Genomic DNA, 72,089 nt, shown 5'->3' with positions numbered 1-72,089 from the left:
CCTCCTAACCCTAATCCTCCTCCTATAAATTCTCAAATATTCCCCCAATACCAAAAAGAGCAACAACAAAATACTTTTCTGCCGCCGGGAGCCTCTGTTCCCGTGAGATCCAATCACGGACCCTTTTTCGTTAATCTTTTGGAGGGGTAATCAATCACGAAGGGCATCTACATCAACTCCATTGCCCCTCCGATGATGCGTGAGTAGTTCACAACAGACCTACAGGTCCATAGCTAGTAGCTAGATGACTTCTTCTCTCTCTTTGTTCTTCAATACCATGTTCTTCATGACCTTCATGAAGATCTAACCGATGCAATACTCTTCTGTGGTGTGTTTGTCGAGATCCGATGAATTGTGGGTTTATGTTCAGATTATCTATGAATATTATTTGAATCTTCTCTGAATTCTTATATGCATGATTTCATATCTTAGCAAGTCTCTCTGAGTTATTAGTTTGGTTTGCCAACTAGATTGGTCATTCTTGCAATGGGAGAAGTGCTTAGTTTTAGGTTCAATCTTGCAGTGTCCTTACCCAGTGAAAAAGTAGGGGTAGCAAAGCACGTATTGCATTGTTTCCATCAAGGATAAAAAAGATGGGGTTTTCATCATATTGCTTGAGTTTATCCCTCTACATCATGTCATCTTACCTAATGCGTTACTATGTTCTTCATGAACTTAATACTCTAGATGTAGGCATGAGTCGGTCGATCTGTGGAGTAATAGTAGTAGATGCAGAATCATTTCGGTCTACTTGACACGGACGTGATGCCTATATGCATAATCATTGCCTAGGATATCTTCATAATTATTCTCTTTTCTATCAATTGCTCGACGGTAATTTGTTTACCCACCGTATTATTTTCCTTCACGAGAGAAGTCTCTAGTGAAACCTATGGCCCCGGGTCTATTTTCCATATTATACTTTCACATCTATAAACCAAAAATACCAAAAATATATTGCTGCCATTTATTTACTTTTTTTTTACTTTTCGTTCTAACAATCTTTTATATCTATCTCAATAAGATCTCATCCTTACAAATAACCGTGAAGGGATTGACAACTGCTTTTTAGCGTTGGGTGCAAGTGTTTCATTGTTTGTGTATGTGCGAAGACTGGGGCCTTGCTTGTTCCTCCTACTGGATTGATACCTTGGTTCTCAACAAACTGAGGGAAATACTTATTTACTTTGTTGCATCACCCTTTCCTCTTCAAGGGGAAGCCAACACAAGCTCAAGAAGTAGCAGATACCACCTCTCCAGAGTCCTCCTGGACGGTGGAAGTAGCCTTAATTTGATCTACGCAGATTTGGTGAAAAAGATGGGCATCGACCCATCAAGAATAAAACCAAGCAACACTAACCATAACGCTGGAAGTTGTGTTCGGATCACCCGATAACTTCCGCAAAGAATATTTGATCTTCGACATTGTCCCCTTTTGCAGCGGGTACCACGCACTGCACGGCCGCACCGCCTTCGCCCAATTTAACACGGTGCCCCACGTGCTTATCTCAAGCTGAAGATGCCCGGACCCCTAGGAGTCATCACTGTCAACGGCAACACAAAACGATCTCTCCGGACCGAATAACACATCGCGGTCCAGGCAACGGAAGGCGAGCACGACGGTGAACCATCAAGTCACAAGCCGGTCAAGCCACGACAAGTAGGCAAGCAATCCCAAGCTCAATCAGGTCCCCCGAAGATCTCCTCACCCCCGAACACATAAGGGCACCCCTCCCACAACATCTCCCGAGCACCTTCAAGATATGTCTCTTGTGTATATAATTTTCGTTCTCGAAGTACTATGGGATACTGTGGGAGACCCGAACATGCACCATATGCTCGCCTAGACCAAACTATGGTGCCAAATTCCTCCTTGATACACAGGGGATACCGTAAAGACCCTCCCAAGCGTCAGGCTATATTCCATCGGCAGCTTCTCACGACTCCTCGGTTGAAAGCCCGTCTGCCATCTGCAGCAACCTTTTAAGGAAAAGTCTCCCTCCCCCTATTGTTTCAATTTAACACAGCAAAAATCTAGGTGTACGTCAAGTCTCTTACAAATGGCTGCAGGGGAGGTGTTGGTTAATTCTGATAATTTCGTGTACACAGCGGCCCTGGAGTCGAGAATTATAAAAAAAATCTCAAGTATCTGTCACAGATGCTTTTCTTTTGATGTACTTATTGTTAATCATGTTTTTAAACTATACGGCGCTGACGGGACAAACTCATTTTATGATTATTAAAACAAAAAATAAAGAGAAGATGTGCACGGCTACTAACGGGGACTAGGATATATTGACCGCCCCAGGCACCTCATCGTCACTCTTATACATGTGTTCGATCTCTCAGGATTTTGCATTATATGCATAGGTTCTGAATTATGTCTTGGTTCTACAATTGGATTGCCCCCTCCTGTGCTTACCCCCTTACCCCCTTACGTTCCGCTAGTTTGGCTAAAGGGGTAAAAGGGAGAACCACTGCGATTGTATTCCCAACTTTCCTAGTCTTGAAATACCTTAATGGACAAAGCCAAAAAGTGACCTCCATAATGAGCGCAAACTGGTCTGCAATCCGAGATTATTTCCATAGTCGATAGAGGCTATTCCGTATTATATGGACGAGTTTTTGCTATTCAACAAACCCCACGATAGTCATGCCAATCTTTGATTTTTCCGACTACCGCAACAAGGGATGGGGGCTTGTCACTAACCCCCGCATAATAACATTCCTAAGGCTAAGTGAAAGCGATAAAGCTTCATAGTCTGATTGCCTCATTTCCATCCTACACTACCACCTTCGGGCAACAATTATATCGGCTAAGGGACGTGTACGGATGATGAAACACCTCAAGTAGTATCTACATAGGGGCGGAAGCCGACGACTAGAAAGTTTCAGGATAAAACGGCCACAACAGGAATCAAAATAATATAAAACATAATTAACTCAGGACATATACTGCTTCAAGCAGACCGTTCTCAGTTACATCAAACAAAAATCTATTCTAATAGTACATCCTTCGAGGATCACGATTCGATCGCGCAAGCACCCTCCATGGAAGAAGTAAAGTACACCTCGGGGTGCCTATGCTCCTTTCTGACGGGCGGCGGATCAATGGCCATCTTCAGCGGCCTCATCCCTCGGAGGTGCACCATCGTCTATGCAAAGGCCATCTGAGCCCCCTCCATACAGGCTGAGCGCTGAAAGGCTTCAATCCGAGGTGCGACTTCGATTAGCCTCCGCACCAGGGCAAAGTAGCTGCTCGGCAAGGGCTCGGCGAGCCACAGCCAAATAGACAGGTCCCTCATGGACGGCTTGGCCATCCTGTGCAGCTCAAGGAGCTCCTTCATCTGATAACTCAGACTAGGGTTGGCCGCAGGGGCCTCAAACTGCGCCCACAACAGCCGTTGCTTGGGATCCCCGTCATTAGCCACATAGTACTTGGCGGCATCTACTGCACTCTGCGGGAGGTTGCTTGGTTAATAGATTATTGCTCAAAAAAAGATATAAAATAGTGAATAAATGCATATAAAGCATCCAAGATTGATAATATAATAGCATGGAATAATGAAAAATTACAGATACATTGGAGACGTATCATGCAGTTGTAAGAGCAACTCTAGGAGACCCCTTATATCAACTCGACCCGCAAAATAACAGTCAATTTACGGCTTTTCAAGGAAAAGTGACCCAAACAGACCACGTATCGAACCGAGGCGTGTAAAATATTGGCGGTGTGCGGTAATTCTTCGCCCTCGGCCTTTAGATTCACGGGTTGGGAGACCGACCCAAGCTTGACCCCTACCAACAATCTATTTTTGGCGGGTGAGACATTTCTGAGCGGCCTTTCCCGCTTCCCCTTCCCTCCGCCACCATCGATCCCTCTCCGCCCGCTCCAAACCACCATACATGGCCGCCTGTCGCCGCCATGGAAGGCTCCGAGTCGTTGCCCATCACCATTGAAGTCATCCATGCGCCAAACCCTCCGTGAGATCCCATCGCACGCTATGTCACGCCCGTCGTGGTTCAAGGCTCCAATGTGCAACCCCGCAAGCAACAGGGCAACATCGTCGTCCACGGCGGCCTTTCGCAACCCCGCCGAGAAGGCACGCAACCCCATCGCCTCGGCCGCTGCTACGAATCCGGTCCGATCGGTGACTGCCCGAAAGGCAAGGTGATGGGTGTGAAATGCAAGAAGGTGACCACAAGAGCTTCACCGGCAATAGCTCCCCCAATTGCACTGTCAAGAGCTACCCCGAGGATGCATGCCGTCGGCGCCGCCAACATGTTCGACGAAATGGGCGCAAGGTATGATACTTCGATTTCTTTACTTGTTTCACTATTCGCCATTGCGCTTGTTCCTGACTTATTGAGTGTAATTGTAGTGGCGGCTTGCACGATGTGACTGTCGAGTTTGTGCACTTATTGGACGACAACACCGTCGACATCGATCAAGCCACAATCGGCGATCACAGTCACATGAGTTGGATGGCGGCGTGCATGATCACGGTGAGGATGAAGATGGTGTGGATGAGGTTGACAAGGGAGAGTTCAACCAAGTCCAAGCAAAAGCTCGCGCAAGATCAAAGAACTACACACATTTGGAGGATCAAATCTTGATCAAGGCTTGGGAAGCCGTGTCTCTTGATGCGTGCACCGGCACTGACCAAACCGCCGAGCGGTATTGACAATGGATAGAGGATTAATTCTTCCACGTGATGGCAAAGTATCCCAATAGAACACCACGTACCTTTAGGTCACTTCAAGGTCATTGGGACATGATCAAGTTGTTTTGTAGCCGTTGGACTGCTTGCTTGGAGCAAGTCCGCAATCGATCTCCAAGTGGCACCATTAAATTTGAGTATGTGAGTTTCTTTTCACATTGTAGTGCAAATGGTTTGTAGCATGTGTCATATTTTGACATTGTTTTTGTTTTGCAGGGAAAAATTGCACAAGAAAGGTACAAGGACATGGAAGCTTCTTGTAGTAGGTCATTCAACCTAGAGCATTGTTGGCAACTGCTTCAACATAGCCAAAACTGGAAGTTGTTTGATAAAAAATCCCCACCGAAAAGAGGTTCACTCACCGAAATGGATGATAATGTTGATGGCCCAAGAAACAAGAACAAGTCGGATGGAAACGAAAGGGCCATGGACAAGATCAAGAGGTAATCGGAGGCATCAAGCTTGCGTGACAAGATAGATCTCATGTTGCACTCAAATATGTTGATGGTGGCCAAAACATTGGAGGCAAAGAAGGAGTTGGTCGAAAACGGAGCGCAAGAAAAGCAAGAAAAATAGCAATTACCCAAGGAAGAGGGGTTGCCCAAGGCCGCCATTGAGGAGAGAAAAGCCCTTGGCCAAGCTTCTTGCTCAGGAGAACAAGATCATGACTATGAACTGCAATGACATGGACGACATCAGCAAAGAATGTCATGATATGCCAAGGAGAGAGATCTTGAAGAGAAGGATGATAGCCGCAAGGTCTGATGGCTTCGATGCCAGCGGAGGAATGGGTGGCGGTGGTGGAGAGTGATGATGTTGACGATGATGGTCATGGACGTGATGGTGTCTTAGTTGGCGGTGGTGGGGAGCGATTACGATGATGAAGATGACAACGAAGATGGTTGCTTTTGCATGAGGTTCTTTTGTGTCATGATTGAAAACTATGGTTAATTTATACACGAACTATGTATAATTGTTTAAGTTTGAAGCCAATCGTTGGAATTGAAATCGAATTGTCAAATTTGATTACTATTATTTTGGTTTACGTGCTGGCGCAGACAGCGGCCTAACATATCACGTATCATGAAACTGTAAAACAAAATATTCTATGAATATTCACAATGTTCTGTTTTACAGTTCCGCGAGGCGGGTTTGGCCGTAGCCTGCGCCAACCCGTAAAACACATTTTTCGCAAACTATAAACACATTACAAGGGTTCGAGATATAAGGGATGAGCTAGAGTTACTCTAAATGCTCTTAGAACAACTTTAGCACACCCTTTAAACCGCGGAACTGAAAACCGCGGTTTTCAGTTTGCAAAAAAACGTATTTTAAGGGTCGGGTTGAGTTGTGGCCGAACATAATTCTTAATGTTGAATTGTAAAAATGAATATACGATTATATTCTTTCCCACGTCTTCTTATTCCTCTCATCCGTGTTCATGAACAGCGCACAAAGCAGTTAAATACAAAGTCAACGGCTTGGAGGACAACGCATGAAGCTAGCTCGTCCGTGGCTGTATCGATTCAGGAGCTCCTTCTTCATCGTTGCAGCGAGCTCCTCCGTAGCTGCTCAAGTTTTCAGAAAGAATCAATCCAAACGGCTAAATATGGAGTCGTGGTCGTCGTACCTAGCTGAATCCATCCAGCTCGCTGAATCGATTTGAGCGAACGGAGGAGCTAGCTAGCTAGCTGAATCGATTCGAGCGGACACAGGCGGGCGCAACAATCGGGGTGGGCGGCCGGCGTCCGGGGTGGCGCACGGCGTACGTGGGCGACGGATGACGCGGAAGTTTACATGACAGTTGGGCTCCCGTCAACTGTTTTCTCTCAATACACAACATCGTAGAGGCGAATGTAAAAACTGTGCTTTTATAGATTAGAAGGAGTTTTTTTTACCGTACTTTAAAAAAAATATAGATCGAAATCGTTTACGTTTATGGATATTATTTGGACCATTTTTTCCAAATCATCTTTTCTATCTAAAACTGTAAATCGATGGTTATTTTTACAGTTCCATGGTTTATACGGGTATGCTAAAGTTGCTATGTACCTCGTATTACTCTCGAACGTCGTGTGTCGTCGGCTACACACACGATGCCCTTCGCTTCACTTCACTTCACTTCCCCCATTTCCCCGGTCGCCGCTTACCGTGCCGTGCCGTGCACACGCACACGCCCGCTGACTGACGGATAGAGAAGAATGCGAATCAGGAGTTTGCATCCGCACCGGCCGGGGGTAGCAGACACGATGAAACGAGAGTGCGATGCCGATGCGTCGCCGGATAACCACCACGAGACGAGAGTGGGAGGCGGGACGTGACGAGATGAGACGCGCACGCTTGCCGTACGAAACGGACCGGCGGATGTTCGATTGAGATGCGAGCACAAGGCTACAAGTACACAGGGGACACATCAGCTGCTGGATCCTGGATGGATGCAGATCCGATCTCTGGAAACCATGCACTTGCAAGGCTCAAATCACGGCCGCGCAAAGCAACGCGACGGACGTGTGGTGGCTGCCAGCACACATTAGCACACACTATCCATATCTGGATTTGTCTTTCTTTACTTGTTTCTTCATACGTAATACTTCCTCTATAAACTACTCCATCCGTTCCTAAATATAAGTCTTTTTAGAGGTTTTACTAAGAAACTATGAACGGATGTATATACACATATTTTAGAGTGTTGGTTCACTCATTTTGTTTCGTATGTAGTCTCTTAGTGAAATTCCTTTTAAAAGACTTATATTTAGAAACGAAGGAAGTAATATAAAAGTGTTTAGATAACTAAAATAATAATCTAAACGCTCTTATATTAATTTACGGAGGAAGTACTTCTTTTGTTCCAAACTACTTATCGCATAAATGAATTTAATTAAATATATTTCATTTTTAGATACTTCAAACGGAGGGAGTACTTCTTGTTTTAATGTCAAATTACATTTCTATCAAAATGAAAACAATCTTTCTTTCCAAATAAATTAAGACTAGGAAAAATGCCCGTGCGTTGCAACGGGGAAAAATATATATCTCATATTCACTCTATTTTAATCCCTAAAACTGCTTGATCATGAAGAACTGCCTCAAGTCGTGCCTCCGCTACTCTTTCTTTTTCCTTATTATGCAATGTGATCGCCAACGCAAAACCGGAGCTGCCTCTCCTTATATTCGACAGGTATTTGAAGTGTGCCATGATGCGCCTCATGTGTAGCATCAATTGTCTAGACGGTTTACATATTTATGGATTTCATATTTTAATACTTTTAATTCCATAATTTGATCAATGTAAAGTGGTATATTTATTTCTTACTGTCATTTATACATCTGCTCCTCAGTGAAATTACTGATAATGGCAGTTGATTATCTTGTGTTGTGTAATGGTAAAGTTAAATTGGTAGTAACATTCAGTTTTTCTTGCACCGTGAATACATTTGAACTCATTGTAACATAGTAGTAATTATAGAAAAGCCTAAAAAAATACTGATAATAATATGTCAATATTACATAATCAGTGTAAAAGTCAACCTACTCAATTTTATTAGCTACAAATTTACACTTTTATCTTTTTTTTAGTTTCCATCCAATGCATATGCTCCCAATCTTTTCCTATTTGGTTTGCTTTATTGCTTATCCATCCAATCTAGCACAAAAGCAGTAGCTTCATTTGAAGGCAACCAAGAGCAGCAAGAGCATATAGGCGAATCAACAGCAAAGTTCGGAGAGCCTATTTTGGATGCAGAGCTGCGGAGCTTCAGAAAATTCACAAGAACATCAAAGAGCAAATAAATGTTTGCATAATTTTCTTCTGTCTTTAAATTGGAGAAAAGATAGCACCAAAATATCCTCCATCGTTAAACAATATTCAAGCATGGTCAGCCAAGGGCAAGAATACAAAGTATATATCTGAATCTGAAAAGGATGTCTGACCATCTTAAATAATCAATAGTTGTACTGCTTCTAGATAAAAAAATATTGTAGATTTATATTTGGTGCAAGTCACATGTTTGTATTTGACCGAATACTTAGCTAAATATGTACACAAAATATGGGTTACCATGAATAACCGTTTTACATAGGTAATGAAGGGCACAATATAATTGTTGGTCATCTTCCTATCCTACTTTGAGCCTGCTCGGACCTGCATAACCATTTGACAGAAAAAGGTTATATGTTTCTAAAAAAGTTTATATGTTTACTAATCCATCTCTGAATCTGGATATAAAAAAACCGGGTCTATGAACAAATTAGATGCAGAAACTGGGTAATCTGCGAGGAGGCTTGCTGCTGTATTTTTCTACAAATAGAAAACAAAATATACACAGGAGAGAAGAAGAGAACTTTGATTCCTTCTTCATAAGACCATATACAGTGTGAACAGGCATGAACTATCTTACCCCTTTCATGTTTTAAATGAACAACATATGGTTTCCAGCTCAAGTGTGAAGATGAGTTAAGATACAAAATCCTGGAGCACGCACACCAACAGTTAATTTATAGCGATCAAAAGACATTTCGTTTAAGAAAATATTATTGGAAGAATAGCAATGATCTATCTATCTGACGGACCTGGAGTGGTGAAATGATAGAAGTAGAAGTGAAAAAGGATAAGAGAAAAATAGGAAAAGTAAAAAAACAATTCTAGTTACGGAGACTGATGTTGTGCTAGGAGAGGCAGAGCTGTGATAACGGAGGCAACCTAGCACTCGAGCTCGGCGGCCAGGGTGGTGCTCCCCTCAGGCTTGCTGACATCTTCATGGTGACCTCACGTCCGACATAGCGGCCACAGTAGACACACTTGTTCATGGTGACCTTCCCTCAGGCTCATTGCCTCTGCTCCCAACGATGACGCTGCAGGTCGAGCGGGGAGGCGCTCCGGTGGTGACGACGACGGGGCCCGGTCGGATCCGGGCGGATCTGGCCGGGGTGGATCCACTTTCAACGGATTTGTCGTGGAGGCGCCCTGATCCGGCGAGATTGAGGGTCGACGGCTCCATGGAGGTCCCTGTCCGGAAGAAAGAAAGAGGGAGACACGTGAGAGGAGATCGAGAAGGAGGAGAAAGGAGAGGGGCGAGGCGGCGGAGCGGCCAGAGGTCCGGAAGGTACCGGTGGCGGGGCGTGGCGGGGATGTGGGGTCGCTGGTGAGGCAGCTAGCAGGCGCGAGGGGAATAAGGGCAGGAGGGAGCTACGGGCGCGGGGCGCGAGCGACGCCTGCTCGGCCTGCATCAGGCCCAGGGCAGGGCGGGCCGGATCTGGGCCCAGGCGGGCTGGTGCGGGAGGAGGGAGACGCGGACTCGACGGCGATGACTGTGGGTTGAATACAGAAAATAGGAGGGGCTTTTTTTGCAAAAATGACAGCGACGGGTTTTCCGACAGAAGCAATAGCCGCTTTATTATTAGATAAAGATGTACTGTAATTGTCTATTTTTAAAATGTTGCTCCCATTGTAACAGCGCATTAGACACATTAGGAGGTGCATCACGACTTATGGCTATTAGATGAGGCTGAGAAACTTGACCGGAAATTCATCCAATCGCAGCGCTAGCCTTTTCCTTTTACTCTCAGATTTAATGCCCCAATTTTTCCTAAATGTAAGTCTTTTAAAAGGTTTCACTAGAGGAGTAGCACGCACTTTAGAGTATAGATTCACTCATTTTGCTCCGTATATAGCCTTATAATGAAATCCTTAAAAAGACTTATATTTAGGAACGGAGGGAGTAGCACGCAAGTCTTTTCGCTTAGCATGCAACTCCACCTTCAGTCGTCATAGGCATGCAGTGGTCCAGCCAACATACTCCCTCCGTTACAATTATTTAGACATAAAGAAGTACTCTCTCTGTTCTTAAATATATGTTTTTTAAAGGTTGCACTAAAAGACTACATACGGATATATATAGACATATTTTAGAGTATAGATTCACTCATTTTGCTTCGTATGTAGTCTTTCAGTGAAATCCTTAAAAAGACTTATATTTAAGATAGCATGCACTCGAGAATGGATGATAAACTAGAAGCACTAATTGTTGTCTGCTTAAGGGTTTTGAGAATATCTGGTTTGTAATGTTTAATCTTGTATATAGTTTATTTGATATTGTGGGTGGAAAGTTTGGACGAGAAACTTTATTTAACTTTAAGTTTTTGTTATGCGTCTTAACCGTCCATTTACTTTTGTGTTGTTCGATTGGATATACTTTTCTACTAAGTCGGTAAGTTAAAAAACAGTCAGCCCAGAGGCCTACCTAGATATTCATTAACTGGTTTATTTATTTTTTTAAATACGATACAAATGCAACCGTTCATATACACGCACTAACGCTCACCTAATATGTCTTTGTTGTTCCCAGCAAAAACAAGCACATGCCTCAGTTGTTCTATTTGGATTTTGACTGCCATGTGATTGGTTGATCATGTTGTTAGACTGCCGACTGGAATTACGCTATGTCAATCTATACTCCCTATGTTTTGAGCTTCAATATATTCTAACTTTTATTTTCTGAATCGAACGTTTATAGACATGTGTTAGTGTGTTTATTCACTCATTTCGGCCCCTAGTATTTCACATTGAAATACATACTAATAAACTATCTCATAATTTGGAGTGGAGGTAATACTCCCTCCGTTTCGAAATATAAGGCATTCTAGATACTCCAATACTAACTGCTCCATCGGTTCCAAAATAGGACTATAAGTATTTTTTTAAGATTCTAACCCTCAACTAACCCTGAACTAACTCTAACCCAAGAGGTGTTTGGATGAGAGGGTTAGATTGGCAATAAATGCCCTTTCTCAATAATTTGGTTACTTTTGTCCATATTCACTGCCGGATTTGATGTGGCCGATCGTTGTGTGGCCTCCGTACATCCCAAGCCCCGGGAACCCCTCCGACGCCGAAGCTTGAGAGTTGAGGTCGAGACCGGCACGGGTAGCTGGGCCGCTTGCGGACGGCTGCGAACTCCACGAATCAAAGTCTTCTTCGTCCATTGCAACTGGGTCACACGAACACTATCAGAGGCAAAAAAATTCAGCAAAAAAAAACGTCAAAAGAGACACACACACACACACGCACACATACATACCTGCGGGTGCTGCAGCCGGCGGGGCTAGGCGGGGCGCGGCGCGGCAGCCGGCGGGACGGGGCGGGGCTGCAGCCGGCGGGACCGGGCGGGGAGGGGCGGGGCGGGGTTGCAGCCGGCTGGGGCGGGGCGGGGCGGGCCGCGGCAGGGCGCGGCGGCCGGCGGCTGGGACGGTGAGGAGGGAGGGACGACGGGAGGGACGGGGGGTTGGTGGGAGGGATCTGGTGCGGTAGGATGTGATTTTTTTTTCTTTTTTCTGGTCACCACCTAAGTCTAACCCCAAAAAGCACCTCTTGAGTGGGTTAGATGCATCTAACGCAATCTAACCCTACCTGTTTGGATTTTTGAGGGTTAGATAGCTCAACTCTAACCCAATCTAACTCTAACCCTAGAATCCAAACAGGACCTATATCACAATATAAGACGTTTTGCAAGCTAAAACAACTTACATTTTTTTATTACAGGACGAAGGAAATACATACGAATGCATATAGACATATTTTAAAACATAAATTTATTTTATTTTACTTCATAGATAGTTTATATTTAAATATAATTAAAAATACTTATATTTAGGAACGAATGGAGTACATAGCAGATAATAATAAATACGTTAAATCACAAACGAAGATCCATTAGCCCACCACCACGAATCTCAAAGCCGGACGCGGAACCGATTTAACCCCACCCCGCACTGCATCGCGTCGCATATCCCCTCCCTCGCATCACCCGGCTTGAATCTTCCATCTGCTCCCCGTGCTCTTAATGGGCTTTCCCTCCGTCCGACATGGCCGGCGACCACCGCACCCGCGCCGCCGGTGACTCCTCCGCCGCCATCCCCTCCCCCTCCCCCTCCTCCTCCCCAGCTGCCGGCCTCCGCCTGGCCCCCTCCAGGCTCTTCCTCCACCTGCTCCTCCTCCACTCGCTCTTATAACCCGCGCCCCCCCGGCCCACCCATGGCCGCCGTCTTCTACCACCACGTCGTCGGCGACCTCACCGTCGGCAAGCCCGAGATCGCCGAGCTGAGCGACGCCGACACGCTCGACGACGCCGCGCGGGCCATCGCCGGCAGCCCCGAGGGCGCCGTGCCCGTCTGGCGCGCGCGGGCCGCCCCCGACGAGCCGCCCTCCGGCGCCCGGTTCCTCGGCATGATCTCCGCCGTCGACATCGCCGCCTTCCTCGCCGGCGCCGGCGCCGGCGACCGGGCTATGCGCGCCGCCGTCGGCGAGGTCGTCCAGCCCAACCAGGACCTGCTCCGGGAGGTCGATCCCGGCACCAGGTCAGCTCTCCCTCCAGTCCCCTCCCTTCTCGCCGCCGTCGTGTCCCCGCCCGTCCCGTCAGGAATCCCACCTAATCTCCAAGTCTTTAGGCATCACTCGTTTGCGGCCTCTTAGTCGTATGCAGTGGTAATTCAGTCTATGCATCGTGGCTGTTGACTCGTGCTCAGCTCCTCGGATCTGTCCCTGCCTGCTGGGATTGCTTCACTACAGCTGAATGCTGATGCGCAAACCTCTGTTTTCTAATGCGGTTCTGGTTGGTGATCTTTGTCTTTTACGCATGTTCCTACCAGCTTGACCTCCGGACAAATCTGCGGGCAGTACAAAATTGTTTTTTTTAGGTCTTTCTGAATCCGTGAGAGATCACTGGGGTTTTGTGCCTTTGTGGCTAAGTCACCCTTCGATGGTGCTGCTTTTGTTGGTGCAAATCAGGAAGTGTTTACTGCTGATTGAAGTTGTCTAAACCTGTGTTCACTGGATACTGAAACTGAGATGGTGGTTGTGTTTAACACAATCTCTTTCAGAAGAAAGCATAGTTGGTAGGGCGTGATCGTTGGAGCCTGACATGCTTGGGTAAAACTGGAAAGGTAAACTGTGTGCTTTTAAAACAAAGCTCAATTCATACTTTGTTTGGTTGAGCTTACGACTGATGATGCTTGAGAGTTGGCTAGAAATGTCTTGTTCTGAGTCACTGAATTCCATTCCTCTCCATGAAAAGAGCTGGATGAAACTTCCATATGAAATGAAGTAGCAATCTAGATATTGTTTTGTGGGATCATGGGTAGCCAGCCTTAGTCACAAATCCACTCCTCAACTTTAAGATACTGTATCCCTGTGTGCAGAGTCTTTTCTTTCTTCGGTTTCCAAAGAAATGCCACAACTGGTCATACTTTCTTCATTAAACCACCATTTTAGTTGCCCATTTGGGGATCATTTGCTGACGACAACTTAAAAGACCATCACATAACTCCTCGAGACTGAAAAACTGTAACTCATAACCATTACCAATAGCATAGTTTTGATAGATTTTCACAGTTTTCACCTATCAGTATTTGTGGCTATTCTTTATTTTCTCAGTTCATAGAGTACACTGATCATTCTGCAATTTAGCTTCTATTTTATGCTATCTTCCAGTATCGTGAAGTATCGCCGGTTCATTTCCAAACTTAAACAGGCCAGATGGCTTTCACATGGTGTAGATCTCGTCCTTCTGATTGTGTTGTCATAAGAGAAACAAAGTGGGAACATGATTCCATTTGGCAATGTAACGTCACAATCAGGAAGGAAGCAATCCATGTGGAAGCTGTGCTGGCTTTTAAGGGATTCATGAGTCAAGACAATAGTTTAAATAAACTGAGCAATACATGACACATGCAAAGCAGTCCAATCATGTCCTGAAATGATTTGAGAACACCAAGTAGTGAGCCAATGTCACATTCTTAGGGATGACATAATAGTTGCCCGCAAATAAAAAGTTCAATAGGACATAACAGTCTGAGCTGGATGATATGTCTACCCATCACACTGCTCTGCTTTTTCAGTCCTTCGCCTTTCAAAGAAGTCATTTTTTTTCTCAAGTGTGATGTTTGACATATGTATTTTGTTATTCAGCCAAGTTTGATTGTCTTGCAAGGTTGATCGACGCCCTGGAGTTGATGAGGAATGGAGTGAAGCGCTTCCTTGTCCGCAAGAACGGCTCCTGGACAGGCATCACCAAGCGGTTTTCGATGCTTTACAACGGGAAATGGATGAAGAACTCGGAATCGGGATCCCCAAGCTCAGCCGGCAGCAGCAACATGCAGTTGTCCCCATTTATCAGTTGCGCAGAGAGGTTTTGCTGTCTGTCAAGAGAAGACATCCTCCGGTTCCTGATCGGGTGCCTCGGCGCCCTCGCGCCCATCCCACTGTCTCCAATCTGTACCCTCGGAGCCATCAACCCGCACTACTGCCACGTCGAGGCATCCGCACCAGCCATGGAGGCGATCCAGAAGATCCCTGGGGACCCGTGCGGCGTGGCCGTGGTTGAGACGACGCCGGACGGGGTCCGCAAGATCATCGGGGACATCTCGGCCTACAAGCTGTGGAAGTGCGACTACGTGGCGGCAGCGTGGGCGCTGGCGAACCTGTCGGCGGGGCAGTTTGTCATCGGAGCCGACGAGAACGGGTCGACCCCGATCTCCGCCTTCCCCGTGCCTTCCATCAGCTCGTTGCTGTCGGAGGAGGCCGAGCCTGGGCGCTCTCCCAGGCTGCTTAAGAAGTTCAGCAGCAGGAACATCGGGTTCCTGAACAGCCAGGCGAACCAGGTGCGGAGCATGTACCGTGGCCGGAGCTCGCCGCTGATGTGCCGGAGCACGAGCTCGCTCGCGGCCGTCATGGCGCAGATGCTGTCGCACCGGGCGACACATGTGTGGGTGACCGACGCGGAGGCTGAGGAGGAGGACGTCCTCGTCGGCGTGGTGGGCTACACGGACATCTTCGCCGCCGTGACCAGAAACGGCGCTTAACTGGCGTCAACATCCTGACCGCGGTCGGGTGGCGCGTGTACTACAATTCGCGGTTAGTTTGGTGGTTGTCCAGGGTTGAGAACTTTGTTTAGGGGGTGTCTGCGCGTGAGACTGTATGAGTTCGTATATTGTTTGGATGTGCATTCGTTGTTGCTGGTTCTATAATAAGGCAGACCGGGCATATGCCTGGGAGTCCATTGATCGATCATACTGTATATGCTCAGCTTCTTCTTCTTCTTCTCAAAAGGAAAAAATGTGTGCTCAACTGGGACATGATGGACCTCGATTACCGGCACGGCAAAGCGATCATAGACGTCTACTTCCGTTCTGTCTCTGTAATAACTGTGAAAATAATGCATGTTGTGCCCGTTTCAGTAACAGAAGAAAATCCCAGAATTACTGGGTGAAGACTGAAGAGGCACTACAGCTCTACAGCATGAAGAAAACACACACACACACACACACACACACACAGGACACACAGGACAACGCACATGAAAACGCTACAGCTCAGATCACGCTACAGGCATCTCCGGCAACCACTGCATCTCCTCTTGTTGGTGAAGCCTCTGCTCTGCTCTGCTACTGGCTGCAGGTCAAGCACTCAGGCTTCAGCTCCAGCAGGCAGGCCACATTTCTCACTCAGAACCTGACGCTACCCAAGGCTGCAGCCAGCAGGGATCTCAGAATGCGATATCCCCTCACCAATTTCTTACAGAAGATCTTCACATCCTGTCCATTCTGTCTATCATATTCCTGGAGATATCAATGGGGTGGCTCACAATTGTGCTCCATCAGGTTATTAGTAGAACCTGCTTTTGGGTGTGTCCAATTATGCAATTGCTTCACAATGGTGTTGTTTCAGGGTTCACTAATGAAATCACATGAAACACAGATACAGTGCTCTGTAATAGCCAACTTATACAAAAATCAAACCAAACCCTAACGACCGCTAAGCTGCCAAACACATTCAAACCTTGCAAACAGCAAACACATTCAAAAATGTCAAAACCGTCGATTACCGGCGCACACATCTGCTTCAATTCTGTTTCTGCAACTGTGAACCACCCAAGCAATACCCCGTCCTTTTATTTTGCGAGAAGAAACACCCCATCTATAGCCAGAATTACTCGTGAACAGGCAATACACAGCACAGCACAACGCACACCCACAAATTATAAAGCAAATCAACGCTGCCACAGCATGAGGAAATTCGATCAAAGATAAGGTGTCACAATAAACATTTGTTAGCCAAAAATACAATGTAACACCATTGTCACAATAAACATCTTTTAGCCAAAATCGTGCAATATAACACCACTGTCATCCAATCACAGCTAGATCAAATGAAACGTAGACACGGCGGTCTGTAAGTGCCAACCAGCATGAAGGAAACATACACACAAACAAAGCACAACGCACAAGACAAAAAGCAAAGCAACGATAACACCATTGTCACAATTGCAATAAACATATTTTTAGCCAAAAACCATGCAGTGTAACACCGCTCTCATCATATCACAGCCTAGCTAGCGAAATCACATGAAATCGCAGACACGTAATTCGGTAATTGCCAACCAGTAGAAGAGTGGCTGCAACAGAATGGTAGTCGTCCATGTGCATCGACAATGATACTGCTAACTTCAAGACTGAAGCTAATCAGGCTAACACAGACAATAGGCGGGGCGAATCTTCAGGCACTGAAAACACATCTCTTAACGGTTGTCTACCCTTGGTGTACGCACTGCAGCAACAGAACACTAACAGCTTCCAGAGCAAACTTACTCCTCGTGATGATAGTCGAGGCGATGCAACGCAATGCGACAGTAGTTGGCAAAAGGGTCGCCGAGGGAGAAATCGGATGCTCTCTCGATGCTCCGAAGGAAGCCTTGAGGAACAGACTGGCTTGCCCACAGTACAGACCCTTCACTGGCCCGTTCGATGTGCCTCAGGGACACCACCTTGCGATACATATGATCCGTCGGATCATCGGGCAACAGAATCACCACCTCCTCCAGCACCAACGCACTCTGAAGGAAGAATTTGAGGAAGGTCATCTCGCTTCGACCCCCTTTGAAATCCCGGACAACCAGCAGTTTGATGCGCGACCGTATGCATTCTATGGTACCGGACTTGTGCCAGAACTTCAGGTTGATCTTGCCAGTGGATTGATCATCTTTTCCAGACTGAAAATTCGATAAACAAGAGCATATGCAGTTCATCATCTATTGATAGCAATTAGCAACACGAATGCTAGCACGCGATGGTGCAGACGTATGCCAAAAGAAGCGTCGGCCTTACCATGATGTGAAGCGTCTCAACATTCGGAAAGCATCTGAGGACATTGGGGATCATCTTGACATCGTTGTGGACTGCGAAACGCACCTCCAAAGCAAGGATTTTCACACCTTGTAGCATGGTGCTTGGGCTCATCCCTATCCCAGCCTGCAATTGCAATCACAAATTGATAATGCAACCAATTAAGAGAAGAAAGATGTCAAATTTACATTGCTCGTGTCGTGTAGGACTGAACCTTGATGATGGTGTTGCCCACATCTAGAACATGCTTTCGTGGGTCCAACGCCAAGTATCCCAACAGGTGCAGCTTGGGGGCATGGCCGATCTTGATCGTGGTGGTGCAGTTGCCAACAGGGTGCCAAGCATCGGAATAGATGAAACGCTCCAGATTTGGGGCGTCCAACACGAAGATCTCTTCGATGAAACACCCGATGATCTGCACGCACCGGAGGCTCTGGCTGACGAGCCGGATGCGAAGCTTGAGCACATTGCCCTGGACGCAGAGCGTCTCCAGCACGGGGCTCCTGTCGAGGATGAAGTCCAGGTCCCTTCTCTCCACGAGGACGTTGGAGAGGCCGAGGTCACGGAGGTTGCGGAAGCAGGTGGCGCGCGGGAGGCCGGCCGTGTCGGGGAACCTCCACATGCCGAGGTAGAGGCGGGTGAGGGTGGTCAGGCCCAGGAGGCCAGCGGGGAGGACGTAGTCGAGCGGCCAGCGGCAGTTGATGAGGACGAGCTCCTGGATGGCCTTGGCGGCGAGGAGCCGGAGCCAGCGCGCGAGCAGGCCGCGGAAGCCCTCGCCCTCCACGCGGGTGCTGGTGAGGTGGACGCAGCGGAAGGGGCCCGGGTGCGCGTCGAGGACGCGGGACACGGCGGAGGTGTCGGGGAGGAGGTCGGCGTCGTGGAGGACGAGCGGCGTGGAGCGCCAGACCCCGCGCCAGCGGCGGGAGAGCGCGGCGGTGCGCGCGGCGTCCTTGACGGGGAGGCGGGAGACGACGTCGCGGAGGAGGGGGTCGGGGAGGCGGCTGACGCGGTCGACGTCGTCGTCGGGGGGCAGGGCGGAGAGGCTGGCGGCGGCGGAGACGGGCGGGCCGACGGGGAGGGCGTAGGAGTTGGGGTGGAACAGGCGGTAGAGCTGCTGCTCCGCCTCGTTCTCATTGTGCGGGGTCTGGTCGCGCAGGAACTCGTTCGCCACCGCATTTATGGGGCCGAGCGACCCCAGGCACTCGAACTCCGCCAGGGCCGCCTCCATGGCCGCCGGCGGCGGAAGCGTTGGGGTGGGGGTGAGGGCCTGGGCTTTCAGCGTTTCTCTCCTGGGCGTAGTGATGTGTGCGGTGGAGTGGAGGCAGGCACGGCCCAAGGAAAGGAAAGAGGTAAAGAATGCTTTGTTTCTCAAGAGAAATTCAAATTAGCCCCTCAACTTGTCTTAGAGAAGTATAATAAGGTACAGTCAGCAAGATGTAAGAATTAAAATATTATATTTTGCTGAGTGAGATGAGAGAAAAGGGAAGTTGGCTCTTCGTGAACGTGTTCCTAGGTGCTTTGTGAAAATGAAAGGTGGACCATATATGATAAAAGTAGTACTATTTTACAGTCAGCTATTGTACAAGCTAGTTATAAGATGGGCTATAAAACTGCTTATACCCAGCAGTTGGCTATACTATTAACCATGCTCTTAGGCTTTATACTTTATACCCTACTAGGATTTGAGGTGGTTTGGTTTATATTTCACTTATAATCCTAAAAAACTGTCACTTTTTTTACTCTAGATTTATCCTAGTCAGCAATGACACATGCCTATTTTCTCTCCTCTCAATCTCTAACATACATGATCGAGGACATGTTCTCTCTTCTCTCTCTTACGCCTTGCAACCGACTTCCACAACAATGCCATATTACGTTCACGGAAACACAACGTTTTGACTCCCACAACTAGGACAAATCCAGAGTCAAACACACCAAAATTCAGTTATATGAGAAGGAGAATGGCAAAAATAAATGGTTTTCAAAACTCAATAAGGTAATTTTAATCTAAATCAAGTCAAAAGTTTTTAGGTGCAAAGTGAATCCTAAAACAAGTATACGGAGTACCGTTGACTTCTCTCTTGTTTCTTTTAGGAAAAGGATACATGCTTCAAGGTTTCGGCTAAAACTATCCCCATATGTCTTCATCCTTGTGCTCATCACGGAAAATCACTAAAGAGTACTTATGTTCGTAGGGCACGTCGTTTTAGCTCTCATGAGCATGCAACGCCGACTAGGATAAAACCAGTGTCAAATACGTCAAAATCCGGTTACATAAGAAGGTGGGTTGCAAAATAAACATCTTCCACAATTTAGAAGGGTAATCTAAATCAGGTCAAAGCTTTTAGTAGAAAAGTGAACCCTAAAAAAAGTACGAGGGATACTTTATACCCGGGGATTTGAGGTGCTTTCATTGATTCCCTTAATTCTAAGAGCGGTCACTTTTCTTACTTCAGTTTTATCCTAGTTAGCAATGATACATCACATAGTTTCTCTCTACTCTCCCCCTCTCTCTCTTGCAATCTCTTTAATTTTTTGCTACGAACATCCATGATCCATGATATGTTCTCTCTTCTCTCTGTTACTAAAAGCACATATGCTTCCTTGGTGATTTTGATAATTCATGACAACATACATTGTCTTTTGGACTAACATTTTTACCTAGTATATTTCAGGTATAGTCCACAGAGAGGATTGGCTAAGGATTGTGTGGAGAAGCCCTAAGAAAGGAAAGAAATAGAATTGGCCAAGCTTCAAGCTACAAGACTCTGCATTTTATATTTGTAAGAAATCACTTTTGAGTACATAGGAAAGCCAATACTATTAAAAGGGGTGAGATATCTATGATGAATTGGTTACTCAAGTGCTTAGAGATAGCCACCAAAAATACGCAGTCATTCTCCCACAATATTCTCTGTCCAAAGCCTAACCATCAAAATCGGTGCCACCAACAACTTCAACTCGTCCCTACAGATTTTTCAAGAGACAGAACGTATGTCAAACCCTAATATCTTGGTACCACCAACTTTCACATTGGTGCCATGGAAAAGCAGTGACCAACTTTCTCGTCTGTCGATTTCAAGAATCAGAATTCCCGAGTTTTGAAATCGGTCTCACCGAGATTTGGAAGCTGTCCTAGGTCACCATATCGGTACCACTGAGATTCTAATATCGGTCTCATCGAGAATACAAAAGTTGTCACATTTAGTGCAACTCGGTACCACCAGATTTATGTCGGTGTCACTGAGTTGGGCAATAAAATTGTGTTGGGATTATGCCCTAGAGGCAATAATAAATATAGTTATTATTATAATTCATGTATCAAGATAATCGTTTATTATCCGTGCTATAATTGTATTGAATGAAGACTTATATACATGTGTGGATACATAGACAAAACACTGTCCCTAGCAGGCCTCTAGTTGGCTAGCCAGTTGATCAAAGATAGTCAGGGTCTTCTGACTATGTACAAGGTGTTGTTGCTTGATAACTGGATCACGTCATTAGGAGAATCACGTGATGGACTAGACCCAAACTAATAGACGTAGCATGTTGATCGTGTCATTTTGTTGCTACTGTTTTCTGCGTGTCAAGTATTTGTTCCTATGACCATGAGATCATATAACTCATTGACACCGGAGGAATGCTTTGTGTGTATCAAACGTCGCAACGTAACTGGGTGACTATAAAGATGCTCTACAGGTATCTCTGAAGGTGTTCGTTGAGTTACTATGGATCGAGACTGGGATTTGTCACTCTGTGTGACGGAGAGGTATCTTGGGGCCCACTCGGTAATACAACATCACACACAAGCCTTGCAAGCAATGTAACTTAGTGTAAGTTGCGGGATGTTGTATTACGAAACGAGTAAAGAGACTTGCCGGTAAACGAGATTGAAATAGGTATGCGGATACTGACGATCGACTCTCGGGCAAGTAACATACCGAAGGACAAAGGGAATGACCTACGGGATTGTATGAAACCCTGGCACTGAGGTTCAAACGATAAGATCTTCATAGAATATGTGGGATCCAATATGGGCATCCAGGTCCCGTTATTGGATATTGACCGAGGAGTCACTCGGGTCATGTCTACATAGTTTTCGAACCGGCAGGGTCTGCACACTTAAGGTTCGACGTTGTTTTATGCGTATTTGAGTTATATGGTTGGTTACCGAATGTTGTTCGGAGTCCCGGATGAGATCACGGACGTCACGAGGGTTTCCGGAATGGTCCGGAAACGAAGATTGATATATAGGATGACCTCATTTGATTACCGGAAGGTTTTCGGAGTTACCGGGAATGACGAATGGGTTCCGGGTGTTCACCGGGGGGGAGCCCACCCTAGGGAAGCCCATAGGCCTTGGGGGTGGCGCACCAGCCCTTGGTGGGCTGGTGGGACAGCCCAAGAAGGCCCTATGCGCCAGAGATAGAAAATCAAAGAGAAAAGAAAAAAAAGGAGGTGGGAAGGGAGAGAAGGACTCCACCTTCCAATCCTAGTTGGACTAGGATTGGAGGAGGAATCCTCCTCCCCTTGGTGTGCAGTCCTTGGGGCTCCTTGAGCCTCAAGGCAAGCCTCCCTTCCCTCCTCCTATATATATGGAGCTATTAAGGCTGATTTGAGACAACTTTTTCAAGGCAGCCCGACCACATACCTCCACGGTTTTACCTCTAGATCGCGTTTCTGCGGAGCTCGGGCGGAGCCCTGCTGAGATTAGATCACCACCAACCTCCGGAGCGCCGTCACGCTACCGGAGAACTCATCTACCTCTCCGTCTCTCTTGCTGGATCAAGAAGGCCGAGATCATCGTCGAGCTGTACGTGTGCTGAACGCGGAGGTGCCGTCCGTTCGGCACTAGATCGTGGGACGGATCGCGGGACGGTTCGTGGGACGGTTCGCGGGGCGGATCGAGGGACGTGAGGACGTTCCACTACATCAACCGCGTTTTCTAACGCTTCTGCTGTGCGATCTACAAGGGTACGTAGATCGGAAATCCCCTCTCGTAGATGGACATCACCATGATAGGTCTTCGTGCGCGTAGGAATTTTTTTGTTTCCCATGCGACGTTCCCCAACAAATTGTAGCGGTTGGATTTTTGGAGATGCCTACATATACCCCTCCACCACCTCTCATTCGCAAAGGAAGCACTCAGAACACACACACACACACACACACTTGCCATATCCAATTTTTTCTGAGAGAGAGCCACCTATTCATGTGTTGAGATCAAGATATTCCAATCCATCCATTTGAAACTTGATTTCTAGCCTCCCCAAGTTGCTTTCCACCCAATCAATCACTTCTACCCATGCCAAATCTGAGAGAGAGAGTGATTGTGTGTTGATGATACTATATTTTGAAGCACAAGAGCAAGGAGTTCATCGTTCTACCGCATCTATTACCTTTTGACAACCTGTTCTCTCTTCTCTCTCTTACGCCTTGCACCCACTTCCACAGCAGTGCACAGTATGCTCATGGAGCACAACATTTTGACTCCTAGAACTAAGACAAACTAGATGATGCCCAGTCGCGTTACTGCAGAAAACTTGCTGAAAGAATGCATAAAATTTCTAAAAAAATGTCTATAACTAATGAGAAGCAAAACTAAGCTTAAAAATGAAAAAAATGCAAAGGATATAAAAATAAAAAATGAATTACTATTAAAAGAATGTCATGTCAAACAAAAATGTGAATGTAAACTGCATAGGTATGGTGCAAGCAACCAACACATATATTGCAAAAAAAACTTGTGTGTAACATGCATGAATTGATGATGTAGTTCTTGCATGGGTAGAGTAATGCAAAAAACAATGTAATTTATGACTTGCTCTTGTGGCATAGTTGCATGTCTACGAAAAATAGCTAGTGGGTAGTAGTTATTTAAGAATAGAAGATCCAGAGTCAAGCACATCAAAATCTAGTTATATGAGAAGGAGAATGGAAAAAATAAATGGTTTTCAAAATTTAATAAGGAAATTTTAATCTAAATCAAGTCAAAAGTTTTTAGGTGCAAAGTGAACCCTAAAACAAGTACATGTAGTACTATGGACTTCTCTCTTGTTTCTTTTAGAAAAAGGGTACATGCTCCAAGGTTTAGGCTAAACCCGTCCCCATATGTCTTCGAAAACGTTCTGTTTCATCCGTCTCATCCATGCAACGCGTAAGATGGCTCGAGGATCGACACACGTCCCATGGCTTGGGCCCACGCGATGCTATCCCTCTTCATTATCTCCACGCAACGAACCGCACAACCACTCATTTTATTTTCCTCATCTATATCCTTTGTATTCCTCCTTTGGTCTTTCCTCTATCCATTGCCCGCACTTCCTCTACGCATGGCCGTTGCTGCAAAGCAAAAGGACGACCACCGCTCGCCATAGTGTCTGCATGAGGCAACGACAATGTTGTAAGGTGGCAACCATCCAGGATGCAGCGCTCGTCGGTGGCTTGCGGAGCTGTGATGGCGGCTCTGGACATTGCAGTGGAGTGCTCACCGGTGAATCCCAGCGCTGTAATGGAGCGCCCGGTGGCTCCCGACGACTCGTTGCGCTGCAGTCGAGCTCTCAGCGCGGCAATGGAGAGGTCACCGGCGACTCCCAGCGCTGCAATGGAACGCTCCTGGCGACTTCATACGCTGCAATGGAGCTAGCGATCGGCGGTGGCTGCCAACACTGCGACGGAGCTCACGACGCTGCAATGGAACGGTCGCCGGCAACTTCCGACGCTGCAATGGAGCTATCGTTGTTGCAATGAAGCGATCGACGGTGGCCGCCGACGCTACGATGGAGCTCACGATGCTGCAATGGAGCGGTCGCCGACAACTCTCGGCGCTGCTATGGAGCTGTCGTCGTTGCAATGGAGCGACGCCATGGAGCTCATGACGCTGCAATGGAGCGGTCGCCCGCAACTCCCAACGCTGTAATGGAGCTATTATCGTTGCAATGGAGCGGTCGTGGCAACGTTCCGGTGATGTGATGAAGTGGTTGCCGGCGGCGGACGTCACTACACACAGGGAGATGCGATGTGTGTTGCTTTGCAGCAGTACCGATGAGCGACGATCAACTAAGGACACAGTTGGAGGCAAGCGGTGACCGACTGCCCGATGCGAGGGAGCGATGCTTTGAGAGGGTGAGGTATGTGTTGCGGAGTGCGGGCAAGCGATGCAGGATCTACAATGACCAAGCAACGGTTGTGATGGACGCATCTAACGGCCACGGGGCGGCTTAAGTCTTCTTTTAATCCGGCGGATGATATGTAGCAGCTCCCTATGTCTTTACCTTTGTGCTCACGGAAAATTACTAAAGAGTACTTATGTTCGTAGTGCATGGTGTTTTAGCACCCACGAGCATGCAACGCAAACTAGGATAAAACCATAGTCAAATACGTCAAAATCTGGTTACATGAGAAGGTGGATTGCAAAATAAACATCTTTCACATTCAAAAGGATAATCTAAATCAAGTCAAAGCTTTTAGTAGTAAAGTGAACCCTAAAACAAGTACGAGGGATACTTTATATCCTGGGATTTGAGGTGCTTTGGTTTATGGCGCATGCTACGAATCACCGGAATGATTTCTATATGAAATCATTCCGCCTAGATAGCCATCAGATCAATGTGTTGGTGGCCGTTCGATGCACCAACGCCACGACAGCACACCAGTTTCAACGCGGCGCTAGTGGCACCCCCGGCAAAGCTCCATTGCAGCACAGTGCGGTGTGTCTATAGCTCCAACGTAACACCGACGGAGTCCAGCAAAGTTCCATTGCAGCACCGGCGGAGCTCCAACAAAGTCCGGCGAAGTCCCATTGCAACTCCGGCGGAGCTCCAACGCAGCACCGACGAAGTCCGACGAAGCTCCATTGCAGCGTCGTCTATGCTTCCGTCGGAGTTGAGAGGGATGGTCCGACGCACCATTCCGACGAGCCGCACGACCACCCGTAGAGTAGCAGTGTTGTTGTTGCAGAAGCAGCAGCATAAGACGTGCTCACCTCTGCCTCTTCCACTGGTAGCACTGGTCATGTTGCAAGGCAGCACCGTCGGTCACAACGGTCGGAGTTGAGAGAGATGTCCAGTCACAACAATGGTGCTGCTGCAAAAAACATGAATTATAACATGCAGTGGCAGTGGCAAGCGGGAACCTTACAATCGTGCTGGCCAGAGATGCCCACCCTCGACCTTGCTGCAATTGCGTCGTAGCGTTGCCGGTGTCGACCTTCGCCTACTTGCATCAATGGAGGCTGCGAGCCATGGCGTGAAAGCCGCAGGAGGGCCTCTTCTTTAGCAGGGTCGCGTGAGGATGAAAAGGGGGAAAGAAGAAAACGTGTGCAGAAGACTCGCAGCAAATAGATAAGGCTGGAATGGAGCGGTGGTGGCCCTGCATGGGACACGTGATGAACACTGAATGCGGCTTACGAAGGAAAGAAATCATCCGAATGAATTTAAGCGTTTTTCTTGGTTTGTTCCCTTAATTCTAAAAGCCGGTCACTTTTCTTACTCCAGTTTTATCCTAGTCAGAAATAGTTTCTCTCTCCTCTCCCCCTCTCTCTCTTGTAACTCATGCTCACATGGTGGGACACGGAGCTTTGACTCCGAGGTGAATATGTTTCTGGGATGAATGGTAAATTCAAAACAAAATTTAAAATTATGGTTTTATTGTACATGGTCATTTTAGTTGCCAAAAGCGTGCTTGACAATGGAACGGTTGTGTTCTGTCCACATACACACAAAAAAAGATCGGTGGTCTAGAAATGCCAAAAGCTGAACTTATTTTTCTTCCACGAGTCAAAATAATTTGCTTTTTGCCTGGACATTTGAAGATATCATTTGGACATGAACATGTACTCGTGTAATTTTTTCCATAAGTAAGTCAAGTTTATTCTAAAAATAGTTCTTAACTATTTTAACTTTTTATTTAAATAATAATAAATTATTTCATATAAGATGTATATGCAATCAGAAACCAAAATGTATTTCTTCATATGTTTATTGCTATGTATCAGGCTGGTCATAGTTTGATTGCCTCTTTCCTCATTAATTACTTGGCACATCATCTTTTATGCTTATGTGGCATATATTTTACTTCCTCTGACCCAAAATAAGTAATGCAAATTTTGTATTAAGTTAGTACAAATTTTATACTAAAGCAGCGACACTTATTTTGGGACGGATGAGGTAATACACTAGCACAATGCCCGTGCGTTGCTATGAAGCCATAAAAAACAAGGGGTTATTATTGGCTTAGGAGATCATCGTAAGATGATGGTGTCTTGTAGCTATTGCATGGTTCACCATTAAAAAGAAAGCACGAATATAATAAAAGATCATGTTGCAGTCGCTAAAGAGTCTCGAGTGACTATTAGTAGGTCTTTCACAAGATTTATAATGAGATATATTTTGAATTTGGAACGTAGGAGAATGGGCGTGAGTAAGTTAAATGCAAAAGACCAAAGATTAGATAGAAGGACAACATCTATCAATGCATTGAATTGTAATTTGTTTTCCTCTTTTGCTGGACATGAAACCAAAAGACTTGGTTGGGCAGAGAAACTAAAATCAAGACCATGATTTTGAATTGAAGGAATACTTGCATTTATGATTTTTGTTTTTATAAGAATGTTATTCTCACATCAGGATAAAAGTGTATTTGTTTATTTGAGATATGTCTCATACATAGTAAAAGTAACACTTGTTTATTTATGTCTCTTGGAAGGTTGCTAGTTCTATATCTGGGTAGTGCATTTGTTTATTTATGTGGTGTCACATATGAACTTACCATCAACTCCAACCTTTTTTTTGAAACGGAGACAAAAGCTTTGCCTCATCTCATTAATTAAGCAGAAGAGAATTCTTCGGTTAATTCACGGAAACCCGGACGAAAACCGTTACAACGCACCCTCAAAAGGACACCGGCCAACCTGGCACCAACAAGGTCACACACACCGTCGAGGCCGCATGCATTGTCATTGTCATCACCTCTCTCCGAGCAGGCGACTCCGACTCCGACTTCGCCACAGACGACCCGTCAAGACCCCTTCGAACGAACAACACACGACGGCCTTGCCAGCCAAAACCGAACAATCGACCGAAGATGTCGAGGACCGTCACCTCTGATTCTGTTGATGCACTTCACAGGAGAAAGTTGCACGCCTCGTACCGACATAACCCAGCGCAACCTCCGAAAAGCACCATCCGCTCAAATCACCCTCATGGAGTCATAGTTGCCGCATGGGCCTCACCGCATGCAGATCCGACTTCTCTGTCACAGTGAGAAACAAGCATAGACACTCGATGACGAACCGGACCGTCGACAACAGAAGGACAAGCCGCGACCCAGCTCCACGCACCATCATCGTCGTTGCCAGGCAACACCAACCTCCCACACCGCCAATCGACCACCTGTCGACCGCGATGCCGTGCACGTCCAGCCCGTCGGAAATGCCAAAGGGACCAAGATCTCAAAGACGGCGCCCACAAGAGGGAAAGCGACGCAAAGACGACGCCGCCGCCCGATCCAAAAGACTTTCGCCCGAAGATCTTGACCCAAGAGGAGAGGTTTCAAAAACTCCTCGACCACGCTTCAAAGAAAGATAGCAACGCCCACGGGCACAGCCGCCGCCGGCCGGCTAAAAATCCAGCCAAGCTTTCGCCTGGAGCAGCAGGGCCTTCACTCCCACACTGATGACCATCACCTCCTCTGACCCGTGCACTCTTGCGCAGCAAACGCGCCATTGCCACACATGAACCACCATCGCACTCCTAGTCGCAACTCTGCCGCCATTGAGCACCACCACCGCATGCGTCCCAGTCCCCGGCGAACCAGATCGGAGCACCACACCCAGCCGCCGACTAAAACCAGCAGCACCGCTGCACCTGGCCCATAGAGGCAGGCCAGCGGGAAGCTTGCGAGCAGGGACGGAAGGGCTGTCACCCCTCCCCATCCAGGCCAGATCTGAGGGACGTGGAAGGAAGCCATGCACGCTGCCTCCGGATCCTCAGCACAACGCTCCACGAGAAGCCGTCGAAGGAGCCACCCACCAGATCTGCGCTCCTGGCCATCGGGTCGCCGCCGAGCAGGACGAAGAGCGCCCTCCCTCCTCCAAAGGACGGACGTTGCGCCACGTGAAGCCGCCGAGCTCCCCGCCGCCGCCGAGACGCACGGGCTTAGCCCGGCGACTCCCGCCGGCAGCGGCGAGGGGAGGAGAGAGCAGGTGCTGGCGGTGGCTAGGTTTTTTGTTAGCTCTGGCGCCTCTACCCGTGTTCTCACCTGAGTATGCAACCGATCGAACAGCAGTGGCGCCTCTACATTCAAGTAGGCATAGGGGAATGGCTAGAGATTACATATTCCAATACCCAAGGACAACAGTATATCTCAGCCTGGGATTTAGTGGCTGCTTGGTTACTTGCCAAAGCTCAACACTTGGCTGTTTGGCAACTTTGGCTAGGGTTTGGTCAGACCAATTGCTGCAAACTGGGGCCCGACCAATCAGCTCCGAATTTGTTAGAGTTGCCAAAAAATTGGCTTCTAACCAAGCAGGCTGTTAGCAGACAGCAAAGAAAATGACTACTATGACTAAAGATGGTGGAAGCATCTGAAAAGGCCGGGGTTTAAAGGTCAAATCATTTGAATAACCATGATAAAAAGCACAAATTAACCCCATGATGTTAACAAGGTTTATAGCCTTCTGAACACTAGCCAAATAGAGATACCCAAAAGATTAATATCAATGCTCCTTGACATCTCTGAGATGCAAATACAGATACACTTCCGACCTCCACATATGATCCATCCATCGTGTTCAGGACTTGTAGTTGCTACGACATTCCAAGGGAGGCGGCCTGATGATTAATAAGGCCATGCTTGAGATCCCAGTTTGCATGAAATAAGCACACTAGTTCAGGGATGGTAGAGGCAGTAAGACACTTTTCTGAAGTAGTACAGATCTGAAATTGCATCAAACAGTGAGTTACTTTGCAGTATGCAGATGAATCTAGAATTAGTTTCTTTTTCTTTGGCTCATGCAGATAACCACATTACTGGTGTATATGTCATTGTAAAAAAGGAATAATCAGCAGAAGCTCTTATAAACCAATGCTAATCAGCTGAGATCCCAGTTTGTAAAAACGAAAAGTACTTCAGTGGTGGCATGAATAACCAAAATGGCAAGCTGACAACTGTGCCAAACAAAAGCGGAAACAGTTTAAAAAATTGGAAGTGAAGTGTAATAATCTGTTTAAAAGCAGAGTTCAGTTCAGAAGCTACCTGCAAGTGCTCAAAATTCAGAACGTTCAGAACATACAAAAGCAGAGAAGGGAGAGAAGGAACGACCTGGATGCAAGCTTTGTGCTACCACTCAATTTGAAGGTCTGCAATCTTGCTTATTCAATGTTCAGATTATGGTAATTTTTGCATCTAAAAAATGCTTAACTATGTAAACCAGGTTTAATTACTGTAAACAAAACAATTTTTGCATCTATGTAAACCATGTTTAATTTTTGCATCTAAAAAATGCTTAGCTATGTAAACCATGCTTAACTAGGGATTCAATCGGCACTCCTCTAGGTCCTGACACTCATCCCCTACTGATGTGTGTCAGGTGATCAATTTTTTGCATCAGAGATTTTGACATGCATTACTATGATGGATCTGCAAGGAAAGGTATATGGCCTCCCTAGCTTTTCCAATTGGTTTCTAACTGATGATTCTATCTTACATAGATATTTGCATAATGTGGAGGTACTAGGAAGATTTATGGTTTTGTAGTGGCTTTGGGTTTGAATTCGATGTAGTTGCTACGGAATCTCAAAGGAGGCAGCCAGTTGATCAATAAGGTCATGCATGACATCCCAGTTTGCAAAAAATTAAGCACATTAGTTCAGGGATGTAGAAACAGTAAAACAATTTTCTAAAGTAGTACAGTTCTCAGATTGCATAGAACAGTGAGTTCCTTTGCAATATGCAAATTAATCTAAACTTAGTTGTTTTGGCTTCATTCATGCTGATAACCACATTACTGGTATATAAGTGATTAGGAGAAATGGATAATCAGCAGAAGCATTTAGCTATTAATACTACAAAAGCTTAGTCTGACTGACAACAGAAATAAAAGTACTACATAAGCAAAATGGCAAGCTGGCTACTGTACCAAACAAAAAGCGGAATCTGTTAAATTGGAAGTGAAGTGTAATAATTGAACATGTTCTAGAAATACGGTGACTGATATAGAGTTAAAGACTAGCTTGATAACGTCATTGCGATTGAAGGGAATTAACAGAGGGCATTATTGCTAGACTTAGTATTGATCGATGATGCCCATCAGGCATGAATACGTCGAAACAAAACAACACAACACAAACAAGCATTGCTGAAGGCTAATAAAATGTAGCGGTGCAGTTTACTCGTATCACAGAGCAAATAATGACCTATTCTTTCCCAACTTCAGAATATGGAAACTGAACCATAGGATGGTCAAAAAAGGAAACAAACACAATACCTTGTCTACATTTCATCAAGCACCTTCAACTTGAAGACACGCCTTGTTGCGTACCAAAGAACGAGGCCAAGGCATAATGTAGGGATGGATGCGACTGTCATAGTTCCTCTGAAAGAGCAAGTCCATGTTGTATTCCTCCAGGTCTATGGATAGGAACCAGCAAGGAAGACTAGCATCTTCGAAGGTCTCATGGGTAGAGAAGTAGACAACTCCATCGACAACACTCAGAACCTTGAGCTGGCCATGTTCCTCAAGTGTACCCCCGGTCTCCTCAACAATGTCATCTAACTGAAACAGCTGGCCTCTCACCCACTCCTCGACGCCATCATCGCGAACCTCCCGGAGCCAAACATAAAGGTTGAATTCAATCGCAACGACGCAGCAGAGCACCCCATCCCTGGTCTTGCCAACCCTGAACATGCTGGTTAGTCCCTTCAAGTAGTCCGGGAAATCTACCCGGGAGAAGTGCAGTGTGGTGGTGTCGAGCACGAGCATGGCGTCTTCATCCGAGTACACCCAGTAGATGAACCCGTCCACGATCCTGCCATCGGTAAGCCAGTGCTCATGCTCGCCGGACTGAGGCGTCGCCCTCAGAGCTTCGGAGTAGGGGAGGACCTGCCACGCCCTGGTGTCCGACGAGAAGACCGCCGCGCGCGCCCGCAAGTCGTCGTGGCAGGCGTACATCACGCGGAACGCCCCGTCGAGCTCGTCAGGGGCGTGGATGTGGTAGTCGAGGCCGGTGTAGTAGCCCTGGAAGTCGTCGTAGAACTCCTCCGGCAGCGGCGGCAGGAGATCCAGCGCCAGCGTGAGCGGGTTGTACGCGAGGGCATCCCGCGTGTAGATGTGCTCGAGCACCAGGTACCCGTCGTGGCAGTCGTTTATCACCCAGCCAGGACGCGCGTCGTCTTCGTCGTCGGGGAGGCCGGTGAGGAAGAAGTCGCCGCGCCGGACGGCGGCCCGTCGGTCCGGGTCGTCCCGGCGGCGGAAGGGCGCGAAGGAAGGGATGGCCGGGCCGTCCGGGTCGAAGAAGATGCCCAGGAGCGGCTGCGGGTGCAGCTCGCGGAAGCGGCGGCGGAAGGCGGGGAACGAGCGGACGGCGTCCAGGAAGGTGCGGCACGCGAAGGCCGCGCGCACGAGGCTCGGCAGGGACGGGAGGAGGAGGAATATCTCGCGGAGGAGGTCGCCGCCGAGGCCGGTTATGGTGGTAGGGGCGGGTTCCGACGGCGGCGGACTTGGTGGCTGCTCGGAGGCCATGGGGAGCCGCCGCCGCCGCTGCAATGTTGTCAACTCAATGAGGAATTGGGGGGCAATGGTCCCGTCTCCCGTGGTGACTGGTGAGTGAACAACACTGTCGCTATGGGCTTTGGCCCAACCGGCCTAGTGAGCTACTCAAGCTGAGTGATGTAGCAGTCAAAAGATGTAGCCATTGAAGGAAAATCCTATTTGCCGCTCTGTGGGAAGCGTTGTCGAGGCTTCGCACAGCGCAGGCGGGGGATTGGGCTGGCCCAGGTAGCGAGGTAGCTAGGGAGCCTTGCCCAGTTTTAGGAACCTTCTAGAGGTTTTAACCGGGGTTTTTCGGTTTTAGGAAACTTCTAGAAGGTTCCCTGAACCGGATTTTTTCATTTATCTGTTTTTTTTCTGTTTCTGTTTCTGCTTCTTTTTTTTTCTACTAGCAAAAGAGCCCATGCGTTGCAACGGGAGAAAGAAATACCACACGTTCTTAATTTATAAAAAATGGTCTATAATCTGAGAATTTATAGTTACGACACAAATAAAGATCGTCTTATCCTACAAAAATGCAGTTCAAAATTTCAGAGGTCTTCCATTTTAACACGGCTTGCATGTAGACTTAATACGTACAAAGAATCAGTCAAGTGACCTTCAGTTTCATCTCTAATCCTGATTTTGTTGACGTGTTCATCCCTAATCCGGATGAGTACCAGTATGAAAGAAAAACAAATAATGACTTATTTATTAAGATAGCACCGTAGATAGTATTTTTATTAAACGTTTAACAAATAAAATAATATCATATTTAAATTCTACATATTTTTCTAATCAAATTTCATATATAATATGTTAAATTTGGAGTTATGGTTTAAAAGATATGAGTATTTTAAAAAACATTTAATATATACTACGAGTTTAATGTCATAAACAGTAAGGACTTTTTTGTAAAATCACCTCGGTGGGTTTTCTGACGGAAGCGGTAGCCTCTTTATTATTAGGTAAAGATTTATGTTTCTTTTTTTTCTATTTCTGTTTCAAAATTGTTCTGAATTTTCAAAAAATGTTTTGAAATTTGAAAAAAATGTTCCAAAGTTTGTAAAAATGTTCAAGGTTTTGAAAACAAAATTGAAATTTGAAAAAATGTTCCAAAATTTGAAAAAATGTTCCGGTATTTGAAAAAATGTTCAAGATTTTGAGAAAATGTTCTGGATTTTTAAAAAATGTTCTGGAATTTGAAAAAGCGTTCCAGAATTTAAAACTATTAAAGATTTTATAAAAATGTTCCGGAATTTGTTAAAATGTTCCGTATGTTGAAAAAAATGTTCCAGAATTTGAAAAAATATTCCAGAATTTTAAAAAATGTTCTGGTCTTTAAAAAAATGTTATTCAAATTCGAAAAATGTTTTTAAATTTTAGAAAAATGTTCTACATTTTCAAAAAAGAATTTTGGAGTTTCAGAAAAGAAAAAAAACTATAGTCGTTGTGCACCTTCTGGCCCGGCCCAGTCGGGGGTCGCCATGTGCGAAGCCCCGACTGGTTGCCACACAGAGCGGTGAATAGGAGGTCCCGCTAATGAGGGTGTACACCTCTTTAAAAAAATGTCTCAAAAACAACCTCTCAAAAAGTATTCAGGCTGTACGAAGGGGTGATATACATTTCGCTCCCGTGGTCCTATTAAAATCAGAGCGACTAGAGTTTGGCTGGTACATCGTCAGCCGCCTCCTCATCAACGATGTGGGTGTTGGCGTTTTCAGTCCGAGGACGACACAACGGTGCATGGCTCGTCTTTCTTTCTCTACATCGTTGTCCCTGGTGGCTAGACACCAAGGTTTTTAGAAGTAGTTTGGTTTGTCTGTTCTCTCATCTATAGCTGGGAAGAACATGCTTTGCATGATTATTGATGTCGTGTGAATGGGAATCGTGGTCGAGTCCATGCCAGTTTGGCGTGATTAGATCGTTCGTTGTTGTGGTACTTCTTTGTTTGGAATCTTGAAGCGGTTTGGTAACAATGAAGATATTAAGTTGGAACTATCGGGGGCTCCTCGGTGCCTGAACGGTGTGTTCGCTTCTGGATTTTTAGAGGTGTTTTCAGCTTGATGTGATCTTCGTGTCCGAGACACACTTGGATGAAGCTAGGTCAGACGAGGTGATGCGGAGGTTGAAGTTTGATCAAAAATTGGTTGCTCCTAGTCTGGATGGAAGAAGTGGTGGACTCTTGTTAGTTTGGAAGAAGGAGGTGAGGATCTACTTCCGAACCACTACTCTTGAGTCAGCCTGGGCGTTCGGGTATTTTGATTATTTCAGTTCGGGTAGTTCGGTTTATGGGTAATTCGAGTATTCGAAAATGGTAATTCGGGTATTTTGGTTATTTCAGTTGCGCCTTCGTTCGGTTATGTCCACCCCCATCGGGATCAAAGCCAAAACCCGGTCAAACCTCGGGGTTTTGCCCCGACCGGGGTTAAATCCGCGTGATCTTGTTAACTGTCTTTGGTTAAACCCGACCGGGATTAAATCCCATCCTATCCCTTCCAAAACCATCGGGTTTCAGCGGGGAATCTACCCCCACCTCTCCTCCCGTAGAATCAACCCCCGCCTCTCCTCCCAAAAAAGAGAAATCTTCCTCTCCTCTCGCGAACCCTAGGCGACAGCGACGATGACGGTGGCGCCTTCCGCGAGCGTTCTCCCTTGGTCCTCCATGAATCTAACAGAGGTACGACCGGCCTGCACCGCGTGGCAGGGACGAGGGCTCGGGGAAAGGCGAAGGAGGCGCCGGTGGGTGCCACCGCGAGGGCGCTCTTCTACACGAAGCTGATGTACAAAGTGGTGAGGAGCAAGGTCAAGGCCGAGTTCCGGTGGTGGGACGAGGTCGATCAGGTGCGTATTCTGTCACCGCCATAGATCGCCTTTCAGCAGCCTTGATCCCGGGCGAGATAAGACTCCGAGACTACCTAGTTATTTTTCAGATGAGCAACTAAATTCCGCCATCTACCTTGATTGTTATATGTACCAATGTAATCCTACGTATGGTGCAGAAGTATGGTACAAATTTTCCGAAGAAAGAAAATAAAATACAGAAGTATGGTGCAGATTCTCCAAAACAAGAAGGCCAATAGAACGTAGAGATATGTATAAGGCATACTAAAAATGGAAATAGCTTTCCCTTGTAATGTAAGCCATTAAACGAATACTACACGCAACAGTCACATCAAGGCACTTCACATTGTATTAGTGAAAGCCCTTTTTTAATGGACGAAATGAACATGACAGTGATAAACTAACTTTGCAAAGTTAAGGAAATGCCCTTTATACAGAATCCCAACAAAGTGATTGTTTCTACTCCCTCCGTAAACTAATATAAGAGCATTTAAAACACTACTTTAATAGTCTAAATGCTCTTATATTAGTTTATAAAGGGATTACTTGGTATTTGCTGCAAACAATATAGTAATGCTAGTGAACTGGCAGGAGAGAAAGTTGCAAGGACAAAAAAGTGTTGGCCTCCTTTGGTTTTTTAGGAACTTACTAGGAATTCTACACGCTAGTAGTTTGAAAGGAAAATTTTCTTTGGAGCCCTTTGGTTTCTAAAAATGGATCCGTATTATTCCTATGTAGGATACGAACCAATCCTTCACATTTGAAAGAAATTTTTTATCCTAGAGTCAATGGAAATTAGTTGCTCATCCCACCCGAGACTACCTTGATTGTTGTATGTAATGTACTCCTACGTATTACTATTAGTTACTTTTGCATGGACATTTGTTTGGACACCTTGCACTATTACTGTTGTAATAATGATAACTAGTGGCCTTTTTCTTCTTTAGTCATAAAATGGATTCAGATATGAGGGATTGCATTAGGAAGAGGGAGGAGGAGGATGACAAATGATGTTGTTTGTTTTCCCTGCACTACATTTGATGGAGACCGGTGGAGTTGCTAGTAGGGAGCCGAGGATTCAGCGTCATACGTCGTTGCTAACAGGCGAGATGTTTGTTAATGAGTTACTCGAAGGACACATCAAAAACTGCCTGGTAACATTTAGGATGGAACCTCATATTTTCAGATCTCTGGTTGGTTATCTTCGACGCGAGAATTTTGCGTCTGACACTAGAATTAAAGTCGAAGAGAAAGTAGCATCGTTTCTGTAGATGTTATCCCACAATTCTTCCTTCGAAGATCTTCAAGTTTGTTTTGGTCACAGCGGGGATACTTTCCATTGGCACATGAAGAATTTCTTCAGCATCATCCCTACTCTATCTAAGCATTTCTTGAAGCCTCCAAATCCTGATCAAGTACATCCAAAGATTCAATCGAGCACGAGATTCTTTCCTTATTTTCAGGTTTTTGCTTCGTCAACTTCCATCCACATCGTCCATCCACATCGAGATCTTACTCTTCATGTTTTAGATGCTAACTTGTACTATTTTGTTGTAGAACTGCATCGCAGCCATTGATGGGACACATGTCCCATAACAATTTCAAGAGAAAAGGCCACACCATTCAGAAATAGGAAAGGGACCCTCAGCCATAATGTTATGGTCGTGTGTGACTTCGACTTAAACTTCACCTTAATTTCTTGTCTTTGGGAGGGATCCGCGACTGATGCTAGAGTTCTTCGCTCAACACTTAACAATGGGTTTCAAGTACCTCGGGGCAAGTTTTATCTGGTTGATGGCGGTTATGCCAACACTCCTTACTTCTTGGCACCGTACCGTGGTGTTCGGTACCATCTCAAGGAGTTTGCACGTGGTCGCCATCGACCCCAAAATCATAGGGAGCTCTTTAATCATCGGCATGTCGTGTTACGAAATCATATCGAACGGGCATTGGGAGTCTTGAAGAAGCGGTTCCCAACATATCTCCCATGAATTTTGTGGATCTTCCTGATGGTGACAATCCTCAAAATCATCAAGTCAACCATGAAGGCGATAACCTTAGGTATGCAATTGCTCATCAAATGTGGGCAGATTATCAGCGGCAACCTTAGGGAACAATAAAGCTTTGTAATAATTTGTCACTTTGAAACTTGTTTTACTTTCATCTCATGTATAAATAGTCACTTGGATACTTGTTTTGTCCAGAAATCATTATGATGACTGCTCGAGGATCACCAAGGTTGAACCTCATGAAAGAAGTTGCCGAAAGGCATAGAGCGTCACCCCCTACAGGGAGTGTCGAAAAGAGGAGGAGAGGGTCTCCAAAAGGTAATAAACTAGCTCTTGTACAATCTTAAATATTTCTCTAGCTATGTGAAAATAGTTAAGATAGAAAAAGGTACATTAACATAATATTTGGAATGCGGAAGATAGAGCACAATGGAATGCAAGCCTTGAGAAAGATCTCGTGGACTTGCTTCGTGAGCATGCTACACCTGAACACAAGGGTCAAAATGGATGGAGCTCGGAAGCATGGAATAAGATAGTGAAGAAATTCCACCAGAATAATCCATATGCTAGATACGAGAAGAAGAAGATCCAAGAAAAGGAGAAAGAGTTGAAAGAGAATATAAGATGATCAAAGATATAAGGAAGTGATGTCAGCTGTGCTTCCCTTGCAACGGCGTCAGGAATAGTCGTGTCGACGGCACCAGGAATCCTTCAGTTGCGGCTACGCCTTAAGGGACTTCCTAGGCAAGTATGCAAAGGATTTCCTCCGTGGCTTTGGAGCCTTGCGTTGGTGTTCCCTCGAAGTGTAAAGGGTGATGTAGCACAGCGGTGGTAAGTATTTCCCTCAGTTTGAGAACCAAGGTATCAATCCGATGAGGAGTATCTCAAGATCCTGCACAAACACAAAACTTGCTCCCAACGCTATGAAGGGGTTGTCAATCCCTTATAGATTGTTCGCCAAGTGAGAACTGGAAGCAACAAAGTAACAAAGCAAAGTAAAAACGGAGGTGTAAACGATGGATGTGAATAGACCCGGGGGCCGTAGTGTTTACTAGTGGCTTCTCTCATGAAAGCAAGTAAACGGTGGGTGAACAAATTACTGTCGAGCAATTGATAGAACCTCGCAAAGTTGTGACGATATCTATGCAATGATTATATCTATAGGCATCACGTCCAAAACAAGTAGACCGATACTTTCTGCATCTACTACTATTACTCCACACGTCGACCGCTATCCAGCATGCATCTAGTGTATTAAGTCCATAAGAACAGAGTAACGCCTTAAGCAAGATGACATGATGTAGAGGGATAATCTCAAACCAATGATAGAAACCCCATCTTTTTACCCTTGATGGCAACTACTTGATGTGTGCCTTGCTGCCCCTATTGTAACTCGGAAAGGTCACCACATGGTAGAACCCAAAACCAAGCACTTGTCCCATTGCAAGAATCATAGATCTAGTTGGCCAAACAAAACCCAAGACTCGGAGAGACTTACAAGGATATCAAATCATGCATATAAGAAATCAGCAAAGACTCAAATATATATCATAGATAATCTGATCACAAACCCACAATTCATCGGATCTCGACAAACACACCGCCAAAGAAGATTACATCGGATAGATCTCCATGAAGATCATGGAGAACTTTGTATTGAAGATCCAAGAGAGAGAAGAAGTCATCTAGCTACTAACTACGGACCCGTAGGTCTGAAGTGAACTACTCACGAGTCATTGGAGGGGCGATGATGATGATGAAGAAGCCCTCCAACTCTAAAGTCCCCTCCGGCAGGGCGCCGGGAAGGGTCTCCAGATGAGATCTCGCGGAAACGGAAGCTTGCGGCGGCGGAAAAGTATTTTCGGGGCTCTCCTGATTTTTTGTGGAATATTTGAGAATATATAGGCCAAGGATCTAGGTCAGGGGGCGGCCAGGGAGGCCACAAGCCTTGCCACCGCTGCCTCCCCTGGTGGCGGAGTGGGGGCTTGTGGGCTCCCTGGAGCCCACCTGGCTTGGCGTAAAGGCCCCCTGATCTTCTTCCGTTCGGGAAAAAATCATTTCGGGGTTTTTCTTTCGTTTGGACTCCGTTCCAAAATCAGATCTGAAAAGAGTCAAAAACACGGAAAAAACAGGAACTGGCACTTGGCACTGAATTAATAAGTTAGTCACAAAAAAGATATAAAAGGTACATAAAACATCCAAAAAAGACAAGATAACAGCGTGAAACCATCAAAAATTATAGATACGTTTGAGACGTATCAAGCATCCCCAAGCTTAACTCCTGCTCGTCCTCGAGTAGGGAAGTGATAAAGAATGAATTTTTGATGCTTTCATGCTACCTAACATAGGTGTCCTTTGTAATTCCTCTTATGTGACGTGAATGTTCAGATCCATTAGATTCAAAACAATAGTTTGCTATTGATGTGGAAACAATAATAATTCAAGCAAACTAGCAAGGTAATCATGAACTTTCAAAATAACAAGGCCAAAAGAAAGTTATCCCTACAAAGCATATAGTCTGGCTATGCTCTATCATCATTACACAACGAATTTAAATCATGCACAACCCCGATATTGGCCAAGTAATTGTTTCACACCTTTACTTTCTCAAACCTTTTCAACTCTCACGCAATACATGAGCGTGAGCCATGGTTATAGCACTATAGATGGTGTGGAGTGTGGTGAAGGTTGCAAGACAAAAAGGAGAAGATAGTCACATTAACTAGGCATATCAATGAGCCGTGGAGATGCTCATCAATAGATATCAATGTGAATGAGTAGGGATTGACATACAAATGATGCACTAGAGCTACAAGTAAGTGAAAGCTCTTAAACAAAACTAGTGGGTGTGCATCCAACTTGCTTGCTCATGAAGACCTAAGGCAATTTTGAGGAAGCCTATCATTGGAATATACAAGCCAAGTTATATAATGAAAATTTCCCACTAGCTATATGGTGGTGACAAAACGAGAGACTCTCAATCATGAAGATCATGGTGCTTAATATGCACAAGTGTGGAAAAGTGGTAGCATTGTCCCTTCTCTCTTTTTCCCTCATTTTTTTGGTGGGCTCTATGGCCTCTCTTTTTTGGTGGTCTTCTTTGTCCTCTTTTATTTCCTCACATGGGACAATGCTCCATTAATGATGATCATCACACTTTCAACTCAAAACTTAGAGCAACTATGACTCTATATGGAATGCCTTGGGTAGTGTACCGTGGCAATGATCTAGCATGACATAGACATCAATGGAAACATCATGCTAGCTATCTTACGATCATGCAAAGGCAATGCAGACGTGGTGGCACATGTCATGGTGGTAGTTGCATGGCAATATATCTCGAAATGACTTTGGAAAAGCCATAGTAGGTAGGTATGCTGGCTGTTTTGAGGGAGGCTGATGGTGGGTTTTGTGCACCGGCGAAAGTTGCACGACACTAAGAAGATAGTGATGCTGGAAGGTGAAAGTGCATCTAAACCATGGACTCAACATTAGTCTTGAATAACTCATATACTTGTTGCAAACGTTTTAATAGTAATCGAAACAAAGCATTCAACGCATACTCCTAGGGGAAGGGTTGGTAGGTATAAACCATCGCGCGATCCCGACCGCCACGCAAAGGATGACAATCAATAGACTAATCATGCTCAGATTTCATCACATAGCGGTTCACCATACGTGCATGCTACAGGAATCACTAACTTCAACACAAGTATTTCTAGATCCACAACACCTTACTAGCATAACTTCAATATTACCACAACCATATCTCAAAACTATTTGAGATGAATCAAACTTCTCTAACTATTCAATGCACATGAAGGTGGAACTTTTCGTATCCCTTTGGATGACTACCCCTTTTGAGACTACTTTCAAAGCATAGATCAACTACCAAGCCACGCACCGCTGTGCTCTAAAAGATATAAGTGAAGCACATAGAGCAAAAGTATCTAGCTCAAAAGATATAAGTGAAGCACATGTGAGCTGAATTGTCTACCAAAAGATATAAGTGAAGCTCGACAAAATCACGGTGAGTGCATGTCTCTCTCTCTAGGTGTGCAGCAAGGATGATTGTGACACAACAAATAAAAGACTCCTACGATACAAGACGCTCCAAGCAAAAACACATAACATGTGGTGAATAAAAATATAGCCCCAAGTAACGTTACCGATGGATTGAAGAAGAGAGAGGGGATGCCTTCCCGGGGCATCCCCAAGCTTAGGATTTTGCGGCATCCTTGAATCTCTTGGGGTTCCTTGGACATCCCCAAGCTTGAGCTCTTGCCACTCTTTATCTTTTTTTCCATAAAAACTTCACCCAAAACTTGAAAACTTCACAACACGAAACTTAAACAGAAACTCGTGATAACATTAGTATGAGAAAGCAAACCACCACTTCCTTAGGTACTTTAGCAAACTTAAATTCTACTTGTGATGATGTTGGGTTACTGTATTTTCAATCTTCCATGGCTAATACCCCCCATACTTTCCATAGTTTCATCAAAATAAGCAACCAACACAACAAAAACAGAATCTGTTAACAGCAGACCAGTCTGTAGAAATATGTATATTTCGTATACCTCTGGTACTTCAAAAATTCTTAAAAATTACGAAAGTCTGAAGAATTTGCGTAGCAATCATCAGCAAAAAGAATCAACTCAAAAGATCTTACAGAAAAAAAATGAAAATTCTTTTCGTCAGTAGAAAGTTTCTGTCTTTTCTAGCATGGCCAAACGATCATCCCCAAGACTAATCATAACGGTTTTGCTTGGCACAAACGCAAAAAAGAAACACAAAAAAACACAATCATAACAGAATTATGAAAGTGTGGAAAACACAAAACAGAAAGAGATTCGTTGGGTTGCCTCCCAACAAGCGCTATTGTTTAACGCCCTTAGCTAGGCATTCAATGATGCTCTCACAAAAGACAAGAATTGAAGCACAACGAGAACATCCAAAAGCATGTGAAGATCACATCTAAGTCTGACATACTTCCTATGCATAGGCATTTTATAAGAGAACAAATTGGCAAGACAACTAATAGCTGCCATATGCAAGGAAGAAGAAAGAGACAAGAGCAATCTCAACATCACGAGAGGTGATTTGGTAACATGAAAGTTTCTACCGAAATATTTTCCTCTCTCATAGCAATTACATGTGGGATCATATTAAAATTCAACAATATAGCTATCCCATAGGATATTCTTTTCATGATCCACATGCATGCAAAGTTGACGCTCTTCAAAAATAGTGGGATTCTGATCAAATAAAGTAATGACTTCTACAATCCCACTTTCAGTATTGTTGCAAATATCATATTCATCATGAGGTTTGAACAAATTCTCAAGATCATAAGAAAGATCATCACCCCAATCATGATTATTGCAACAACTAGGGGACATAGCAAAACTAGCATCCCCAAGCTTAGGGTTTTGCATAATTTTAGCATGATTGTCACTAATAGAATTTATAGTGAAACCATTGCAATTATGCTTTTCATCCAAGGAGACCTCGGGAATCACTTCATAAATTTCTTCCTCACAATTTTCAGATTCACGCATCTCACGCAAAACTCCATAAAGATAGTAAAGTGCCCTCAACTCACTAGCAATTCGTTCCACATAAGTGGGTCTCTTAAAGAGATTAACAAACGAAGACGAAAGCATATTGAAGGCACATGGCACACAAGCGAACAGAAAGCAAGCGAGAGAAAAGTGCGAACGAAAAAGGCAAAAGGAGAAACGAAAATGAAAACGGCAAATGTGAAGTGGGGGAGAGGAAAATGAGACGCAACTCGCAACAAAATTAAATGCAAGAGAAGAGTTTGTGAGACCTACTTGGATAGATCTTGATTTCTCCTCCCCGACAATGGCACCAGAAATACTTCTAATGTCAGCTGTGCTTCCCTTGCAACGGCGCCAGGAATAGTCGTGTCGACGGCACCAGGAATCCTTCAGCTGCGGCTACGCCTTAAGGGACTTCCTAGGCAAGTATGCAAAGGATTTCCCCCGTGGCCTTGGAGCCTTGCGTTGATGTTCCCTCGAAGCGAAAAGGGTGATGTAGCACAGCGGTGGTAAGTATTTCCCTCAGTTTGAGAACCAAGGTATCAATCCGATGGAGGAGTATCTCAAGATCCTGCACAAACACAGAAACTTGCTCCCAACGATATGAAGGGGTTGTCAATCCCTTATAAATTGTTCGCCAAGTGAGAACTGAAAGTAAAAAGTAACAAAGCAAAGTAAAAACGGAGGTGTAAACGATGGATGTGAATAGACCCGGGGGCTGTAGTGTTTACTAGTGGCTTCTCTCATGAAAGCAAGTAGACAGTGGGTGAACAAATTACTGTTGAGCAATTGATAGAACCGCGCAAAGTCGTGACGATATCTATGCAATGATTATATCTATAGGCATCACGTCCAAAACAAGTAGACCGATACTTTCTGCATCTACTACTATTACTCCACACGTCGACCCCTATCCAGCATGCATCTAGTGTATTAAGTCCATAAGAACAGAGTAACGCCTTAAGCAAGATGACATGATGTAGAGGGATAATCTCAAACCAATGATAGAAACCCCATCTTTTTACCCTTGATGGCAACTACTTGATGTGTGCCTTGCTGCCCCTATTGTCACTCGGAAAGGTCACCACATGGTAGAACCCAAAACCAAGCACTTGTCCCACTGCAAGAATCATAGACCTAGTTGGCCAAACAAAACCCAAGACTCGGAGAGACTAGCAAGGATATCAAATCATGCATATAAGAAATTGTTGGGGAACGTCGCATGGGAAACAAAAATTTTCCTACGCGCACGAAGACCTATCATGGTGATGTCCATCTACGAGAGGGGATGAGTGATCTACGTACCCTTGTAGATCGTACAGCAGAAGCGTTAGAGAACGCGGTTGATGTAGTGGAACGTCCTCACGTCCCTCGATCCGCCCCGCGAACAATCCCGCGATCAGTCCCACGATCTAGTACCGAACGGACGGCACCTCCGCGTTCAGCACACGTACAACTCGACGATGATCTCGGCCTTCTTGATCCAGCAAGAGAGACGGAGAGGTAGAAGAGTTCTCCGGCAGCGTGACGGCGCTCCGGAGGTTGGTGATGATCTTGTCTCAGCAGGGCTCCGCCCGAGCTCCGCAGAAACGCGATCTAGAGGAAAAACTATGGAGGCATGTGGTCGGGCAGCCGTGAGAAAGTCGTCTCAAATCTGCCCTAAAAGCTCCATATATATAGGAGGAGGGAGGGGGACCTTGCCTTGGGGTCCAAGGGACCCTCAAGGGGTCGGCCGAGCCAAGGGGGGGAGGACTCCCCCCCCCCCAAACCGAGTTGGACTTGGTTTGGTGGGAGGAGTCCCCCTCCCTTCCCACTTCCTCCCTCTTTTTTATCTTTTCCTTTGATTTCTTTTTCTTGGCGCATAGGCCCACTTGGGGCTGTCCCACCAGCCCACTAAGGGCTGGTGTGTCTCCCCAAAGCCTATGGGCTTCCCCGGGGTGGGTTGCCCCCCCCCCCCCGGTGAACTCCCGGAACCCATTCGTCATTCCCGGTACATTCCCGGTAACTCCGAAAACCTTCCGGTAATCAAATGAGGTCATCCTATATATCAATCTTCGTTTCCGGACCATTCCAGAAACCCTCGTGACGTCCGTGATCTCATCCGGGACTCCGAACAACATTCGGTAACCAACCATATAACTCAAATACGCATAAAACAACGTCGAACCTTAAGTGTGCAGACCCTGCGGGTTCGAGAACTATGTAGACATGACCCGAGAGACTCCTCGGTCAATATCCAATAGCGGGACCTGGATGCCCATATTGGATCCTACATATTCTACGAAGATCTTATCGTTTGAACCTCAATGCCAAGGATTCGTATAATCCCGTATGTCATTCCCTTTGTCCTTCGGTATGTTACTTGCCCGAGATTCGATCGTCAGTATCCGCATACCTATTTCAATCTCGTTTACCGGCAAGTCTCTTTACTCGTTCCGTAATACAAGATCCCGCAACTTACACTAAGTTACATTGCTTGCAAGGCTTATGTGTGATGCTGTATTACCGAGTGGGCCCCGAGATACCTCTCCGTCACACGGAGTGACAAATCCCAGTCTTGATCCGTACTAACTCAACTAACACCTTCGGAGATACCTGTAGAGCATCTTTATAGTCACCCAGTTACGTTGCGACGTTTGATACACACAAAGCATTCCTCCGGTGTCAGTGAGTTATATGATCTCATGGTCATAGGAATAAATACTTGACACGCAGAAAACAGTAGCAACAAAATGACACGATCAACATGCTACGTCTATTAGTTTGGGTCTAGTCCATCACGTGATTCTCCCAATGACGTGATCCAGTTATCAAGCAACAACACCTTGTTCATAATCAGAAGACACTGACTATCATCGATCAACTGGCTAGCCAACTAGAGGCATGCTAGGGACGGTGTTTCGTCTATGTATCCACACATGTAAATGAGTCTTCATTCAATACAATTATAGCATGGATAATAAACTATTATCTTGATACAGGAATTATAATAATAACTATACATTTATTATTGCCTCTAGGGCATAATTCCAACAGTCTCCCACTTGCACTAGAGTCAATAATCTAGCCCTCACATCACCATGTGAATTACATTGTAATAAATCTAACACCCATACAGTTCTAGTGTCGATCATGTTTTGGCCGTGGAAGAGGTTTAGTCAGCGGGTCTGCTACATTCAGATCCGTGTGCACTTTGCATATATTTACGTCCTCCTCCTCGACGTAGTCGCGGATGAGGTTGAAGCGTCGTTTGATGTGTCTGGTCTTCTTGTGAAACCTTGGTTCCTTTGCTAAGGCAATGGCACCAGTGTTGTCACAGAACAAGGTTATTGGATCCAGTGCACTTGGCACCACTCCAAGATCCGTCATGAACTGCTTCATCCAGACACCCTCCTTAGCCGCCTCCGAGGCAGCCATGTACTCTGCTTCACATGTAGAATCTGCTACGACGCTTTGCTTGGAACTGCACCAGCTTACTGCACCCCCATTAAGAATAAATACGTATCCGGTTTGCGACTTAGAGTCGTCCGGATCTGTGTCAAAGCTTGCATCGACGTAACCTTTTACGGCGAGCTCTTTGTCACCTCCATACACGAGAAACATCTCCTTAGTCCTTTTCAGGTACTTCAGGATATTCTTGACCGCTGCCCAGTGATCCACTCCTGGATTACTCTGGAACCTACCTGCCATACTTATGGCCAGGCTAACATCCGGTCTAGTGCACAACATTGCATACATGATAGAACCTATGGCAGAAGCATAGGGGACGGAGCGCATATGCTCTCTATCTTCATCAGTTGCTGGGCACTGAGTCTTACTCAATCTCGTACCTTGTAACACTGGCAAGAACCCTTTCTTGGACTGTTCCATTTTGAACCTCTTCAAAACTTTATCAAGGTATGTGCTTTGTGAAAGTCCTATCAGGCGTTTTGATCTATCCCTATAGATCTTAATGCCTAGAATGTAAGCAGCTTCTCCTAGGTCCTTCATAGAGAAACTTTTATTCAAGTAACCTTTTATGCTCTCCAAAAGCTCTACGTTGTTTCCAATCAGTAATATGTCATCCACATATAATATTAGAAACGCCACAGAGCTCCCACTCACTTTATTGTAAATACAAGATTCTCCAACCACTTGTATAAACCCAAATGCTTTGATCACCTCATCAAAGCGTTTGTTCCAACTCCGAGATGCTTGCACCAGTCCATAAATGGATCGCTGGAGCTTGCACACTTTGTCAGCATTTTTAGGATCGACAAAACCTTCGGGTTGCATCATATACAACTCTTCCTTAAGGAAACCGTTAAGGAACGCCGTTTTGACATCCATCTGCCAGATTTCATAATCGAAAAATGCAGCTATTGCTAACATGATTCTGACGGACTTAAGCATTGCCACGGGAGAGAAAGTCTCATCATAGTCAATTCCTGGAACTTGTGAAAAACCCTTTGCCACAAGTCGAGCTTTATAAACGGTCACATTACCGTCAGCGTCCGTCTTCTTCTTAAAGATCCATTTGTTCTGAATAGCCTTGCGGCCCTCAGGTAGTATCTCCAAAGTCCACACTTTGTTCTCATACATGGATCCTATCTCGGATTTCATGGCTTCTAGCCATTTGTTGGAATCTGGGCCCACCATTGCTTCTTCATAATTTGCAGGTTCATTGTTGTCTAACAACATGATTGATAAGACGGGATTACCGTACCACTCTGGAGCAGCGCGTGATCTCGTCGACCTGCGTGGTTCAACAGAAACTTGAACTGGAGTTTCATGATCATCATCATTAACTTCCTCCTCAACCGGCGTCGCAATGACAGAGGTTTCCCCTTGCCCTGCGCCACCATCCAGAGGGATGAGAGGTTCGACAACCTCGTCAAGTTCTATCTTCCTCCCACTCAATTCTCTCGAGAGAAACTCCTTCTCGAGAAAAGTTCCGTTCTTAGCAACAAACACTTTGCCCTCGGATTTGAGATAGAAGGTGTACCCAACTGTCTCTTTTGGGTAACCTATGAAGACGCATTTTTCCGCTTTGGGTTCCAGCTTTTCAGGCTGAAGCTTTTTGACATAAGCATCACATCCCCAAACTTTAAGAAACGACAACTTTGGTCTTTTGCCATACCACAGTTCGTATGGTGTCGTCTCAACGGATTTTGATGGTGCCCTGTTTAAAGTGAATGCAGCTGTTTCTAATGCATAACCCCAAAATGATAACGGCAAATCAGTAAGAGACATCATAGATCGCACCATCTCTAACAAAGTACGATTACGACGTTCGGACACACCATTACGCTGTGGTGTTCCAGGCGGTGTTAACTGCGAAACAATTCCACATTGTCTTAAGTGAGCACCAAACTCGAAACTCAGATATTCACCCCCACGATCAGACCGTTGGAACTTGATCTTCTTGTTACGATGATTTTCCACTTTACTCTGAAATTGCTTGAACTTTTCAAATGTTTCAGACTTGTGCTTCATCAAGTAGACATAACCATATCTACTTAAATCGTCAGTGAAGGTGAGGAAATAACGATATCCGCCGCGTGCCTCTACGCTCATTGGACCACACACATCGGTATGTATGATTTCCAACAAGTCACTTGCACGCTCCATTGTTCCGGAGAACGGAGTTTTAGTCATCTTGCCCATAAGGCATGGTTCGCACGTGTCAAGTGAATCGAAGTCAAGTGACTCCAAAAGTCCATCAGCATGGAGTTTCTTCATTCGCTTTACACCAATATGACCTAAACGGCAGTGCCACAAAAATATGGCTCTATCATTGTTTACTCTAACTCTTTTGGTCTCAATGTTATGTATATGCGTATCGCTATCAAGATTCAATATGAACAATCCTCTCACATTCGGTGCATGACCATAAAAGATGTTACTCATAGAAATAGAACAACCATTATTCTCAGACTTAAAAGAGTAACCGTCTCGCAATAAACAAGATCCAGATATAATGTTCATGCTCAACCCAGGCACTAAGTAACAATGATTTAAGTTCATCACTAATCCCGATGGTAGCTGAAGTGACACTGTGCCGACGGCGATTGCATCAACCTTGGAACCATTTCCTACGCGCATCGTCACTTCGTCTTTCGCCAGCCTTCGCCTATTCCGCAGTTCTTGTTTCGAGTTGCAAATATGAGCAACATAACCGGTATCAAATACCCAGGCACTACTACGAGAGCTAGTTAAGTACACATCAATAACATGTATATCAAATATACCTGATTTTTCTTTGCCCGCCTTTTTATCTGCCAGATACTTGGGGCAATTGCGCTTCCAGTGACCCATACCCTTGCAATAGAAGCACTCTGTTTCAGGCTTAGGTCCAGCCTTGGGTTTCTTCGGAGGATTGGCAACAGGCTTGCCGCTCTTCTTCGAATTGCCCTTCTTGCCTTTGCCGTTTCTCTTGAAACTAGTGGTCTTGCTCACCATCAACACTTGATGCTCTTTACGGAGTTCAGACTCTGCGACTTTCAGCATCGCAAACAACTCGCGGGGAGACTTGTTCATCCCTTGCATGTTGTAGTTCAACACAAAGCCTTTATAGCTTGGCGGCAGTGATTGAAGGATTCTGTCAGTGACAGCTTCTTGCGGGAGTTCAATCCCCAGTTCAGCTAGACGGTTTGAGTACCCAGACATTTTGAGCACATGTTCACTGACAGACGAGTTTTACTCCATCTTGCAAGCATAGAATTTATCGGAGGTCTCATACCTCTCGATCCGGGCGTTCTTCTGAAAGATAAACTTCAACTCCTGGAACATCTCAAATGCTCCATGACGCTCAAAGCGACGTTGAAGTCCCGGTTCTAAGCCATACAAGACTGCACATTGAACTATTGAGTAGTCCTCCTTACGCGCTAACCAAGCGTTCTTAACACCCTGATCAGCCGTAGCGGGTGGTTCATCTCCTAGCGCAGCATTAAGGACATAATCCTTCTTCCCAGCTTGTAAGATTAGCTTAAGATTACGAGCCCAGTCTACAAAGTTGCTTCCATCATCTTTCAACTTAGCTTTCTCTAGGAACGTATTAAAATTCAGGATGACACTTGCGTGAGCCATGATCTACAACACAAATATATTCAAAGTGGACTTAGACTATGTTCAAGATAATTAGAGTTCAGCTTAATCAAATTATATGCTAAACTCCCACTCAAAAAGTACATCTCTCTAGTCATTTGAGTGGTTCATGATCCATTTACACTATCCCAAGTCCGATCATCACGTGAGTTGAGTATAGTTTCAGTGGTAAGCATCCCTATGCTAATCATATCAACTATATGATTCATGATCGACCTTTCGGTCTCATGTGTTCCGAGGCCATGTCTGCACATGCTAGGCTCGTCAAGCTTAACCCGAGTGTTCCGCGTGCGCAACTGTTTTGCACCCGTTGTATGTGAACGTTGAGTCTATCATACCCGATCATCACGTGGTGTCTCGAAACGACGAACTGTAGCAACGGTGCACAGTCGGGGAGAACACAATTTCGTCTTGAAATTTTAGTGAGAGATCACCTCATAATGCTACCGTCGTTCTAAGCAAAATAAGGTGCATAAAAGGATTAACATCACATGCAATTCATAAGTGACATGATATGGCCATCATCACGTGCTTCTTGATCTCCATCACCAAAGCACCGGCACGATCTTCTTGTCACCGGCGCCACACCATGATCATCCATCAACGTGTTGCCATCGGGGTTGTCGTGCTACTTATGCTATTACTACTAAAGCTACATCCTAGCAAAATAGTAAACGCATCTGCAAGCACAAACGTTAGTATAAAGACAACCCTATGGCTCCTGACGGTTGCCGTACCATCAACGTGCAAGTCGATATTTCTATTACAACATGATCATCTCATACATCCAATATATCACATCACATCATTGGCCATATCACATCACAATCATACCCTACAAAAACAAGTTAGACGTCCTCTAATTTTGTTGTTGCATGTTTTACGTGGTGACCAAGGGTATCTAGTAGGATCGCATCTTACTTACGCAAACACCACAACGGAGATATATGAGTTGCTATTTAACCTCATCCAAGGACCTCCTCGGTCAAATCCGATTCAACTAAAGTTGGAGAAACCGTCACTTGCCAGTCATCTTTGAGCAAAGGGGGTTACTCGTAACGATGAAACGAGTCTCTCGTAAGCGTACGAGTAATGTCGGTCCAAGCCGCTTCAATCCAACAATACCGCGGAATCAAGAAAAGACTAAGGAGGGCAGCAAAACGCACATCACCGCCCACAAAAACTTTTGTGTTCAACTCGAGAAGACATCTACGCATGAACCTAGCTTATGATGCCACTGTTGGGGAACGTCGCATGGGAAACAAAAAATTTCCTACGCGCACGAAGACCTATCATGGTGATGTCCATCTACGAGAGGGGATGAGTGATCTACGTACCCTTGTAGATCGTACAGCAAAAGCGTTAGAGAACGCGGTTGATGTAGTGGAACGTCCTCACGTCCCTCGATCCGCCCCGCGAACAATCCCGCGATCAGTCCCACGATCTAGTACCGAACGGACGGCACCTCCGCGTTCAGCACACGTACAACTCGACGATGATCTCGGCCTTCTTGATCCAGCAAGAGAGACGGAGAGGTAGAAGAATTCTCCGGCAGCGTGACGGCGCTCCGGAGGTTGGTGATGATCTTGTCTCAGCAGGGCTCCGCCCGAGCTCCGCAGAAACGCGATCTAGAGGAAAAACTATGGAGGCATGTGGTCGGGCAGCCGTGAGAAAGTCGTCTCAAATCTACCCTAAAAGCTCCTTATATATAGAAGGAGGGAGGGGGACCTTGCCTTGGGGTCCAAGGGACCCTCAAGGGGTCGGCCGAGCGAAGGGGGGGAGGACTCCCCCCCCCAAACCGAGTTGGACTTGGTTTGGTGGGAGGAGTCCCCCTCCCTTCCCACTTCCTCCCTCTTTTTTTTCTTTTCCTTTGATTTCTTTTTCTTGGCGCATAGGCCCACTTGGGGCTGTCCCACCAGCCCACTAAGGGCTGGTGTGTCTCCCCAAAGCCTATGGGCTTCCCCGGGGTGGGTTGCCCCCCCCCCCGGTGAACTCCCGGAACCCATTCGTCATTCCCGGTACATTCCCGGTAACTCCGAAAACCTTCCGGTAATCAAATGAGGTCATCCTATATATCAATCTTCGTTTCCGGACCATTCTAGAAACCCTCGTGACGTCCGTGATCTCATCCGGGACTCCGAACAACATTCGGTAACCAACCATATAACTCAAATACGCATAAAACAACGTCGAACCTTAAGTGTGCAGACCCTGCGGGTTCGAGAACTATGTAGACATGACCCGAGAGACTCCTCGGTCAATATCCAATAGCGGGACCTGGATGCCCATATTGGATCCTACATATTCTACGAAGATCTTATCGTTTGAACCTCAGTGCCAAGGATTCGTATAATCCCGTATGTCATTCCCTTTGTCCTTCTGTATGTTACTTGCCCGAGATTCGATCGTCAGTATCCGCATACCTATTTCAATCTCGTTTACCGGCAAGTCTCTTTACTCGTTCCGTAATACAAGATCCCGCAACTTACACTGAGTTACATTGCTTGCAAGGCTTATGTGTGATGCTGTATTACCGAGTGGGCCCCGAGATACCTCTCCGTCACACGGAGTGACAAATCCCAGTCTTGATCCATACTAACTCAACTAACACCTTCGGAGATACCTGTAGAGCATCTTTATAGTCACCCAGTTACGTTGCGACGTTTGATACACACGAAGCATTCCTCCGGTGTCAGTGAGTTATATGATCTCATGGTCATAGGAATAAATACTTGACACGCAGAAAACAGTAGCAACAAAATGACACGATCAACATGCTACGTCTATTAGTTTGGGTCTAGTCCATCACGTGATTCTCCCAATGACGTGATCCAGTTATCAAGCAACAACACTTTGTTCATAATCAGAAGACACTGACTATCATCGATCAACTGGCCAGCCAACTAGAGGCATGCTAGGGACGGTGTTTCGTCTATGTATCCACACATGTAAATGAGTCTTCATTCAATACAATTATAGCATGGATAATAAACTATTATCTTGATACAGGAATTATAATAATAACTATACATTTATTATTGCCTCTATGGCATAATTCCAACAGAAATCAGCAAAGACTCAAATATATATCATAGATAATCTGATCACAAATCCACAATTTGTCGGATCTCGACAAACACACCGCCAAAGAAGATTACATCGGATAGATCTCCATGAAGATCATGGAGAACTTTGTATTGAAGATCCAAGAGAGAGAAGAAGCCATCTAGCTACTAACTACGGACCCGTAGGTCTAGAGTGAACTACTCACGGGTCATTGGAGGGGCGATGATGATGATGAAGAAGCCGTCCAACTCCAAAGTCCCCTCCGGTAGGGCGCCGGGAAGGGCCTCCAGATGATATCTCGCGGAAACGAAAGCTTGCGGCGGCGGAAAAGTATTTTCGAGGCTCTCCTGATTTTTTGCGGAATATTTGGGAATATATATGCCAAGGATCTAGGTCAGGGGGCGGCCAGGGAGGCCACAAGCCCTGCCACCGCCGCCTCCCCCTGGTGGCAGAGTGGGGGCTTGTGGGCTCCGTGGAGCCCACCTGGCTTGGCCCAAAGGCCCCCTGATCTTCTTTCGTTCGGGAAAAAATCATTTCGGGGTTTTTCTTCCATTTGGACTCCGTTCCAAAATCAGATCTGAAAAGAGTCAAAAACACGAAAAAAACAGGAACTCGCACTTGGCATTGAATTAATAAGTTAGTCCAAAAAAAGATATAAAAGGTACACAAAACATCCAAAGAAGACAAGATAACAACGTGAAACCATCAAAAATTATAGATACGTTTGAGACGTATCACGAAGCAAAGCGGTGTTTCATGGGATGACCAGTAGTGCAAGATTCTAGCAGATCCACCACTTTGGAAAAACATTATCATAGTAAGAATGTCATTGTTATTCCCTAAACGTTTCATTGCTTTGTTGCATGCTCTAATCTCATTGTTTTTGTCAACTATGTAGTCACACCCTAAAGCTGGAAAGTTTAGGACAAAAGGTTTCCCTCTTTTTGACGCTTTGGGAGAATTGCATGATGGTCAGTTATCAACTTCATTCATATACTCATGTCATTGTTTTATGTTTGTTTAGTCTTTTGTTTTGAAATCTTATATTCGATTGTCACTTTAACTTGTAGGCCAAACTGCTGAAGGGACATACAACTTCACATCTATCGAGTCATCACAGTACTCAACCCAAGCACAACTCGAGAATTTGGGAGGAGCTGGTGAGTATGTTCGCTAGAATCATGGAGAAACATCATACCATGGTGATAATATTGGAGGAGAAACAGCATCCAATGGTGAGAATCTTGGAGGAGAAAGGGTGCAGATTGATGAAGATGTTGAGGAGGTGTTCGTCCAAGAAAATATTGTTGTGGAGCCCCATCAAACGCAACCTAGTTTGGCTATTGCACCCTCAAGAAATGGACGAGAAAAAGAACCAAAGAGGCGGAGGGGGGCGAATAGCGATGTGGCTGCAATGATGGAGAAGTACTTGGAAATAAGGACGAAGCAGGTGGAAGATGAGAGGAACAAGCCAAGGGTTGTGGACGAGTACTCCATCAAACACTGCATCGATCTGCTGAAAACAATGGATATCACACCCGTGGAAGAAGTCAAGGCTTTCCGAGTGTTCAACATCCCCGAGAACCGAGAGATTTTCATGAGTGCTAGACCGGAGACTGCTCTGATGTGGGTAGAACAGAAATGGAATAACTCAGGTACTCACATGAAGCTCCCTTGTTTTTTGATCAATTGCTGCTGTTACATGCAAAACCTAGCCTAGCCACCTCTATGCGTGTATGCTTGTTAACGTCGTGTTGAAAATTAACAAGAAAGAAAAGGCGGTTAATTATTTTTCTAAGGTTCAGCAACCACTTGTTTGGCTGAATAATACACACGTTATTATGAATTGTAGCACCTAAAGCATATAGCACCTGTTTGGCTGAATAATACCACTTGTTTGGCTGAATAAACATCTTGTCAAGTAAGCATATACACCTGTTTGGCTGAATAATACCACTTGTTTGGCTGAATAAACATCTTATCAAGTAAGCATATAGAACCTAAAGTACTACTATGATATAAAAGGCAAAAAAACTGTTCATTGCTATGTGTTCCGTACAACAAAGCGTATCATCTCATCTTGAAAAGATAAGAGCAGAGTTTGATTATGTGCCTTGATTGTTTGATTATGTGCCTAGATCAATTTCTTTGCTCACTGTGGTGGTGGTGCTGTTGTTATTATGTGCCTACATCAATTTCTTTGTTCGATTTTATTATGTGCCTAGATCAATTGTTGTTGTTATTATGTGCCTTGATTGTTTGATTATGTGCCTAGATCAAGGATTTGTATTTCAAGATCATATGCCAGTTTGTCTCTAAAACATTTACCCTTTGCCCAGCAGCAGTATACCACTGGTACTTCACCCTCTATTACATCAGTTACACATATTGTTATTGCATAGATCTAAGCATCTGCACTGTATTCTTACACAATGTATAACATGCCATATCATTGATATATATGCCTGGTTGGTCATTTCTAATATTATTATTCTGTGTTGCTATTTGCAACCTTCCACTAGAACATCATTTTTTGGTGGATATGGATGCGTTGTTACTGCCCATTTGATCTGTGAAATTTTGAAATCAATGCATGATTATTTTGTGATCTTTCTTTGCTGTTGGTCATCAATGCATGGCTATTTGTGACATTAGTCCTTTGATGTGGACTGACTGCCCTTTATTGCCAATGTAGTGCATCAATCACTACGGAAGCGACATCGGCAAGATGAGAGTCATTTGTTCAAGACGGCAAAAAGTTGGTCATGCTCAGAAAAATAATAACTGTACATTAGTGATTGTTGATTAGGGTCGTTTTTGACTTCTATATATTGAGAGTTCATGTTGTATCGTTTGAGTTGGAACTTTTTTTCTTCTTCAAAATTATCAACTTGTAGCAAGCTTCTCATATGATGTTTTGTTGATTTGGTGCATGGGCTTATGAAATTTATAACAAGTTTGATGTTTGTGATGTTCCTTTGATTTGGTAAGGTTTGGTTAATTTGGTGTTGTAGTGTAAGACCGTCAATGGGAGGTTGTGGGGGCTAACCGAATAGACTATGGTGGTACAGGGATTAGCAGGGTTTATTGAAAATAGGTGGGTCTAATCCCCTGGAGGTTTGGGTGACAAGGTGGGGAACACCAAATCCCTAGGTGGGTCTAATCCCGTGGAGGTCTGGTTCCAGTGGAACCGAACGAAGCCACAATGTTGTCAAACTCACTGGGGAATTGGGGGGGGGGTAATGGTCCCGTCTCCCGTGGTGACTGGTGAGTGAACAACACTGTCTCTATGGGCTTTGGCCCAACCGGCCTAGTGAGCTGCTCAAGCTGAGTGAGGTAGCAGTCAAAAGATGTAGCTGAGGGTGTACACCTCTTAAAAAAATATGTCTAAAAAAGTATTGAGGGTGTACGAGGGGGTGATGTACATTTCACTCTGGCGGTCCTATCAAAATCAGAGCGACTAGGGCTTGGCTGGTACGTCGTTAGTCACCTCTTCATCGGCTGTGTGGGTATTGGCGTTCTCAGTCCGAGGACGACACAACGATGCATGGCTTGTCTTTCTTTCTCTGCGTCGTTGTCTCTCGTGGATAGACACCAAGGTCTTTAAGAGTAGTTTGGTTTGTCTGTTCTCTCATCCATAGCTCGGAAGAACATGCTTTGGATGATTACTGATGTCACGTGAATGGGAATCGTGGTCGAGTCCATGCCTGTTTGGCGTGATTAGATCGTTCATTGCTGTGGTACTTCTTTGTTTGGAATCTTGAAGCGGTTTCGTAACAATGAAGATATTAAGCTGGAACTATCGGGGGCTCCTCGGTGCCCGTACGGTGTGTTCGTTTTTGGAATTTTAGAGGTGTTTTGAGCTGGATGTGATCTTCTTGTCCTAGACACACTTGGACAAAACTAGGTCAGACGAGGTGATGCGGAGGTTGAATTTTGATCACAAATTGGTTGCTCCTAGTCTTGATGGAAGAAGTGGTGGACTCTTGTTAGTTTGTAAGAAGGAGGTGAGGATCTACTTCTGAACCACTACTCTTGAGTTCACTAATGTGTTTGTCGAAAAAAATGACGCGCGCATGTGGAGGATGAATGGAATCTATGGTGAACTAAGTTGGGATCGTGAAGAGAGAACTGTTAGAAACTTGCATGATTTGCATGCTCGGGGTTGCCGTGGACGGTGATAGGTGATTTTAACGATATTTTATTATCGTCGGAGATGGGGGTGCTCCTCTCCATCAATCTTGATTATAGGCAAATCAAGACGCGCTGCGAGACCGCAATTTGGAGGACTTAGGTTATAATAGTGACAAGTTCACCTGGTTTCGCAATGCAATGGTGTTAGAGCATATATCTCCATATGTGGTTTTGGTAATTGATGACAATTCATATGGGCTAATGGTTGCCTTAAGTTATATTTATAGGATTTGTCCATAGGCACTTCTTGAAGTCCATCTGTTGGGTTCAAGGAGTTTATATGATGACCAAGATGGTATTCAAGGTATTATCCGAAGAATGGTCATAGAGACACTAGGTTGATCAAGATCTCAGACAAAGAGTAAATCAAGATGATCAACACACAAAGCGTATAAGATGTACCGAGAGGGATCAAGTGATCCCATGGTATCGTAAGCATTGTCCATTACGTGTTTGTGTACTAACCCATGGTCTTTGTGAGATTCCTATGTGGGGGTTAGGTGTGCTTCCATGGGCTTGCGTCAAAAGGAAGATCTCATACAACCCATGAAGGATGACGTCAAGTGGTGATCGTCATCAAGATTGTGGTGTGCAAGTTCAAGTGGATCAGCACGAATATATCACTGAAACTATTGTTAATGATCATGTGTTGATAAGGACAAGCTCATGTGCTAACAAGGACAAGATCAAGATAAGCATTCCTGAGCACTACATGCTTGATTCTTGTGGATGTTCACATGGTGGACAAATGAAGATGAATACATAAGCTAGGATTTCCACATTGTGTATGGGAGAGCTGCTTGAAAACTTCATCATGTCTTGCTTTCAACTTGAGCCAAGAAGGAACAACAACATCAAGCTCAAGTGAAAGGGCTAACTCAAAGGTATCAGTTCCTTTGACGTTAGTGGTGCGGAGTGATGATCAACGAATAAAAGTATACACTCAAGTATGGATCACTGGTACCCCTTTTATAATTCTTGAGTCTTTAGGGATCCCGCACTATTAAGAGGGAATCACAAGTTTTGTGATGAACTTGCTCAAACTAGATATCCACTGTTCTCCTCTTACCACATCTCCACTGCTCTGCTGTTATCAGAAAACAGAACCAGTGCCCCAGACATCCGGCCTCCTTTGGACGTCCTAGGCCCGGACATCCGGCCTCCTCCGGACGTCCGAGGCCCGGACATCCGGCCTCCTCCGGACGTCCGTGGCCCGGACATCCGGCCTCCTCCGGACGTCCGAGGCCCGGACGTCCCACCAGCTTCGAAAATCCGGAACTATGCACCACAGAAACTTGAGCCATATAACTCGGACTTCCGGCTCCCTCCGGACGTCCGAGGGCCGGACGTCTGACCAGCTTCGGAAATCCAGAGCTTTGCACCAGAGAAACTTGAGCCATATAACTCGGACTTCCGGCTCCCACCAGATGTCCGAGGGCCGGACGTCCGACCAGCTTCGGAAATCCGGAGCTTTGCACCAGAGAAACTTGATCCATATAACTCGGACTTCCGGCTCCCTCCGGACGTCCGAGGGCCGGACGTCCGTCCCCTTTCGGAAATCCGGAATCTTGCACCAGAGAAGTTTGAGTCGAATAACTCGGACTTCCGGCCTTCTCCGAACGTTCGGTCCTGTTCAACTCCACAGTGGTTCCAGATATATTTACAGCCCTCGGACGTCCGACCCCTGTCGGACGTCCAACCCCTTGTGGACGCCCGGACATCCGTGAACTGCCGGATGTCCGACCCCTGTGTGACTTAAAGTGTCCCCAACGGCTGTTTTCTCTCCCCACTATAAATACCCCCCTCCCACTTCGTGAGAGTGTGCCCCAACACAGCCTTATCCTCCTAAGAACTCATTTCTACGTCACACATATTTGCTCACACCAAATCTTAGATCCCAAGAGCATTTGTGAGCCCCTTTGAGAGTTGTTCCAATCAAAAGATAGATCGTCTCCCTCTCCTTCTCTCAACCCAAGCTATTTGAGATTTGAGCATTCCCCGTGATCTTGTTACTCTTGGAGGCTGGAGACTCCTAGGAGGTAGGATTTCTTCGGAGAGGAATCAATCCGTGTGATTACCCCCCAGAAAAGTTTGTGAGGGTTTGGAAGCCACCTCAAAGGCTTACCACTAGTTATTGAGAAACACCTTCGTGGTGTTATCTCAAAGGGAGAATAGGGTGAGCCTTCGTGGCGTTGGTGTGCCTTCGTGGTAACATCCACCTCTCTAATGGTGACTAGCTTCCCTCCAAGGAAGTGAACATCGGGATACATCTTCGTCTCAGTGACCTTGGTTATCCTTAACCCTAACTCCTTACTTGTGGTTTACTTGTGTTACTTGAGCATACATACATTGCATATTTTTGTGCTCATTATATTGTGTTGGCTATTTCTTGTACAAGATTAATCATTCAAGCATACCTTCTATATCCACACGTTCACATTTGCAGCTTTTGATATATCGTGTGCTAGTGTGATCTAGTATCTTGTGTCGTTCACCTACTTGTCGTGTGATATAGCTCAAGTAAGTTTCTGTAACTTACTTGTGCTTGTTAGTAACTATATTGTGTCCATCTTGGTAGATCGTGTTGTTGATACACGTTGCAGTGCCTAATGCATTTAGGATTTGTGCTTGACAAGTATCCTCTTAGTTTATTTCCGCATTAGGTTTAAGCCAAATCCGAAGAAGTTTTTAAATAGCCTATTCACCCCCCCCATCTAGGCGTCATCGAGGTCTTTTCAATTGGTATCAGAGCTAGGTCTCTCTTTAATTAGGTTTCACGACCTAGAGAGTATCGATGTCGACTATTGGATTAGTGCACAATGGCACCTTTGACTTTGATGGCACAAATTATACCCTATGGAGAATCCGTATGCTTCATCACTTTCGGGCCATGGGCCCAAATACTTTACGAATTGTTCTTGTAGGGATTGCCGACAAAAAGGATGATGCATCTTCATCTACTAATGAAATATATCTTGATTGTGAGGCTTTTCTTGCCATTCATCGAACCATAAGTCCTAAAGTGTTTAAGTCTATCTCGACTTGCAAGTCAGCTCATGAAGTTTGGACTAAACTTGAAGATATATATGGTGGGTCCAATCTTGATGAAGACGGTATTATGATGAAGGAGTTGGTGCATGAGCTCTTCACTCTTTTCGATCATAAAGAGTCCACCACTACTTCCATATCCGATTGCTTGCACACCTCCGCATCTTCAATCTCACAAGGTAATGACATGGTGAGTGAAGAAATATATGTTGATGAAAATGTCATAGCCTCTATGGACATGAGCATATCTAGCACCACACATAGTGTAAATTATTGTGCTGATAGGTCATGCATTTCACCGAAAGATCCCTCAACAAATGTCTGTGGTGATATGCCTGCTCTCCCGTGTCCTCTTGATCAAAATATCTTGCTTCTCCCTAGTTGTTCTATGACTAATCATTTAGGGGAAATCAATAAATATGAAGTACTTTTGACTAATGAAGAATCTGATTTACCAAAAGAATCATCATCAACTCCTCCAGTTCACATGTGCCTCATGGCAAGAGGTAATAATGAGGTATCATCTTCCGTGTGCAATAACGATGATGTTTGCGATGAGGATGATGATGATGACTTGACTGAAAATATCTATGTGATTAGTAAAATTCTTCATAAAGCTAAATATAACGCTCTTCAAAGGTTCCAAGATGTTCTTGCTTACTTTGAAAATTGTAATGATTCACTGAATCATGAACAAGCTAAAAGTGAACAACTTGAACATGAACTTGAGAAGAGTCATCAAGCGTGTAGAGACTTAAGATCTTCAAAAGGAGAGATTGAAGTTGCTCATGATAAACTTAAAAGGGATTTTGAGGTCCTTCTCCTTGAATGCAAGAATGTCAAGGGAGATCTCGTCAAAAACTCTAAGATCTATGAGGAGCTTCAATCTACTCATGAGAAGTCTCTAATCGCTACTTACTCCTCTCGTATTGTTGATGATACTTGTACATCTAACCCTATCTCTTTTGAAGTATCAACATTGAAGGAGAATGTTGAGCTATGTGCTCAACTTGATTTATTAACTAGAAATTATGGGAAGTTGGAATAAAACCATGTAATACTCACAAGCTCTCATGCCGATCTTCTAACATCCCATAATGTGCAAAAGTTAGCTCATGAGGCTATCATCACCAAGGTAACATCAAGTGAGCCTCATGTGGACAATGGCACTACTTCTAGTCAAAGTACTATATTTCCATGTGCTAGTCCTTGTAATTCATCTACTCATAATGTTGCTACCTCGTGTGATGAATTACTTTCCTTGCCTTGTTGCTCTAACATTGAAGCTTACACTTCCTCTAGTACTTGCATTGATACTAATCGTGCAGAGGAAATCGAAGAGCTCAAGGCCCAAGTCACTTCTTTGAAGAATGACTTGGAACAGTGTCATGAAGGGATGTCCACACTCAACAACGTCCTGTGTGAGCAAACATCTCCGAATGACAAAAATGATGTTGGAGTAAACTCAAACAAGAACAAGAGGGGCCTAGAACAAGTCAATAATTCGGCCAAAATCATTTGCTTCAGGTGCAAAGTTAAAGGGCACCATGTTAGATCTTGCCCTCTGAAGATGAAGTCTCAAAGTCACAAGCAACAAGGGAAGCGGCCACAAACTCAATCACATATTCAGCTACAAGTTGAAGGAAGGCCTCTTCCCAATAAGACCCGAGCCAACACTCCCCGAGGTGAGAAATCAACTGGGAAGAAAGCAAAGGGTAGATGTTGCTACTTATGTCGTGAGAAGGGTCACGTTGCTTCGTCTTGCACGAGAGGTAACTTATCCAACCCAATCACTATTGATGATATCTATTCCCTTGGGAAGGATAAGGTTGGCAATGTGTTTGCCAAGTTTGTTGGTACTCAAAATGGTGTCAAGAAAAGAACCATTTGGGTTGCCAAGCCTATTGTGATTAACCCCTTAGGACCCAACGTAGTTGGGGACCAACAAACTCAAACTTGATCAATAGGTGACTATGGAGGACATTAGAGACCTGGATACATAATGAAGAATTAAGGGGTCTTCATCATTCATATTATCTCAAGCCAAGTCATTTGGATTATTGAGTTTCTATCTTATATCCAATGTGCCTCCTTACGGTAACTTATACTTAAACTGATTACATTGTTAGGTGCTTGCCACTTTGCATGTTGTGGTTTTGTACCTTGCATGCGTTTGTATATGTTGTGCTTCCAACTTGCTTATCTTGAGTAATCAAGTATGTGTATGTTGGTTTGCATATCATGTACATGTGAGTCTTGTATTGAGCCTTTTTGCATCTTGTTTGTATTTTTGTTGGCTCTTGTGAGAGATTAATGGATTATCCCATTGTGGGGGAGTGATGTGCTTTGAACACCTCACAATCCTATAAATGTGTATACATGGGGAATACCACTTAGTTTTGATATTTCAAGATTATCTAGTTTCTATGTGGTATGTCTTACTCATGAGAAATTCAAATTCTATATGGTCCAATAAGTATCTCTTGTTGGTTTTAATTTGCCACTTGTTAATATTGTTGGGTTCTCACATTATGGGGGAGTAATATGCTATGTGCATATTACAAAACTAGAAAATGTGTACATTTGAGGTGTTGCCACTTAGTATTGATATTGTAAATTATCTTGTTCCTAGGTGGCATGTTAGCTCTACAAGTGTCATTTGCTTGCGTTTTATGGGTAAAGATGATCTTGGATATATTTGCGATCTACCAATGAGTATCACTTCCAAAATACTTCTTGTCCTTGACAATTTGTATTCCCATCATCTGATAGGAATTGCTAATCGTCTTTACATTGGATTTTGTGTTTCGTTTGTCTTCCTTGCCTCTTATGGATCTATTTTAACATGTCTAGTGTTTTTATAGATATAGAAAAAGTGATGATCCCATCGTGTGCATTTTGTATTTAAATGCAAATTCTATATAATGCACGTCCCTTGGGGGAGCTATCCTATTTTCTTTAGAACACTCTCTTTATTCACCCATCATAAAATCTTTTGATCCCCATCAAGTGTGTGTTGATGGGAGGCAAGTCTTGCTCTTTATGATGCTTTGTGCCATCATGAAAATCTGTCGAGGGCTTGGTTTGTTGGAACCTAGCTCTCTTTTGGAAATTAGATACCTCGTGTTTGTTTTCCTTCAATTGGTTTCTTGTTTCCTTTTATTTTGCATGTGTCAATGGATATCTCATTCCTTGAGGTATCTTTTAGTTGATATCCTTCAAGTGATATTTCTTTTTTGTTTAGGATGTTATTATCACTTGATACCTTGTCTTTTGGTGACTTATTAACTTTGTGTTGAGTTGATTCTTGAGAGTCTTGAGCATGCATATCTACTATATACAACTTCTTTTGCTTGCTTTCCTTCTTTGACCCAATATATAAGGAAAACTCCACCTTGTCATAAATTGGGTAAAGTGTGCATGAAATTCAAATTCATATCTATATGCACATATGTATGTGGAGTTTGTCCTATGTATTGCTGGTTTTCTAACTCTTTGGTCCCAATGAGTTTGGGCACCATTTTGTTTGTTTTGCTGTTCCAGGAACAACTGGAGATGCATTGGATGCTCGTCTCACCTATAAGGAAGGTGTTGAGACCATGTGATTATTGGAGCCAAGTTAGGATGATCAAAGAACAACTATCTACTATATCAATCCAATGTTGTCTCGGTAACAAGTATCCACTTCATGCATTCTTTTCTTGCAAAGGCCCCAACTTGTCTTTTCTTTTCCAGGTTGCATCATGGCATGAATCTCTTGATTCGTTCTTGTAGTACTTGTTTGATTTCTCAAAGCATCCGAATGATGATGTCTTACTACTAGTTGGGATGTCTTTGATGTTCACATGTTGGAAGTTCATACTGTACAATAAGAAAATATTAGGCCATGTGCTATGCTTCCAAGCAAAAGATCTCACTGATAGATCTATGACTTTCTTTTGGATATCTAGTTTGTTCCTTCTTGTAACCATTTCGTGTGTATATCCTTATTTGTGGATATATATCATCATGATTGTCTTCTACTTAGAATATTTTACACATGAGAGAAGTTACATCTCTAATTGATATCCTCTTTTCTTTCACGTCCATCGTTACATTTCCTTTTTCAGTTTTTGGTGGCTTCGTGAAAGGATTTGTTTTGAGTGCGTATCTTATTTTCCTACATCTTGATGCACTCTTTGGCCATGAAGATTATTTTTCCTCATGCTTGTCTTGATGAGGGTTTTGCCATTTCAATTAGTATCCCTCCTCTTGATAAGGTTCTTACTTCCTATCTTCACAATCGGTTGTCACAAGCGTTGGTTCTTATTCTGTTTATTAGTAAGCTTGTGAACCCATTTTATAGTATGTGTGTGTGGGAATGATATGTCTTGCACTTCGTATCTCATTTCTTCAAGACTATGTGATGAGTAATGCTCATCCTTATCTTAGTCTTCTCAAGTGCTTTGCCATGACTCACACACATTACTTTGGTTGAGCTTATTCTTAAGTTGCTTCCTTTACATGTTGCTCAACCATTTGTTTTGTGCAATTGATATGCTTATTGTCTCATCTATCTTCTTGCACTCGTTGTGTGTTTTTATTAATTTTGGGGGAGCAACGATCCTATTTTGTGCACCTGTATCAAATACAAAAATCTCGTATTAGTGCACAAATCATGGGGAGCTTCTCTAGTTTTTGATAAAATACTCTGTTGCCTTTATCATAATATCTTCTATTCATGTGGTTCGAAGGACCATATGATTGTTTGTTCCATCTGGAATCTTTTGATTGCTTGCCTCTATCTTTGTATGTCTTTGTGGCATACGATCCTTTTACTTGCAATCTTTGGGTCCTCAATATAGTGCGTTTTCCTCCAACTACTTATCATTGTATTTGTGTATTTTTCTGCACTCATTTGCTGAGAAGTACACACTTTTTGGAGGACCACCTACTATATTGGCTTTCTAAACTTTTCGTCCATTTTGGCAATCGATGCCAATGGGGGAGAAGTTTAGAGAGTTTACTTTGGATATGTTTAGAGGGTTTTGCTTTTATTGCGTAAGCATTTACATCTTGCACGCATGCATTATTACCTTGTGTGTGTGCGCTTGGTTATGCTTATTTCCTTATATAAACTCTCTTGAAGTGGTTGTCTTCAATTACCAAAATGGGGGAGATTGTTAGAGCATATATCTCCATATGTGGTTTTGGTAATTGATGACAATTCCTATGGGCTAATGGTTGCCTTAAGTTATATTTATAGGATTCGTCCATAGGCACTTCTTGAAGTCCATCTGTTGGGTTCAAGGAGTTTATATGATGACCAAGATGGTATTCAAGGTATTATCCAAAGAATGGTCATAGAGACACTAGGTTGATCAAGATCTCAGACAATGGGTAAATCAAGATGATCAACACACAAAGCGTATAAGATGTACCGAGAGGGATCAAGTGATCCCATGGTATGGTAAGCATTGTCTATTACGTGTTTCTGTGCTAACCCATGGTCTTTGTGAGAGTCCTATGTGGGGGTTAGGTGTGCTTCCATGGGCTTGCGTCAAAAGGAAGATCGCATACAACCCATGAAGGATGACGTCAAGTGGTGATCGTCATCAAGATTGTGGTGTGCAAGTTCAAGTGGATCGGCATGAATACATCATTGAAACTATTGTTAATGATCATGTGTTGATAAGGACAAGCTCATGTGCTAACAAGGACAAGATCAAGATAAGCATTCCTGAGCACTACATGCTTGATTCTTGTGGATGTTCACATGGTGGACAAATGAAGATGAATACATAAGCTAGGCTTTCCACATTGTGTATGGGAGAGCTGCCTGAAGACTTCATTATGTCTTGCTTTCAACTTGAGCCAAGAAGGAACAACAACATCAAGCTCAAGTGAAAGGGCTAACTCAAAGGTATCAGTTCCTTTGACGTTAGTGGTGCGGAGTGATGATCAGCGAATAAAAGTATACACTCAAGTATGGATCAATGGTACCCCTTTTATAATTCTTGAGTCTTTAGGGATCCCGCACTATTAAGAGGAGATCACAAGTTTTTGATGAACTTTCTCAAACTAGATATCCACTCTTATGCTCTTACCACATCTCCACTGCTCTGTTGTTATCAGAAAACAGAACCAGTGCCTCGGACATCCGGCCTCCTTCGGACGTCCATGGCGCGGACATCCGGCCTCCTCCAGACGTCCGAGGCCCGTACGTCCGACCAGCTTCGGAAATCCGGAACTATGCACTAGAGAAACTTGAGCCATATAACTCGGACTTACGGCTCCCTCCGGACGTCCGAGGGCTGGACGTCCGAGGGCCGGACGTCCAACCAGCTTCGGAAATCCGGAGCTTTGCACCAGAGAAACTTGAGCCATATAACTCGGACTTCCGGCTCCCTCCGGACGTCCGAGGGCCGAACGTCCGACCAGCTTCGGAAATCCGGAGCTTTGCACGAGAGAAACTTGAGCCATATAACTCGTACTTCCGGCTCCCTCCGGACGTCCGAGGGCCGTACATCCGTCCCCTTTCGAAAATCCGGAATCTTGCACCAGAGAAGTTTGAGTCGAATAACTCGGACTTCCGGCCTTCTCCGGACGTCCGGTCCCTGTTCAATTGCACAGTGGTTCCAGATATATTTACAGCCCTCGCACGTCCGACCCCTGTCGGACGTCCGACCCCTTGTGGACGCCCGGACATCTGTGAACTGCCGGATGTCCGACCCCTGTGTGACTTAAAGTGTCCCCAACGGCTGTTTTTCTCTCCCCACTATAAATACCCCCCTCCCACTTCGTGAGAGTGTGCCCCAACACAGCCTAATGTTATCACAAGTTTCTATTTCAGTTTTGTGTTGTGAAGTTTTCAAGTTTTGGGTGACGTTCTCATGGACAAAGAGATAAGGAGTGGAAAGAGCTCAAGCTTGGGGATGACCAAGGCACCCCAAGCCAAATTCAAGGACACCAAAAAGCCTAAGCTTGGGGATGCCCCGGGAAGGCATCCCCTCTTTCGTCTTCAATCCATCGGTAACATTACTTGGAGCTATATTTTTATTCACCACATGATATGTGTTTTGCTTGGAGCGTCTTGTATCATAGGAGTCTTTTCTTTTTGTTGTGTCACAATCATCCTTGCTGCACACCTTTTTTAGAGAGAGAGACATGCACTCATCATGATTTTGCTAGAATGCTCATTATGCTTCACTTATATCTTTTGAGCTAGATACTTTTGCTCTTGTGCTTCACTTATATCTTTAGAGCAGGGCGGTGCGTGATTTGGTAGTTGGCTTATGCTATGAAAGTAGTCCCATGTGCTAGGTACCCAAAGATGATGCAAAAACCTCCATCTTCATGTGCATTGAGTAGAAAGAAAAGTTTCGATTCCTCTCAATTAGTTTTGAGACATGGATTCGGTAATATTAAGAGTTATGTTAGTAGGGTGTTGTGAATCTAGAGATACTTGTGTTCGAGTTAGTGATTCCCATAGCATGCACGTATGGTGAACCGCTATGTTAGAAAGTCAGAGCATAATTGATCTATTGATTGTCATCCTTTGTGTTGAGGTCGGGATCGCGCGATGGTTTATACCTACCAAACCTTCCCCTCAGAGTATGCGTTTAGCACTTTGTTTTGATTACTAATAAAAACTTTTGCAACAAGTATGTGAGTTCTTTATGACTAATATTGAGTCCATGGTATAGATGCAATTTCACCTTCCACCTTTGCTAGCCTCTCTAGTGCCGCGCAATTCTCGCCGGTACTCAAACCCACCAAATTCCTTCCTCAAAACAGCCACCATACCTACCTACTATGGCATTTTCATAGCCATTCCGAGATATATTGACATGCAACTACCACCGTTCCGTCTCATGACTTGTGTCGTCACTCCCATATTGCCATTGCATGATCATACTAGATCGTTGCACATCCCGGTACACTGCCGGAGGCATTTCCTATGGAGCCATCATCATTGTGATCTTTGAGCTTTGAGTAACTAAGAAGTTTGATGATCATCATTATTAGAGCATTGTCCCATGTGAGGAAATAAAAAAAAGGGCCCAAAAACAAAACAAAAAAGAGGCCTAAGATCCCAAAAAAAGAGAAATGAGAGAAAAAGAGAGAAGGGACAATGCTACTATCTTTTTCCACACTTGTGTTTCATGTTAGCACCATGTTCTTCATGATTGAGAGCTTCTTGCTTTGTCACTACCATACGCTAGTGGGAATCGTCGTTTTATAACTTGGCTTGTATATTCCAATGATGGGCTTCCTCAAAATTGCCCTAGGTCTTCATGAGCAAGCAAGTTGGATGCACACCCACTAGTTTTCCTCTTGAGCTTTCACATGCTTATAGCTCTAGTGCATCTCTTGGGTGCAAAAAGCAGTAGGTTGACTAGGGCTGCTATGAAAAACAACACCTTCTGGATCAACAACAAGAACTGCAGGCTCATTAAGATCATACAGAACAGGTGGTTGATACACTATTGGTGTTAATTTTTCCTCTCTATGACTGACAGTAATGATATTACTAACATTTGTTCTCTCTTTAATTTTTGCAGTTACTACTAAATAAGTTGGTGTTGCCCTCACTAGCAAATTGAGAAGTAAAATGTGCTTATATTCCTTCTTCAGTTGCTGCAGTTTGATGTTTGTGTCAATCAATTCTAAGCCATGCTCTCTCTCCTCTTCTATTCCTAAATTCCTCATGTGGTATAGCTCATCAGAGAACTAAAAACCTTGTGTTTGCAACACTACATACAGGTTCAGAAATGTAACACCTGAGCTACATAGCTTCATGATACGTCTCCAACGTATCTATAATTTTTGATGGTTTCATGCTATTATCTTGTCAAACTTTGGATGTTTTGCATGCCTTTTATTTATTTTCTCGGACTAACTTATTAACTCACTGCCAAGTGCCAGTTCCTGTTTTTCCATGTTTTTGACCCGTTTCAGAGGAGATTTTGAAATGGAGTCCAAACGGAAGAAAATCCCCGAAAAGATTTTTTCTGGAATGGAAGAAGATCGGAGAGCTTGGGGGCCAAGCCAGAAGAGCCCCAGGGGCCCCACAAACCCCCACCCCGCGGCCAGGGGGCCGCGCCATGCAGGCTTGTGGGCTCCCTGGAGGTCCCCTGACCTAGATCTTGCGCCTATAAATTCCCAAATATTCCCAAAAAACTCAGGGGAGCATCGTAATCACTTTTACGCCGCCGCAAGCTTATGTCTCCGCAAGATCCCATCTGGGGCACGTCCTGGTGCCCTGCCGGAGGGGGATTCGGACACGAAAGGCTTCTCCATCAACACCATGACCTCTCCGATGATGCGTGAGTAGTTCACCATAGACCTACGGGTCCATAGCTACTAACTAGATGGCTTCTTCTCTCTCTTGGATCTTCAATACAAAGGTCTCCATGATCTTCATGGAGATCTATCCGATGTAATCTTCTTTTGCGGTGTGTTTGTCGAGATCCGATGAATTGTGGATTTATGATCAGATTATCTATGAATCTTATTTGAGTTTCTTTTGATCTCTCTTATGCATGATTTCATATCCTTGTAATTCTCTTCGAGTTGTGGGTTTTGTCTGACCAACTAGATCTATGATTCTTGCAATGGGAGAAGTGCTTGGTTTTGGGTTCATACCGTGCGGTGACCTCACCCAGTGACAGAAGGGGTAGCAAGGCACGTATCATGTTGTTGACATCAAGGGTAAAAAGATGGGGTTTTCATCATTGGTTTGAGATTATCCCTCTACAACATGTCATCTTGCTTAAAGCGTTACTCTATTCGTCATGAGCTTAATACACTAGATGCATGCTGGATAGCGGTCGATGTGTGGAGTAATAGTAGTAGATGCAGAAAGTATCGATCTACTTGCCTCGGACGTGATGCCTATATGCTAGATCATTGCCTTAGATATCGTCATGACTTTGCGTGGTTCTATCAATTGCTCGATAGTAATTTGTTCACCCACCGTAATACTTGCTATTTTGAGAGAAGCCTCTAGTGACCACTATGGCCCCCAGGGTCTACTCCACACCATATTTTCAGCCTTACACCTTTTTACTTCGTTGCACTTTCCGCCTTCAAATCTCACTTTGCAAACAATCTTGAAGGGATTGACAACCCCTTTGAAGCGTTGGGTGCAAGCTTGTTTGTGTTTGTGCAGGTACTCTGGACTTGACGAGACCCTCCTTCTGGATCGATACCTTGGTTCTCAAACTGAGGGAAATACTTATTGCTCCTGTGCTGCATCACCCTTTCCTCTTCAAGGGAAAAACCAACGCAAGCCCAATCTCCGTCAATGTGTCAATTCTAGCGCTGTTGTTTGAGAAGTAGCAGAAGGATTTCTCGCGCCGTTGCCGGGGAGGAATATCAAGTCAAGAACTCATCCAAGTAAGTGTCGCAAACTCATCTCTTGCATTTACTTTGTTTGCTAGTTGCCTCTCGTTTTCCTCTCCCCCACTTCACCAATTTGCCTTTTTCGTTCGCCTTTTCGTTCGCCCTTTTTCTCGCCCGCTTTTTGTTTGCTTGTGTGCTTGCTTGCTTGCTGAAGTCACCATGAAAAAAAACACCAAACTTTGTGACTTCTCGAATACTAATAATAATGATTTTATTAGTACTCCGATTGCTCCCGCCACTAGTGCGGAGTCATACGAAATCAATGCCACTTTGCTGAATCTTGTTATGAAAGAGCAATTCTCTGGCGTTCCTAGTGAACATGCCGCATCCCATCTCAATACCTTCATTAAGCTTTGCGATATGCAAAAGAAAAGAGATGTGCATAATGACGTGATTAAATTGAAGCTTTTTCCTTTCTCGTTGCGAGATCGCGCAAAAACTTGGTTTTCTTCTTTGCCCAAAAATAGTATCGATTCTTGGGATAAGTGCAAAGATGCTTATATATCCAAGTATTTTCCGTCGGATAAGATCATCTCTCTCCGTAATGATATCATGAATTTCAAGCAACTTGATCATGAGCATGTTGCACAAGCTTGGGAGAGAATGAAACTAATGATTAGAAATTGTCCCGCTCATGGCTTGAGCCTTTGGATGACTATTCAAATCTTTTACGCTGGCTTGAATTTCGCTTCTAGAAATATCTTGGACTCCGCCTCAGGTGGAACGTTCATGGAAATCACGTTAGGAGAAGCCACAAAGCTCTTAGACAACATCATGATGAACTACTCTCAGTGGCACACTCAAAGGTCACCTACTAGTAAGAAGGTACACGCAAATAACCATAGATATTCAGATTTTAATTAGGAAAAAAACTACAGGCACTTACATCAAGCCGCCACCAGCACCTTTGGTCCAGTGATGGCTACTGCTAGGGTTGGTGACCCAGATCTCTGCCATCTTCACCCTGTCCTCCATGGACAGCGCCGCCTCCTCCTCCAAATCCTCATCCTCCAAACCAGCGCCGGACGAGTGGTTTGAACTGGAGTCCCCTTCGTCCACAGCCATACCTACGTGGTCATCTAGCCCGAAGTCGGGAGGTCTCCGTAGCCGCCCGCAACGTCACCGCCGTCGGGAGTCGCCGCCGCCATCGTCGGAGAGCCGCGCGGAGAGGGAGAGGGGAGAGCAAGGCTAGGGTTCTCGGGTTGGTCCGGTTCGACCCGGTTCAGACGAGACCCAGTGACCGAGCCGG

At 44.8% G+C, this 72,089-nt stretch overlaps 3 protein-coding genes across 4 annotated transcripts; 1 reads left to right on the top strand and 2 right to left on the bottom strand.

The window, feature by feature from the left end:
- The first annotated feature begins 12,506 nt into the window (after window positions 1-12,506).
- On the top strand, window positions 12,507-15,783 carry LOC123445229 (CBS domain-containing protein CBSX6). Its single transcript, XM_045122190.1, has 2 exons — window positions 12,507-13,073; window positions 14,705-15,783. Exons 1-2 carry the CDS (start codon window positions 12,751-12,753, stop codon window positions 15,573-15,575), a joined length of 1,194 nt encoding a protein of 397 aa, XP_044978125.1. The 5' UTR covers window positions 12,507-12,750; the 3' UTR covers window positions 15,576-15,783.
- A 1,253-nt stretch (window positions 15,784-17,036) lies between these two features.
- On the bottom strand, window positions 17,037-19,137 carry LOC123445228 (F-box/FBD/LRR-repeat protein At5g22700-like). The gene is made up of 3 exons (XM_045122189.1): window positions 18,109-19,137; window positions 17,877-18,020; window positions 17,037-17,761 (listed from the first exon to the last, which is right to left on the bottom strand). The coding sequence occupies exons 1-3, from the start codon at window positions 19,120-19,122 to the stop codon at window positions 17,357-17,359; spliced, it is 1,563 nt and encodes a 520-aa protein (XP_044978124.1). The 5' UTR covers window positions 19,123-19,137; the 3' UTR covers window positions 17,037-17,356.
- Window positions 19,138-29,496: 10,359 nt separating this feature from the next.
- LOC123445227 lies at window positions 29,497-32,702 on the bottom strand. Of its 2 annotated transcripts, none has more exons than XM_045122188.1 (2): window positions 31,384-32,702; window positions 29,497-29,728 (listed from the first exon to the last, which is right to left on the bottom strand). In XM_045122188.1, exon 1 carries the CDS (start codon window positions 32,635-32,637, stop codon window positions 31,399-31,401), a length of 1,239 nt encoding a protein of 412 aa, XP_044978123.1. In that variant the 5' UTR covers window positions 32,638-32,702; the 3' UTR covers window positions 29,497-29,728; window positions 31,384-31,398. The 2 variants fall into 2 exon arrangements, with proteins under 2 accessions (XP_044978123.1, XP_044978122.1); XM_045122187.1 differs by having other exon boundaries at window positions 29,497-29,833; window positions 31,384-32,701.
- Window positions 32,703-72,089: the final 39,387 nt, after the last annotated feature.

Source organism: Hordeum vulgare, chromosome 3H (assembly GCF_904849725.1).
Source record: "Hordeum vulgare subsp. vulgare chromosome 3H, MorexV3_pseudomolecules_assembly, whole genome shotgun sequence".
Classification (NCBI taxonomy): Eukaryota; Viridiplantae; Streptophyta; class Magnoliopsida; order Poales; family Poaceae; genus Hordeum; species Hordeum vulgare.
This window is presented reverse-complemented; position numbering and strand designations above follow the sequence as displayed.

What these genes read in the sequence shown, in the direction of transcription:
- LOC123445229 (XM_045122190.1), top strand. Translation starts at nt 12,751, where the DNA reads ATGGCCGCCGTCTTCTACCACCACGTCGTCGGCGACCTCACCGTCGGC. An exon ending in GAGGTCGATCCCGGCACCAG is followed by an intron (nt 13,074 to 14,704) that starts GTCAGCTCTCCC and finishes TTGTCTTGCAAG; the next exon opens with GTTGATCGACGCCCTGGAGT.
- LOC123445227 (XM_045122188.1), bottom strand. Translation starts at nt 32,637, where the DNA reads ATGGCCTCCGAGCAGCCACCAAGTCCGCCGCCGTCGGAACCCGCCCCT.
- LOC123445228 (XM_045122189.1), bottom strand. Translation starts at nt 19,122, where the DNA reads ATGGAGGCGGCCCTGGCGGAGTTCGAGTGCCTGGGGTCGCTCGGCCCC. An exon ending in TGGGCAACACCATCATCAAG is followed by an intron (nt 18,021 to 18,108) that starts GTTCAGTCCTAC and finishes TTGCAATTGCAG; the next exon opens with GCTGGGATAGGGATGAGCCC. An exon ending in TTGAGACGCTTCACATCATG is followed by an intron (nt 17,762 to 17,876) that starts GTAAGGCCGACG and finishes TCGAATTTTCAG; the next exon opens with TCTGGAAAAGATGATCAATC.